The sequence below is a fragment of the Rousettus aegyptiacus genome, unplaced genomic scaffold, assembly GCF_014176215.1.
Source record: "Rousettus aegyptiacus isolate mRouAeg1 unplaced genomic scaffold, mRouAeg1.p scaffold_m13_p_1, whole genome shotgun sequence".
Classification (NCBI taxonomy): Eukaryota; Metazoa; Chordata; class Mammalia; order Chiroptera; family Pteropodidae; genus Rousettus; species Rousettus aegyptiacus.
Genome location: NW_023416284.1, coordinates 12012209 through 12082822, shown reverse-complemented (window position 1 = coordinate 12082822; position 70614 = coordinate 12012209). Strand labels below are relative to the sequence as shown.

The 70614-nt window shown below is 51.1% G+C and overlaps 1 protein-coding gene across 1 annotated transcript; it reads right to left on the bottom strand.

Moving 5' to 3' along the window:
* Positions 1 to 12236: 12236 nt before the first annotated feature.
* Positions 12237 to 67302, bottom strand: VWA5B1 (von Willebrand factor A domain containing 5B1). The gene is made up of 22 exons (XM_016137533.2): positions 67130 to 67302; positions 50144 to 50308; positions 48201 to 48353; positions 46621 to 46891; positions 44314 to 44459; positions 43320 to 43451; positions 42590 to 42714; positions 38680 to 38856; positions 34365 to 34475; positions 32476 to 32678; positions 31905 to 32019; positions 30367 to 30552; positions 28246 to 28429; positions 27284 to 27474; positions 23549 to 23750; positions 22720 to 23034; positions 20508 to 20645; positions 17842 to 17964; positions 15577 to 15651; positions 14904 to 14973; positions 14255 to 14372; positions 12237 to 12743 (listed from the first exon to the last, which is right to left on the bottom strand). The coding sequence occupies exons 2-22, from the start codon at positions 50280 to 50282 to the stop codon at positions 12237 to 12239; spliced, it is 3681 nt and encodes a 1226-aa protein (XP_015993019.2). The 5' UTR covers positions 50283 to 50308; positions 67130 to 67302.
* Positions 67303 to 70614: the final 3312 nt, after the last annotated feature.

Here is a 70614-nt window from a genome sequence, read left to right as displayed (position 1 = left end):
GGCCGTGCGGGTGGCGGCGCGGGTGGCGGCGCGGGGAGCGCGCGGTCGGCAGGTTGGGGGGCGGGGAGCGCCGGATGGGGGTCGCGGAGCCAGGGCTGGAGAGGCGTGCCGGGAGCGCAGTTTGGAGTCTCGGAGCCGGGATGGGGGCGGGGTCCCCCAGTGCGAGCGGAGGTGCAGGGAAGCCTTGTGGGGGTCTTCGAGCTGGGTGGGGGGTCCCCGAGCACAATCTGTAATCTTGGAGCGAGACGTGGGTACCCGAGCGCGAGGAACAGTGCAGGGGGAACCCAGGTGGGGGACCCAGAGCGCGAGGCCGAGCGGGAATGAGGTCCCCCCGGGCCGCGCTCAGGCCTCGCGCGACCCTCATGGCCGTAGGCGGACGGGCGGACGGACGGACAGACGGACGACCTTCCGGGCCCGGGAGGGGGCCGTCGCCTCTCCCCGCCCCACCCGCGTAGGCGGCGGCCTCGCTCGCTCGCTTCTCTCGACGTCAGTAGCAGCCGCCGGAGCCGGAGGGAGCAGTTTAATTGGCAGGATTTGGGGTTAAGGACAGATGTGGCTTCGCTGGGTTTAAAGGCTGGGCGCGCGCGGGAGGGAGGGGAGGGTGCGGGGCGGGGTGGGGTAGAGAGCGGGAAAAACAGACTGAGAGAGACCCCGGCTAGGCGCTCCTGGAGAGAGGAGACAAAGGCAGGGGTGAGTGAGGACTGGGAGAGAGAAGCAGATGAAGAGGGCCAGAAAATACAGCTAGGAAAAAAGACAGAACAAGATGGAGGCTGGTGAGACCGCCAGGGGGGTCCAGCCAGGCTGGCTTCTGCCCGCTGCCAGGCGGAGGCCCCACTCACTCTTGCCTGGGACCACCCTTCTCCCTGCATTAGCCCAGCCCCACCCCAGGCAGCAGCCCGGTTTCCAGAAGGGGCTAACTTGGGGACAGTTATTCATTTAATTTTATTACTGGTACTCCGGATACAGTGCCAACACCCAAGGCCTTGTTGGTGTCACCCTGAAAGTTCTCTCTGGGCTGTTACAGCTTAATAAAACCCAGGGAACTGTGCCCTGCCCTTCCCGCCCACACTTAATAAAGACTGATTGAAAGCTGGGCTGTGGTAGGGCCTCTCCGATTTCTCTTCTGCGCTCCCTGGGCCAAGTGCAGTTCTAATGGTGAAGGACACAGAGGTAGGTACTGTGCTTTTCCAGATGGGCGAATGTGGGGGAGCAGAGAGGTGAAGAGACTCTCCCAGCTTGTGACAGCTGGATGGAGAGGCCAGCCCAGAAACTCACGGTTTTTCCACTACTCAGGGCCAAACCTCTGATTGATGCTGGTTGTAATTTCATCAGGCCTCTGGCCCCGGGGGACATTGTTGTGGTGGCCTCTGCGCTTTCTGGAACCGACTCCAGCAGATCTGCCTGGTTGGTGGTTGCTGTCTGCTCTGCACATTCCAGGATCCCAGAGCTCGTTTCTTCACCCTGGGCCAGATGCAGCCATGCTGGACTCTGTCCCCTGAACGCTGGGAGTCTGAGTCTCCTGTAGAGCTAACACAGCCTCCTGGGGGCTGAGGGTGGGGTGAGGGCAATCCCCATTCATCCTGGAATGGTCTGGAATCAGGATGTTAAGCGCACCAGTCTCAGAGCCGACGGGAACCTTGGCAGTTATCCAGTCTACCTCCTGCTTTTAACAAACGGAAAAACTTAGGCCCAGAGAGTGGAGGCGACACAGTCTGCGCACCTGAAATGACCTGTGTCTTCACTGAATAATTGTTGGGAGGTGTGGACAGTCTTCTCGTTTCAGCATCAAGGACTCTGGGTTTTACTGTGGAGTGGGGAGGGCGGCTAGATTTGTTTTCGGTTGCCCCAGACGTCCTTCCTGCCCTTGTGTGCCTCTCCCCTAGTGCTCTGTGCTGCCCCAGGACCCGACTTCCCCCAGCCTAAGTATCTAGTTTGTGGGCACTGCCCCTCTGAAGTCCTCTGTCTCTAGCCCTCACCACCACACACATATTTTCACAGGGGCCTTTCTGAAGATGTCACCTTAGAGTATGTGTAATGTGGCATCTTTAGAAGCAATGAGGGCAGGTCTTGGGGGACCTGAGTGACCTTGGGGCAGAGCCTATCCCTCCCTGGGCCTTAGTAGCCTCATCTGTAAGATAGGGATGGGGTAGGCATTTGGAGGTTTCTAAGCACGCTTTCCAAGCCTGACATCTTGAGACTGCCCACAACAGGAGCAGCTGGGACTCGGGTCCCCCAGGCCAGAGCCATCTGCTGCTTCCTCTCCTTGGGGCAGGAATAGGAGCAGGTAATGGGGAAAACACGGTGGAGAAAAAGCCCCGGTGAATGGCATGTGATGAGCAAGACACGGCAGGAGGATTTGTCACTGACTTTCCTCCCGTGTCTTCTGTCCCTGGCTGCCTTCCTGGGGAGGGCCAAAGGAAGAGTTGGGCTATATTTGCCTTCTGGGGATGGAGTGGGGAGGAGGGGATTTAGTAGGCAAAGGAACAGTGAATCTGCGGTCCCTGCAGCTGAGCATGGAAAAGCAGTTCTTCCTCTAACATGGGAGAAAATGGAAAGCTCAAGAACGAATGCTCCTCACCCCTCCCCTCCCAGTACGTGGCCCGATTAGCCTGGCCTTGTGTACCTGGCCCGCCATAGATGTCTGGTGAATTCACAGACTGAATGAATGAATGAACATCCCGAAGTTAAGAGACCTGGTCGGAGAATTGGGCAGACTTGGGTTTGGATCCTGCCCCAACTGGGTGACCTTGAGCAGATTACTTAATGTCTCTGAATTTTACTGTCCTCCTCTGTAACACCAAAATGATGCTTCATAGAGTTGTGAAAAGAAAATGAGGTGAATCAATGGAAAGAGCTTAGAATCATGTGCGACATTTAGGACTCCTCAAATTATAACTTATTATTTTCACGAAAGATAGATCGGGTCACTCTCTAACCTTGTGCTTCAGCATATACTTACTGAGCATCTAGGAGGTTCCAAGTACTGCTGAGCGCCTAGAGGTGATTGGGGCTCAGGTTACTTATGGTCTGGTGTGGGAGACACATGGCCATATAGCCTTGAAATACAAGCACTAAGTGCTTGTAACAGCTTTTACCTGGAGTATAAATGGCCATGGAAGAGGTCCGGTCAGGGAAGGCTTTCTGGAGCAGGTGGACTCCACATTGAGCTTCGAAGGTGTTCGCCCTTGGCAAACATCCATCATGGGTGGAGAAAACACGGCAAAGACTTGACACGGCTTGTTTGGGGAACACTAGGAACCCAGTCTCTGCTCCTGTGTCACTTTGTCACAGGGTCTTCTCTAACTGCCCTAGGATAAATAGCATCCTCTCCACCTTGTTACTTTCTTTCCTTCTAACATCACTTCATTTCACTGCACGATGACCTCTGGCCCTAATGTATATTTACTTAATTTTTTTCTTGTCTCTCTCTACTAGAACATTAGTGCCATGAGCAGTGTTATAGGTTTGTGTCTCTTGCCAAATTCATAGGTTGAAGTCTTAACCCCTAATATCCTAATACCTCAGAATATAACTGTATTTGGGAGATAGGATCTTTTCCGAGGTAATCAAATTAAAATGAGGTCATTTAAACCTGATCCAATATGACTGATGTTCTTATAAAAGAGAAGTTTGAAGACAGATACGTATACTGGGAGAATGACGCATGAAGATTGGAGTTATTATGCTGCCACAAGCCAAGGAACCACCAGCAGCTAGGGAGAGGCCTGAAACAGCTCTTTCCTCAGGGCCCTCAGAGGAACCAGCCCTGCCGACACCCTGATCTTGCACTTCTAGCCCCCGGAGCCGTGAGACGATGCATTTCTGTTGTTTAAGCTCCTGGTCTACTGTACCTTGCTATGGCAGCCCTAGCAAGCTAAGGCAGGTACAGACATTGTTTGGTTTTTGTTTCTTTGTTTGTTTCTGTTTTTGTTTTTGTTTGCTTTATCCCCAGTCTAGAACAGGGTCCAGCATTTAGTAGGTAACACAATTCGTAATTCTTGCGTGAATGAACCTTGGTTATGACACGCAGGAAGTGAAAGAAATGAGGCCACAAGTCTAGGCTGAGCAAGATGGCGAGGGTCTTGAATATCAGGATGAGGGTTTGGCCTTTCCCTGCATAGGCGGTGGGGAACCACTGAACATGTTTCGGAAGGCTTCCTTTGGCTTCACTGCGCAGGCTGGACTCAACAGAGCCAAGTTGGAGGCAGGGAAAATAGGGTGGGCTTGCAATAAACAGCACAGAGGAGCAGTAATGAGGGCCAGCTCTCGGGCGACAGTGCAGATGGACTGGGGAATGTGCAGAGGCAGGGGAACTGGCATGCTACGGACGAGGGGGTCTGGTGTCTTCAGCCCCTCACGAGTCTCACCTGCTGCCCTTCTGTTCCTCTTTCCCAAGATGGCGATCTATTGCCTGATCAAATCCCATCTTTCTCTGGCCCACCGTGCAAAGCTCGTGGGCCTTTGAGGCATCTCAAATCTCCATCCTCAGAGAAGTGGGGAAGAGGAATGTTCCCAAACTGATCACCGTCTGTGAACAGACTCCTAAAACGTGCTACTGGAGCCACACAAGAGTTGCCTCTGAGAGCTCACGGTCTGATGAAGGAGACAGAGCCCTGTTTTGGGAAACCCCTGGTCTGTTGGAGGAGATAAGATCCGTGCCCTGGGAGAGACCGCCATGCACGGGGCACACATGCACACGCTGGTAAGGTCTTCCATGAGAGCAGCTGATGAGAGGAGGCCTGGGAAGGCTTCCTGAAAAAAGTGGGTTTGCACAGAGTGTGGAGAAGGGGGTGGGTGCTAATACGGAGGTGAGGAGGACCAGTGGGCAGAGCAGGGACGGACCAAGTGGCCACCTGCTCCTTTCCAGTCCCAGGTGAGTTAGCCCTGTGCCTGGACGGACAGGTGAATACGTGACCAGCACAGCCTTTCAGTGGGCTAACTAGCCATCACGAATCACCCGCTTTTAGCAGAGAAAAAAGACTGTTGACAGGGGACAGGAATAGCTTCTAAAGCCTCCCTTCATCCCTGCCGGCTCCTCTTTTTCCAAATGGTCTCAGCAGGCCCTGGGCTCGGAAGGCAATGCATGCCCACAGCGCCCTCTGCTGGACGCTATCAGAACAGCACTGAGGGCTCTGAGTGCCAAGGCGTTTGTGCTAACAGGCCCCGGTTTCCTGCTCTGGGGAAGCCCCAGATTCTGAAGCCAAGAATGAAGGATAGACAGGAACTGGGTCAGTGCCTGAGAGGGTCCACATCTGCGCCCTGGAGGACCTTGGAGCTTAACGGTCATGTAGGCGATGGTTACTTCTGCTTCGGGGTGGCTAAGTGAGCGGTCATAGACAATTCCCCTATGCCCCAGATATTATGGGGCCTCAGGAGCTGGGATGACCATCATCCTGAGTGTACAGGGCCCCTCCCCACCCAAGGCTAGGCAAGGGTGCCTCCCAGCAAGTTGCATATGTCTCATTATATCACGGAGGGGGCGTCCTTTTCTTCTTCCCGCCCTGGATCTGGGGCGGCTGGAGTTTAGGTGGGTGGTCTGGACGGTTCCAGGAAGGGTTCATGGTTGGAGATTCTAGGTGATGCTCACATGGGAATGAGGGCAACTGCTGCTGGATGCAGAACAAGAGAGCTTGGCAGAGCTAAACTGGGACTCAATATTTTCTCTCCATTTCAGACCAGGATAAAGATTCATTGATGCTAAGAGAGCTCAGGTTTTCCAGGGGGCTCTCAGTGCCTTGGAGGGGCCTGGCAACCACAGGACAGAGGGCCCAGGAGACCCAGAGACCCAAACCACTGGGCTCACTTTATTCTCTCTTTCTAGAGAGTTTCCAGGGAGAGCCAAGGGGCCATGAGTCCCTGCTTTTCTGAGCATGTTTTTCATAGTGTGAGAGGCTCGGAGATCCTTATCATCATCCCAGCGCGTGCACGCATGTGCACACACACACACACACACCCATACACCCTGGCTTTACAGGATACACAATGGGAGAAGAGGACAAAGAAGCAAGCTGCTTACCAAGGTGGAGGCCGTGCCCGGTTCATATAAGTCAGTGAAGTGCTAAAGGGACTTCAGGCCCCCAGCAGCCTGGAGCTGTGCTGGGGGTCAGGGAAAGGGCCCGTCTCAGTGAAGGCCTGTGACCCAGCTGAAAACCACCCATGAGGACCGCGCCTGCGAACATTATTTCACTGTGACCTTTTTTAGTCTCAGCTGATCGATCGGCAACTCAAATTATTCCTATTAGGGGCTGGGAGCACATCACGCCAATGTTTCTGGCCTACTGGACATTCCTATCTCAGTCAGCTGTTCTCTCTGAAGGCTGCAAAGGGATGATTAATTTTGAGGAAACAAGGTAAGCTGCTAAAGGATTTTCAAATGAGCCTTGTGTTTGACTTTGGGGTCAATCTGCATGGGTTCCAAGACAAACTGGTGGCTAGTGATGACTTTCAAATAAATATAGTTTATGATCACTAACTGCTTCTGAGAAAAATCTGAAATGTGGAAAGCAGCTCCGCAGAGACATTGTAGCAGGTGCTGTCAGGGCCTTGCCACGTCCCCTCAGCTCGTCTCGGTCCAGTGCACACGGCTGGACACCTGCCAGAACCTGTACCTCTCCGCCTGGCGGCTTTCTCTAACAGGAGAAGTCGGCTTGGCTGGTGCGCCCATGGCGGCCCAGAAGTGCCACAGAATTTCCCTGGGTGACCCTCGCCCAGGGACTAGGTGGAGCCGGTGCACCCCCCTCCCCATTCCTTCCCTGTGAGTCTACTCTTCTTCCCAGAGTTCCCCAGGGGCACGAAGGTCCACACCCATGGTGACGACTTGCTTAGTCACATTCCCTTTATTGGTGTCATTCTTGTCACCATTCCGCTTCCTCACTTGCCTAAGGGCATTTCCTGGGATCCTTATCTCAGGCTCTGCTTCTGGGGGAACTACTGTGACCCACTTGTCCCAATCTTCCCCGGATTGCCCCAGTTTTGAAACTGAAAGTGCCACACGCTGACATCTCCCCACCTCCGTTCCGGGCAAACTGGGAACCAAACTGGGATCGTCGGTCATCCTGGGGGAACCCAAGCCAAGACAGATGTGACCAAACAGATCACCGAACCACTAGTTTAAAAGTCAAGTATCTGCTTTGAGAACAAAGGAGCACACGCAAATATAATTTTGTCATTAAGTTCAACAGTTTTTATGAGCTAAAAGCCTATGAGAACAGTAGCCACCACTTACACATAAGCCATTCCTTTGAGAACACCCCCCCCCCCCAGCGTATGCTTTGCTCGTTATTGGTAGACATTAGGCAGCTGATGTCCAGGATGTCACCAATGTCTACGTGACTGGCTATTGGGCAAAAAGGCGAGGTGAATTCCAAGAACAAGAAGTGTCGCAGGCACCGTGAGGACATTATGGGCGAGCAGGCAAGGGCATGGGGCAGCACATTAGAGGCACTTGAGGCTCTGAGGGGAACAAGCACCGGCCATGCCGCTTGAGCCAAAGCCACCTGGTCAAATCGTGACACTACACCGCGTGTGTCACCACAGTAGATCACACTGAGATGAGGCGCTTTGCCTCGGGAAGCCGCTGTAAGCTCAAGACTGCTGGCTCCGAGCCAAGGGGGTTTGCAGCATGAACGGGAGAAATCCCACTTTGTCAGATAACCTGGAGACAGTGCCGTTGAGAGGCTAATGCCACCGGGCTGGGGGCCAGGTGAGCGTGGGGGTGAGGGAGGGGCTGGGGCCCGGCCAAGGAGATGCTGCCAAGCTCCTGCCTGCAGGACAGACCTCTGCCGATCAGATTATCCAGCTGCGAAATGCCGCACACGCCCCGGCCCTGGTTATTTTTACACTGGCGCTGCGGAGCGGGCTGCAGCTCAGGAACGCGCCATTCCTTCTGTGTCAGCTTCGCTAGTCCCTGCTAGTTTGGTGGAAAAAAATAAAATAAATAAGAGCTTCCAGATGCCATAGCAGTGAACACACCACCCGTTCTCGGGGTGGCAATGCCCTTCTCTTTCCCTTCCCAGGGTGCTGAGGATATGGGATGCATTCGTGTCTGAGGACCGGTTGGAGATGTTCCAAAATGCGAGTAGTGAGGGGCGGCATTTGAACTCTACAAATGACAGGCGCTGGAATGTCCCACGGTTTCCAGCCAGGCAAGTGAAGGGGGCGGCCAGTTGCCAGGGGCAGGCTGCGCACAGATGTGGGGAGGCCCCTCTCCCTACTTCCTCTCTTTGGAAATCCCTGCCACAGAAGAGAGAAGGGGAACGGTAGCCGAGAGAGGAAGAAAAAGCCTTCAAATAAGGGTGGGGAGCCACAGGGGCAAGTCAGGATAGAGTGGAAATATCCAGAAGCCTTTTCTGACAGCTGATCTAGGTCAACCAGCTGGAAGGGAGGAAGAGGAACCTTTGCTTTCTCAAACACCTGAGGAGCAGGTGAAAACCCGTCAGCAGCTGGTCTTGGAGCAGCCGCTCCATTCATTAGCCACAGCAGTGGAGGCCAGTTAACGTCACTTGTTTTGGCCACAGGCAGGACAGGCTGGGAAAACACAGGTACCGGATAGAGACCGACGCTGCTTGTTTACAAGTCCAGTGCAAGTCTGCCTAAGTGTGGGGCCCATCTCGCCTGGGATCTGGAGTCGGTTGCCTCAGCTGAGGAGCCTCAGAGGGAGGACCTTGCCTCTGTGCGTGGTGGGAGGCTGGACCCTTGGGGCGCTTTGTCACAGGGGCTCCCCTACTCCACCTGAACAAGGAGGCCTCCAGCAGGAGCTCCCGCCAGGGTCCCATGCTGCCTTCACTCTGCTGCACCACGCCATGTGCCGCTGTGGTCAGCTTCACTCACACAGACACGGAGTGTCAGAGAGCTCGTGGTGGGGTCAGGGGTCGGGGGTGGCTGGCCTGAAGCCACACCCACAGAGGCAGGATCACGGGCTGGGGATATGGCCAGTCAAGACACGGGGGCCTGGAACTCTGGAGGGTGGGGAAAGTGGTTCGTGGAGCAGACTTTCTCAAATGCTGCTCACCAAGCCTCAAAAAGGACAGGGTCACCACCTGACACGTCCGCTTTGCTACTAGGCCTGGCATACAGTCTGCTCTCAGCAAAAGCTTTTGGAAGGTCAGCGCCTACAGAACCCTAAGGGAGATCCAGACCAGCGTTCTCCAGGCTGAATGGCCTCCAGTCCCTTCCTCGGAGGCTGACGGTACACGTTCACACATTCTTGGGACCAGGTCATCCTGATGGAAAGGAATCTTTTTCCCTAGGGTTTCCTCAACATGTTTGCCCGCAGGACAGTTTCTCATGAATTGCTAATTCGCATACCAACCAAAGAACAGTGTTGGAAATGCTGATCTAGGGTAGCCTCATCATTCTACGAAAGATGAAATGCGCCCAGAGAAAGCAAGCAACTTGCCAAAAGTCACACAGCATGCTGGCGGTGGAGTTTAGACCAAGGCGTACATTCCCCAGCCCTGGGATCACTGTTCTTCCTACTAAAGGCTCAGCTTTGTTGGACCATGCCATTGATTCTTCAGCCAGGCTGGGCATAAGGTCCCTTGGCATGACCCAGAAAGCAGGAGCTAGTTTAACAAAGAATCCAGACTAATTCAGATTGATCCAGATGGTGGGATTGGGAACTCTTAGAAACACTTCAGCTTCCACACATGTGCTGATGACCAAAGGCGCTTATCTTTTCCTTAAAGCTCCTCATCCCTTAGGTCCTGCACTTGGCAATCCTGAGGGCAGATTCCTGAGACGGCGTACCACTGAAGTTCTTTAAAGAAGTCTCTTGTCCAAATGTCCCCCAAAGCCCTTGGGTTCTTTGAAATCATTGAGGATTTTTTTCCTTTGTACCTTCGGGTGCTGGGCAAGGGAGCCAGGAGGTGCAGAGGCCAACAATTTGCTTGTGCGTCAAAGTTGTGGAGAGTTCCAGCAGCTGCTCCTGGGGCAGGGTCTGCATGTTCCCTGGAGAATGGGGGTGTGCCCTCAGCCTTGCTGAGTTTCTACGTTACTCCTGCCAGATGTCTTGTTCCACACTGGGCAGGTGCTGGGCCACCGCCCCCAGTCATTGTCCACACTGAGGCTGGGGACCCAGAATCAGGTTAATCTGGAGGCTTGGACAGCCCAGTCCAACCTTGTCGTGTTAGAGGAGGAGAGAGGCCCAGAAAGCAGTCATGACTTGACTAAGGTCACCCAGACAATTAGGGCAAGTCCATGATTACTGAGAAGAAAACAGCTCGGAGGCAGAGGATCTGGGAAAGTCGGAGCGGGGGAAGCCCCTGGCTCCAGGGCACCCAGAGAGGGTGTGCCACTTGCCCAACCCAGTGCCAGGCATTCCGACGCGGCCTGGCAGTATTCCCATGAATGATGGGCCAGGAAGGGGGCGCCGCGCCCCTCCCCCCAAAGCTGGGGCTGTTGTGTGAGTAGCTGCAGAAGTGTTATTTTGGTGCGGAGGAGGAGTGCAGGGAGATGACAAGGCTGTCCTCACACCTGCTCAAGGGCTTGAACAAGACAGCCCAAAGCCATTACCCTCTTGGTGGCACTCACTTTGAGCCACCATTCCCTCCCCCCCCAGCACTGGCATCCTGTCCCCCTTGGGGTCGAGGTGGCCGCAGTGTTGGTGACTGTCCGCTGGGTGAGAACTGAACAGTCAGCCGAGCAGCTGATGGGGCTTTAGGTCTCCAGCCCCTTCTCCTCCCTCGGAAATGGATCCTCAGCTTTCCGTGAGAGCCGCAGACGGGCTGGCGTTGGGGGAGACCCCTGGGAGACACAGCAGCGCATCAGGCGGGCAGGGCAGGGCTGCCTTTTCTCCAAACCCAGTGGGCTTTCTGCTGGATCCCTTCTCACCCTCGGCTCCTGCTGAAGACTGGGAATTTCTTGAGTCTTTATGGGGCCGGGACCTGTGCCAGAGCCCTCAGGTCCTCCATAGGGGACCAGTTTGATCCAAAGGGCCCTCCACATCTTCCAGAAGGGGGAGTCTGTGGGGACTTGGCACCAGGGATATGGGGCCCTGACAGAACCACTTGGTGCAGAGGGGTTAAGGCCTTGGAGCAGGTGCGTGTGTATGAAGTGTGGATTCAACCTGGGGTCCAAGCTAGTGGGCCGCCTTGGTGAGGTCCAGACCCACCCCCAGGGGAGTCTGAGGGGCGGAGGTGACTGGGCCTGAGAGAGGGAAGTCCCCAGGGCCTCTCTGCCTTGGAGCTTTGAGAGTCTCTCATTTCATTGATAAATCAGGTCTCCCAGCTGAAGCTGCTGCCCCAAATGCACTGCAGCCATGCCTGGTTCTCGGTTGCAAAGAGTCACCTTTCCCCTACAATGTGGCCGGGGTTGAAAGAACCCCCACCGTCCCAGAATGCAACTGATACAGGGTGCCACTCTAGCCCCTCAGCACAAGCGGGTAGAGTTCACATTTCACAATTTCTGAAAGTGTGTGAATTATTTAAGGTGTCGTCTGGTCTCTCACCGACTTCCGTGACCACGTCGATTCTTTCGGGTCTATTTTTGCACAGACTGTGGCTTAACTCTAACGCCTCGGCTTGCAGCGTGTCTCCCCTTGTCCTCCCCCCCGCCCCGCCCCGCCCCTCCCCCCCTACCCCCGCCTCCCTAGGAAGTCTCAAATAATCTACAAATCAATACTAAAATATATGAAGAGCTTCCAAGCTACAAGAAAAGGCCCCCAGGTGACTCTTTTCTAAAGTGTTGGAAAGGAGGATTCTCCAGTTTGTAAGTGGGATTTAGGGGTCCTGGACTCCCTCATGGAGACAAGGGCCCGGCCCACAGTGTGTCCGGCAGGGGCGGTCTCCAGCGTCTAGCCCGCAGGTCTGGTTCCTTGCAGTCTTTGGGTTCGCTCATCCACACCTATATTTGGGGGCATTGCCCACATGATCTCCCTCCAGAGAGAACTCAGATTTAAGTTATATTTTCTCCCCACCTGCCAGCGGCGGTTAACCCCACAGCTGCCCACATGTCCGGGCAGCAAGGAATCTTCGAGCCTTCCAGAGATCCGGTCCAACTTCCTCATCTCACCCACTGATTTTGCAAGTGGGCAAACCGAGGCCCAGACAAGGAGCACAGGCTGGCTGAAAGCTTCACAACTGGGTGGTAGCAAATTGGGGTTGAATTCAGACCTCCCGATTGCCAGTCCAGGGCTCTTTCTAGCAACCAGTATATTGGCTACAGCTTCAAAAGTCCCTCCCACTAGGCCCAAATGGCCCCTTCCTCTCCTCCCCTGCCCCAGCCTCCTTCTCCCCTGACTATACGTAATTCGGGTTATAGCAGAGCATATTGAACTCCAGGTTCTCATCCCAGTGCCTCAGGAGCACGAACAGCTGGAGGGCAGCGGCCTTGAGCGTGCCCCGCGTGCGGCCCTCGGGCACCTCCTGCTGCTCCAGCCAGGAGCTGGCCTTGGCAGCCACAAGCTCCCATTCCACGAAGTAGGAGGCCGAGCTGTGCTCCAGCCACGCCAGCGCCACGACCGTGGCCCACAGCTTCCCTGTGTGTTCTACCACGGCCTTGGGCTCCCAGCCCGGCTTGCCTTCCACCAGAGGCTCCAGGGAGAAGCTGTCACGTGAGGGGTACCGAGATGAGGGGCCGGTGCACAGCTGGGGGTTGGGGGTCTTAGACTCAGGCTGGCGGGTGGTGAGGGACACTCGGTGGCAGGTGAAGGGCGAGGTCCACTTGAGCTTGTCCATGGGGATGTGGATGGCCTCGCAGAAGGCTTGGTTGAGCAGGAAGGCTCCGGAGGCCAGCTGCAGAGACACCTGTGTGTGGGGGAGCCCCTCAGTGGGCCTTAAATGTTTTAGCCCATGGAGCCCTAGGCCATGCAAAAGTCTGAGTCTACACAGTTTCCCCTATTCATCTCTCCCAGCTTGCCCCGCCTACCTGGGGGATCTGCGGGGTACCCAGGCGGACTAAGCGTCTGCATCCTTGACCCCACAGCCACTTCAAACTGATCCCTCTCCAAGCCCAACTCAACATGTTCGCTTCAGACGAGCCTCTTGTTCTGGGCAGGTGGGCCTGGCTCAGCCACTGCGACCGTCCTCTGCCATCCGCAGGCTCTGGGCAGTTCGCCTCCCTCTGCCGCCCTCCATGCCGGTCGGGTTCCGGCCCCAACGGGTCTGCTTTCTAAACATCGCTGCAATCCACCATCTGCCCGCTCCTGTTGTCCCTGCTTCTACTCTCCTCTCCTGTCCCCACCCCCTCCATCTTTCCTATACCCTGAGGGGTCTTTGCAAGGCATAGATCATGTCACTCTTTGGAGGTGATCGGTTCAGTGGCTGCAATTTTTTCTTAGAGTAAGTCCAGACTATGCTTCTCAAAGCAGTGGTTCATCCTTGACTCTTCTACCTCGAACCCCATTTTCCAGCTACCAAGCTCTTTCTCCCTACTCTAGGCTGTTGGCCATAAGTCCTCATCCTTCGGATCTCGGCTTAACCGTCATATTCTCTGGGAAGCCCCGCTTCATTCCCCTCTGACTGCAAGCCTGGAGTAGGCCCCCCTTCCACCCGGTCTCTCCCACCAAACACGACCTCTCCTATCATAGTGTCCAAGAAGCAGAATTGCCCGGTTCTTTGTCTGCCTCCCCTCTAGATACTTAACACCATGGGCTCTGGGACTATATTGGTCTAGTTCAAGGTTGTCTCTCATGGTCTAGCACTGCACCTGGCTCAACAAATCCTCATTGAGTGAATACATGCACAGTGCTCTGTTGCTTGGGATATTCGGAAAGGCACAATGTACTTGGGTGTGTAGGGACCGGAGCTGTGCAGTGAAACTCAGACTGTGTCCTTCTTCTCGTACCCTCTGACCCCTCCACACCCCGCTGGGCTCCAGATATGCCGGCCCCACGCTTCTCAATTCAGAGATGCCCATCCCAGACCTGGGCTTCTCACCTTGCCACGGCATGCTGGGCGTCTGCAGAGCCACTTGCTAAACACGGTGCATGTCCCTGGGGTGTTAATTTTACTCACCTGTGAGTCATTTCAAGGCTTATTTTTATGTATTGAAAAACAGACACACATAGGTGGTGGAGCAGAATGCAAAATTCCCATGAATTTTTAAGATGAAGATAGCAGATTGCAAAGAATTTTCATGATGCTGGCACTGGCTTCTAGCAACACTTCTAGACCCTGGGCGGGGGACTCACGCAAACCTCTGTGCCCTGCTGACCCTGGGCGGGAAGGTCTAGGTCTTTTTCCCTTTCTTGGAGGAGGACAGGGAGAGACTCACGGGAAGACCCCTCTGTGGAATGGCTGGGGTCTGGGGCACTCACCAGTGGGACGTAGTCGAAGCTTTGGCTCCCGGGGCTTGACTCTGAAGCCTTGGTCAGCGGCTTGTTCAGGAAGCCCTTGGCCGCCCTCGTCAGCAGCCTGGACTTTCTGAGATTCAGCCTGTGTGGGTGGAGCCGGGGAAGAGCGGCCATGGCCACCTTGATGGTGTCCTTGGTTATCTTACCCCCCCCCCCCCAGTGCCCGCTCGGCAGCCTCTGAGAGTGAGGCCAGTCAGGCCAAGGACCTGACAGGTGGCTTCCTCCAACATCCCATTTGACAGCTGGGGAAACTGAGGCCAGGGGTGGTGCATTTCCCCCGAGTCCCTCGGTGAGTTATTAGCAACCTGGATGAGGACCAAGCTAGTGTTCTGTATTTCTGCTCAGCCCAGGGGTCGGAGCCTCACGCTGGCCCTCCCAGGGGGACTGCATTTGCAAAGAGACCACAGACATGCGTTGGGGGGGGGGGTGCACTGGGGGGGCGTGGCAGTGGGATACCAGCAGACGGTAATATCCCTGGGCCTTCTCGTCGCCCTTCACAATGGTCATTGTGATCTACTTGTCCGGCTCGGCCTGCCTTTGGTCTTCCAAGCCAGAGACAGCCCCAGGAAAATGGGTGGCAGTAGGGTGTGTCCCCAAGGGAAATCCCACGAACCTGGATCCAAAGAGGGTCTCGGAGGCCTTCCAGGAAGAAGGGGTGTTGGTGGCCAGACTGTGCAGGGGACCTGTAAAGCCATGGAACGACCAGTGAGGATCTGACCGAGAACCCTGTCCGACTACTCACTGCCCCGGTGGGGAGACAGAGGCCCACGGCCGGCAGGGGCTTGCCTACATCGCTAGGCATCCGACCAGTCATTAGGCTGCAGGGCTGTTTCTGACCCAGTTGGTATGGGGAGAAGTGAAATATGTGGGTCTGTGTGTAAGAAACAGGGCCCCAAGTTTCCTTGGCTGGCGGTCCCTGGAAGGGCAGCTGTGGGGGCAGCGACAGCTTCCCATCGACGCCCCCAAACCCGGTGGGAACATTGAGTTCCCTTCCCTGGTGCACTGCTGGAGGATTCTGGGCAGAGGGATTCTCGGCTGGGAATCAAGAGGCCTGATTCCAGGCCTGGCTCTGTCACCAACTCGCTGTGTGACCTTGAGCAAGTCACTTTACCTCTCTGAGTCTCAGTTTCCTGATCTTTAGATTGGGGATATTCCTGTTTATCTCACACAGGGCTGTTCTGAGGAAAAATGAACCACTGAGGACTTAGCTAAGACACTTTCTTGGCCCAAGGATCAGTCACTATCACCATCTTCATTGAGGAGAGGGCCCGCTGACCTCCACTTACCTTCAGAGACAGCGTACTTCTTGTGGCCTGGGGACGTGGTCTCGCTGGAGGGCGCAGTGGGGTTTTCCTCCACATCTATGGCAGAGAAAGGCCCGTGGGGACTGAGCTCCCCTGGCCCTGTCTTTCTCTTCTCCCATCACCCCCAAGCGGAGCGCTGGTCTGAATTCACAGGACCTGGGGGTGAGCTGGGGGAGCAAGCTCAGGGCTTCTCTCCCTGCTTGGATGGCTCTTTGTCTTCTAAAGACACTACCATTGCTCCACCCCAAGAGTCAGACATGCCTGGGTTCCAAGTCTGACTCCCCCACTGACTAGCTCTGTCACCCTGGGAAGGTTAGTTCCTTCCTAAGTTTTGATCGTAAATTGGGGGTAATAGAATCTATCTCACAGTGTGTCATAAGGAGTAAATGAGATAATACACAGATAATGCTTAGTGCCTGGCTCGTGGTCAGTGCTCAATAAAACCCTGAGCTACAGACCTGGCAGGGAAATGGAGCAGGTCAGGAGCTGAGGGTGTGGATTGGCACTGCGGGGGGAGAGGCGGGCGCAGGCTCACCAGGTCTGTGCCTCACTGAGGAGAGGCTCATGCTAGCTCTCTAGGAGGCACTAGAACGTGGCATTGACTTGTCAGGGGGGCTCAGCCTCAGTTTCCCCATCTGAGTAATAATTGCACAAAGTTTGTTCAAAATGTGTAATCAGGGTGATGATTCTTATGATTATTATTTCAAGGACTGGAGAGTGATGGCCAATATACTGTAAGAGAATAAGTTAAATTATGGGGAAAGTTTCATGCACAGATATGTTCATGGAAGCCTTTAGCACCCTATGAGACTGTTAGCTCTGTGATGGCCGAGAAGCTCTGTTTATCTCGGGGCGCTGGGGTGGGGGCAGGGTGAAAGAGAACTAACGACTGAATGCCTGAGGCAACAAGGGGGGGGCAAACAGCATGGCGGTTAACCTCATGGGCTCAACAGCCATGGAGACAGTGCCTGGCTTCAAGTCTTGGCTCTACCTCGTGTCAGCTGTGTGATCCCGAGTAGGTCACTTAAACTCTCTGAGCCTCAGTTTCCTCACCTCTTAAGGGGGGGCAGGGAAATAAAAGAAACCATCTCAGATGATTGTGAGGAGTCATGAATAATTGGGACAATGCGCAGCCCGCAGAAAACTCTCAGTATGTGTTAGCCACTGTCACCCTTGGTGAGGGAAGGGGTTTGGGACAGGATAGGAGTTTAGAAGTTATAGACACTTGGGTCTGAATCAGAGGACAGTTGAAAAGAAAAGATTTGTGATTTCGATGGAAGCCGTGGGCCACCGAGCACCCTGAGCTACAGAGACAGGAAAGGAGAGAGCGGAATCTGCCTCTCGCCTGGAAACTCAGCCTGGCTCAGAGGTTACAAAAGGTTCCCCAAGTTTGGGAGGCTCTGAAGGAACCAAAGAGTTGGCAGAACTCTTACTCTGAAGAGCTCCTCGCACACTGTTCCTGTTTAAAACCATCAGTATGAGAACTTTCTATCCCTTAGGTAAAAAATTGTTATGATCTAGGTGTCTGGGCTAGTGGCCAGGTGGGACCTCTGATGGCCTTTCCCCGCGCACAGAAGAAGGCAGGAGACCCTCACTGTACACATGAGGGCATGAAGGAAGGGGTTAGGACTCGTGTCGCAGTTAGGCTGTCTCTAGGGCGACAGAAAGACATGCAGACATTCAGGGCACAGAGGGTTAAAGCCATACTGTGAATTGGTGCAAAGTCACAGAAAGGGCAGCTCATGGATCTTCAAGGACTGGAGCTGCAGGCACGATGGAATCAGGTGAAGGCAGAAGGGAATCTGTCGGGAATGCTAAGACAAGCAGATGGTGGGACCCAAACAGATGGCCCTGCCTCTCTGCTCTCCACTTTCCCCCGATTTATTAGGTTTCCTGGCATTTGGTGCCTGGGAGGACTCCGAGATTGGAGGCAGGGGACAGCCCCTGGGGTTGGCGGACCTTCAAAGGGGAGAGGAAAAGGGATGGCGTGGGCACGTGGGCAGGGAGGCTGTGCTGCTCCCCAGGTCCCGGAGGCTCGCTCGGCAAAGCTGTGGCAATGGCAGCGTGCTGGGGACATGCTGTGCCCCTCTGCCCATCTCAGGCCTCAGAGATCCTGGGACGCCTGGCCTTGCCCTGGCCTTGTAAGGGCTCAGAGTGCAGACTCAGAGGGAGGCCTCCAGGGTTTTGGACATGAGGGTGCTGTGACTCGGGGCCCCGGCTTCGGAACGCACCCAAGGTGGCTCTTACTTAGGTTCTGATCTCCTGGTGCTGAGTCTTCCCTGAGCATGGTCTGGGACCACCTGAGGCCAGCAGAGGTGCCCCTCCACTGTCGGTTCTGGACCCGAGAACTGACCATCCGCAACGCAGCACCTTTATGAGGACAAGAGAAGGGGTCAGGTGGGTACCATTGTGTCTGTCCTTTGCCTCTTTCCCAAAGAAGGCAGAAATTATTCTGGCTTCGGTCTTTCAGTTATCCAAAGACAAGAAGGCATTGTGCAAGGTAAGCCCATGAGCTATGGAGCCAGAGTGACCTGGCTTTGACCTCCAGTGCCATCTTATAGTAGCTGGATGAGGTGCTAACCATTCTGAGACTCAGTTTCCGTATCTGAAAATTGGGGATACTAATTCCTGCCTTGCCAGGTAAATACTACTGCTGAGATAATGTTCCGAAAGCAGTAGTGTTTTCTCGTTAGTTGAAAGGCTGGTTTACTCAGGAACACCCCATTTGTGTTCTTCCCCAGTTAGCTGTCTCAGAGACCCAGGTCCCACTTCCCCCTCCCACAGGCAGGTCCCTGGATAGATGGGGGATAGATGGAAGAAAGATGAAGCAACAGCACCCTAAAATGTTTGGAGGAACCCTACTCTTGGAGAACACTCATCTGCATTATTCCTTAAAAAAAAAAAAAAAACAGGTTCTATTAGGAAATAAATTCTGAGGAAGATCATACCATAGCCCATTCACTGAGTCTCTTGGTGTATATTAACATCCTAAAGGCTCTGACAAGTTCTGCAGCAAGGAAAGCTGCTGAGCTTTATTGAGCTCAGTGGTTCCTAAATGTTCCTTCCTGCTCTGGTATTTCCTATTTTTTTGCCGAATGGCCATTAGCAGGACAGGGAACTAGGGTTCTAGCTTCTTGGAACACACCGTGGGAAGTGCCGACTCGGATCTTATGGGACCGTGGGACTTGGGTTAAGATGGACGCCAGGTCCCCAGACCTCCCAGACTATAGATGCTAGGAAGATGGTCGGAGATGGGTGGGAGGAAGACTCATTGTGAATGAGGATGTCATTCAAGATGACAGCGCTCAGTGAATGAGAGCGGCCAGCAGAGCAACGCTCGGGCTGCTGGCCAGAGCCTGACATGAGAGCAACTGAGGGAGAGAGGGAGGGAGGGAATGGGCTGTTGAGCATTTCGGTACCACAGATAAACAAAAAGGGTCCTGGGGACAGGAGGAATGGTGCATTTTGTTTACAAACACAATTCTTTCAGGAGAGCTGAAGAGAAGGGCGGGGGAGAAGAGGGAGGGGAGGAGGAGGAAGGGAGGGGAGGGAGGGAAGAGTGGAGAAGAGAGGAGGGGGGAGAAAAGATCAAAGGAACTATGAAAAACAGAAAAATGTAATTCAGGAAATTAAAAAAAGTATATTAGTTCATAAACATGTGAAAAAGGCATCTCAGACACACAAAAAACTAAACAAATCCCCCAAAGAGAGAGTCTTTCCTCACCCATCAGACTGGCAGGGTTTAGAAAGATAATAGTCAGCTCTGGCCGGGGTGGACATGAGAATAACCTCAGGGGCAGGGCCAGTTTGGTAACATGTCACAGTTTTAAATGATCCAGTCTTGCTATGCAGTCTTACTGCTGGGAGTTAATTAAGCCTGCACAGATAATCAAACAGGTGCACAAAGATGTTCTCTGCAGCATCATTTACAATAATCGAAAAGAAAAACAGAAGGTCTGATAATGGGTGCAGGTTAAATAGGTCTGATAAACCTTAAGTGGCAGTAAAGAGGAACAGGGGAGAACACAGACTCTGGAGCCAGACTTCTGGGGTTCAAAGCCTTGCTCTGGCCCTTACTACTGTGTGACCTTGGGCGAATTACTTAACCCTCTGTCTCTGTTTCCCTGCCTATAAAATGCGCATAACAGTGTCTACCTTGCAGAGCTGAAGATTAAATGATTATATATATCTATATATATCTCTATCTCTATCTATATCTATATCTATATATATACACACACACATTATATATATATAATCATTTATATATATACATTTTATATATATATCTTTGAGGTAAATATATATATATATATATATATATCTTTGGGATATATATATGTAGTGCCTTAGAACAGTGTCTAACTGGCTATTATGATGATGATATTTCTCTGCAGTGGAAGATGCTGCAGCTTTTAAAATAATGACACAGATTCCCCTTCAGGAGAAGATATTTTCCATACCCATATTTTGTAAGATAGAACACATATTGGTGTGATCCAATTCATGCAGAATTATTTGCATTTTGATTTCTCTACATGTCTGGAAGGACGGCCACACCGAGGAAGTAACTGGTACTCATTTCTCCCACTTCCAGTCACTTTTATTTATGTCTTTCTATATTTTCCATAGTGAGCACATATCATTGTCCTAATTAGAAAAATTCAGGCAAGTCATATTTATTTCGTGGGAATAAGGGCGCGGGGTGGTTTCACAGCCTTCCGTAGAGCAGTGGATGTATGTATCTCCTCTACCCCCTGGCAGCCAAACCATCCACTGGGGGCCATTTTGCTTCTAGGCCCTTCCCTGTACCCCTCCCGGCAGGTCTCTGCTCCGCTGTATCCCAGCGGCTTCCCCCAGCCCGCGGGAGCTGCCTGGCCCTCAGGAGTGCCCTGGCCGCCTATCTGCCTTACCGGAGTTGGGGTACGCCACCACGGTGGGCAGGTACCGGCTCTTGCTCACGTCCACAGGCACGTAGGCAGTGTACTTGCTGATGATGTTGCAGGCCTTGCTGGTGTGCACGGCATTCACCTGGTAGCGGCGGCTGGACCCTGTGGAGGGGGGAAGTTGGGGTCACTGCGCAGACTCAAAGTTCTCCATGACGCTGCAGTTCTGGAAGCTAAAAGGAAGGCTAGACCAGTGGTCCCCATCTTGGGGATCAAATAACCCCTGAAAATCAAGGGGTTGGCAACTTGCCAATTAAAGACATTAAAAAAACCACCAAGATTATTAACCTCCATTGTTATGTCATAAAATAAGGACATTTTAATGTGAAAGAAGGAAGACATCTAAGAATAAAAAAGACAGTTACTCCCCTTAAATAACTTTAGTGTTACTATAAAAAAAAAAATTCAGAATCCCCTGTGTTGTCTGTATTTTTGATTTTTGTTTGTTGCTATCTGATGAGAATCTTGCTGCAAAACTTCACAGGCGTCCTGGCTGGGTGGGACCACTGGTCTGGCCCATCGGGACAATCTTGCAGAGAAAATTAAAAACCAGAGAGGGTGAGTGACGAGCACAGGGTCACACAGCGAGTTAGTAACAGACCAGAGAGCAGGACTTAGCATGGTCTGCTCCCGAAGACCAAGCTCTTACCACTGAACAAGTGAGCAGACTCTGTGGCTTGCCACCTCCAAAAAGCTGTGTGATGAGCCACCAACAAGAAAGATGGACAAAGGTTTTGAAAACTGTAAAGTGAAGTGCTCATGGGGGGAAAAAAAATAACATATTCTACAACGTTAAAATATAAAACAAACAGAGACTGGGCTTGAAAATTCCCCCGAGCAGTCAAAACCAGTTTAGCCATGCAAACAAAGCTTAATTTAGCTAATTTTGCAAGACTAACTTGACCTGGGTCATTTTTTGCTTATGCCTCTGGAAATCAAAAGCAAAACTTGAACCGCTTCCCAAGGTTAATATCAGGTGACCAATGACGATATTACAACCAATCACCATGAGGATTTCATTGTCACTGCTTTCTCACTATTTAAGCTGTTTTATAATGATATCCCCCTGAGCCTCATTCCATGTTTTGGTTTGAGTGCTCTTGGTTCGCAAACTGTCTTTTTGGTGTGTGTACAATAAACTTTTACCAAAAACCCCCAAACAAACAAAAAACTTTTACCAATGACTATTTCCATAATTCATTGGTTTTACTTCTGTTATTTCTGAAATTTTGACATCAAGAATACAAAGAATATAAAATATAAACCATATAATATTATGTAAATAAAGCATAAGCTATAACAAATAATGTAAATTCTCTATTTATATCTATATCTACCTATTCTTCAAGTGTACTCCATCAAGACGCCAGGAGTCACTTTCTTAGGAAAGTTTGTCCCAACTCGACTAAATTAGCTCCCCCACCATCTCAGTTATATAATCACTTGGAACCCTCAATTTCTGCATAATAGAACTGAGGACAAATGCACTCAGTTATCGTATGTACTTATTTGGTTAATGTTGGCTTCTCTGCTAGTCTGTGTCAAGCACTGAGAAGTAAGGGCAGGGATGTGGTGGTCACCGGAGTTTTTCAGTCCCAAGCCTGGCCCTCCGCTGACTTGCACTTAAGTGGCCTGGATGAGCGAGCGAGTGGGCCAACTAGGTCTAGGGGCTTCTGTGGGAAGGTAGGTGTGGTCCAGAGGAGCGGGCAGGTGGAATAGGGCTGCCCTACTGTTCTGTCTCAGAGGGCACGGTAGGATGCAGCCCTGGAAAGTGAGGAGGAGTCGGGGGTCTGTAGCAGAGGGGAAGGAAGGAGGAGAGGACAGGATGGATCACTGGGCAGGGGGTGGAGGGCAGGGGTGGGGGGGGGGAGAAGGGGAGAGGGGCGCCTGGAGAAGAATGGGAGCAGATCAAGGAGGGGATGGAACTCTGGTGTGTGTGTGTGTGTGTGTGTGTGTGTGTGTGTGTGTGTGTGTGTGTTGGAGGAGGGGGTTTCCTGGGAGCGAGGGGAGGCACCTGGAGGCAGTGATGCATTGTGGGAGTGGAGCGCTGGGCTCTGACCTGGCTGTGTGGAACCTGATGGGGAGGGCTGATTGTGGGGGTGGGGGTAGTATGGGGGTGGGGGTAGTAGGGTGGGGCGTTGGTGAGGGCTGTGAGGTGAGTGGTGGACCCGGCACCCACCTTGCTCGATCTCGCCCTGGCGCTCTGCCAGCTGCTCGAAGTCACGGATGATGGCCCGGGCTGCCAGGTGGTGGAAGGTCTCGCTCCACAGGTCAGCATCCTGCGCACCACTCTGCTCGGGGCCAGGAGGCCCCAGCTCGAAGCTCACCTCCCATTGCAGACGTTGGCTGTTGCGCAGGCCCTTGACTACGGCCTTGCCCAGCACGGGGTCTGGGGTGGCAGGCCTGCTGGGACTGGCCTGCTCTTGGGACTCGGCCAGGGGCTCCCAGTCTGAGGACGTGTCAGTCTCGAAGGCGGAGGGGTGATGGGACAGTTCTGTGGGCCAAGGGACAAGAGGGCCTTGCTCTGAGCAGTGGGGGCAGGGCAGATGACAGAGGGCCCACCCCCAAGGAACATCATCCCTTCCCAGGGCACAGACATCTCTAAGCCGAGTATAGTAAAGTATCCCCACCCTACCCCCAGAGGACCCACAACTCCTTCCCTAGAGTAGCTGGAGTGGCATGGGCTTGTCCCGAAGAGTGGGACAGACCCACCTCTCAAGAAGCCAGCATTGGAAGTGGTTAGGAAGGATGGGGTGAGGGCACTCCTTAGGGAGCATGCAACCTCAGCGAGGACATCTGGGGGACAGAGGCAGCCCAAGGGCCAGGTTGATTGGGGAATAGAGGAGTTGGTGAGGTCCTCAGGGAGAGAATGGGCCACAACAGACTCCCCGGAACAGACCCCCCCCCCCCCCCGCCCAAAGGGCGCAGACACAGGTGTCTTTGAACTCAGGCCATAGCCAAGGAGTCCTCCCTGTCCGCAGTCAGGTCTGAACCTTGTGGACACTTACCAAGCTCTCCAGGGATGCGGTAGTCTGAGACAGGCTTCAGGCTAGACCCGAGATCCAGCTCTCTCATGGGGCTCCAGGCCTGGGTCTCCGGGCTGGTGGGCAGGACAGGCTGGCAGCCCTGGGGCAGCAGAGAGGGCCTGCGGGCCCCTGGGCCCCTGAGTTTGGGGCCCGGGCTCAGGTCCGAGCCATGGTTCAGGAAGGGCTGGGGTGCAAGAGGGAGGGGAGGGTGCTGTGTGCCTGGTGGCGGGCCGCCTTCCTGCCGACCCAGCCACACTTCTTCCCTGGGCACCGTAGCTTCTCCTGAAGACTGCCCCCCCTTCAGTACCCAAGGACAAGTGGCCTACTTTCGACAATCTATGAGAAACATCAATGCAAATAACCCCAAGCCACGGGTAAAGTGCAAACGACAGAAAACCGTAGAAAGTTACATACTGTGGATAACATTCTAAACTCGCTTTTTTTTTTTTTTTGGCCATGAAGTTTAAAACTTTTTGGCTGTATGTTTAAAATTAACCTTTTCCTTATGTCTTCTCATATGTCATGCTTAAAAGGTCTTTGCCACTCAAAAAAATTTCTCTAGAATTTTTGTGATTTTATTTTTGTTTGCTTAAATCTTTGATTTACATAAAATCTATTCTGGTGTAAGGAAATAGAAACCAGCCTTTTCTGTGATTTTCTGAATAGTACAAATCCCAGCACAACTTATTGAACATGGTTCATTTATTGAGTCTCTGGGGTTTTTCAATTTTCAAAGCTCTCGTGTGCATTTGGCTTTATTTCTGGACTTTTGGTTCTGTTTTGTGGATTTAATCTGTCTATTCTTGGTATAAAAAAAAGCATCAAAAGGCAAGAGATAAACTGGGAAATATCTTTGCAACATGCATGACAAAGATAATTTTCAAAAAAAAAAAATGCTTTTATAAATCACTGGCGGGGAAGAGAGAAACTCAGTAAAATAATGGGTTACAGGCAGGTTACAGAAAAAGTATCCAGGAACCCATGAACAAGTGCTCAGCCTCACGAGCCTTGCTCTTAAAAATTAAAATAAATTACGATTCTCCCCTCCCCCCAATCTTCCAGACTGGCAAATATTTAAATGTCTGGCAACACCCAGCATGGTCAGTGAGAAGACAGGGTCTTTCACGGATGGTTGGTGGGAGTTCGCCGATACTTCCTTGTGGGAGAACAATGTAGCAGCGTGCCGTACCTGTCAACATTAAAAAAGGCACAGACTCCTTTGACCCGGCGATTCCGAATTCTGCGGAAAAACACCAGGGTGCGGCTATCTATGTGCTCATACTGCGTATTTGTTGCTGTATTGTTTGTATAAAAAAGATTTTGTGACTATCCTTCAACCAGCGTTGACAAACAAGTCAAGGTACCTGGAATACCACATCACACTGCAAGAAAGAGGTAGATTTTTTTTTTTCCATATCGATATGGGAAGATGTCCAAGATAAAACTTACTTTTAAAAAGTAAATTGCGAAGGTTCTGTATTTTGGTTGTGGGAGTGGTCACATGACTATATGCATTTCAATTCCCCACCTTTACTCCAGCAAAGCTCTCATGCTCATATGCATTTGTCAAAAAAAAACTAATTTCACTGTGTATAAAAAAAGTGAGTTAAGAAAACATTAGACAAGTAAATGGGAGAGAAGTCTGTAGATGTGGTTATTTAAAGCGTGTATGTGTGTTGTGTCTGTGTGTGTTTGCGTGTGTGTGTACTGTTTAGAGGAAAACACTCAGAACCAGGTGGGTCTGGGCACTGGGAAAGGATATTTTTTACTTTATACCCAGCCGAGCTGTTCAAGGGTTTTTATCACAAATTTTGAGTACGTATTATTTTTGCAATTAAAGAGTATTAAATTAATTAAAAATTAGTTTTGCGCCTCTGGCAACACAGACGTCACCTGGTAGGGCAGGAGATGGGGGAGCAAAGGCACTTATTCTAGGTTTAACAGAGAAAAGTGACTCAGTCCTTTAGGCCAACAGTTAACTGGGGGGTCTTTTTCATCTCTATCAAGTATTTGTGGGGAAGGGGACTGTACTTCCCAATTAGATGGGAACTCCTTGGGACAGGGGCTGGGGTTCTCCTTCCTGTTTCCTCTGGGCCTGAGGTCCTGCGATGGTACGAGGGTGTGGGAGAGGAAAGGGACTGTTACCCTTAGGCTGGCTTTGGCGTAACCCAGCCAGGCTGTTGGGTTCTAGGGCCCCCTGATACCCTTCGCTCATCAGAGAGTGGGATTCCCCCCACCTTTGCCCCATCATCACCAACAAACTGAGAATCAGCAGCTGTTGCAGTTTCCATGGCAACAGATTAGTCTAAGATTCAGCCCTTCATCCAGCCAGAGGCGGGAGTGTGTACATGCGAGTGCACACACGTGTGTGTACATTCGCACAAATGTGTCGGGGGAATGAGATCGGGGAAGAAGCCAAGCAGAGGATGAAGGAGAGAGAAGCAAAGAAGCAAGCAGGACCGAGGGAAAGCCAAGCTGCCCGGTGCGCTCGCCAAGGAGAGCTGCATTTAAAGGACACCTACTGTATGCCAGGTGCTGCACTAGGCACTTGATCTCGTATCAGCTGATGCCTGCAAGTGTCCTCCACTTACAGTTAGCTCCTAACAAATAGATGTTTATTGTTGGTGGCTGTTAGCGCAATCATCTGCAAAAGCTATTCTCCCTATTTCGTAGATGAAGATGCAGAAATCGGGGCTCAGAGAGGTTAAGTACCATGTCTGAGGGGCGGAGTCTGCTTGACTCCAAGGTCAGTGTTTTCCCAATGCATCAAGTTGGTCCCTGGCTAAGGACAGAGAAGGACCTCAGGGACAAGTTGCCAGTATTTCTGCCCTTGGGGAGCATAGTGGCGTATGTGTCATGGGGACAGGGAGGGATATGGGTGACAGGTAGGAGAGGAGGTGTGATAGGCTGCTTTTATTGAACTACACACTCACCATGACAAAGTGTAGGTAAAGCCCGTTCATAAGAAAACGCGATAAGGTGTGCAGATCATGCCAAACACCAATTTAGTTTAGGGCAGTGTTTCTCAACCTGGTCATTTCCCTGCCCTCCCCAGGGGACGTTTGGCTTCATCTGCAGACATTTTTAATTGTCACTGGGGGTGGTGGCGTTACTGGCATTAATTTGATAGAAGCCAGGGATGCTGCCAAACATTCTACACTACACAGGATGACCCCACAACAAAAATGATCATATCAGTAGTACTGAGGCCGAGAAACTCTGGTCTAGCTGTACAGTGGGTAATGGGTCCTGCTGTGGCTCTTACTCTGAGATGATCTTTGCATTGGGTGAATGTACCCTCCTGGGGATTTGCAGAAGGTACAGTGTGATGGAGGGAAAAGCAGAGGGCCCTGGGTTGCAATGCCCTGACTAGCTGTGTGACCCTGGCCCTCAGGCTCTCAATTTCCACATCTGTACAGGTTTGGGGGGGGCCAGCTCCCACACTCTCTTCTTTTCCAGGGGTGCCATAAAACCAAATGAGAGAATAGATGCGGATGCCCCTCACCAACTGGGAAATGCCGTATGTAGAGAATAGGTGATGTCATTGACCAATGGGTATCATTATTAGGAAGATGTCATTGGGGTTCAGGCAGCTGAAGATCCAGAAAAAGAAGAAAGAAGTGACTTACTTCTCAATGTAAGTTACGGCTCCATCCTTGTGGTTGAAGCAGGAGACACAGCTTCCCCCCTCCAATCCAACCTGCCCTGCTTGGGTACCTGCAAATCAATCTGCCACCGCGGGGCATCCAGGCTGGTCTGGTTGGTGAGGTCCTGCAGCTTGGCTTTCCGCAGGGGGTATCTCCTGGCAGCCGTTGTGGGGTCGCTGGCCGTGGCAGCCCTTGGGGAGGGCTTATGGTTGGCGATCTGGTTGGTGCTGTATGCCCGCTGTCGCGGGGAGACATCCAGACCTGGACAGAGGTGGTGACAGGGAAGCCATCAGGGTGGGGGGTGCAGGGGAGGTGGGGGGAGGAGGACAGAAAGGAAAGGGTCAAGGGCTTACCTACCTTTTTTCTGTTTGGGAACCTCTTGAGTTTTCCACACTGATCACCTACTGAAATATGTTTAGGTGCCTCACCTCACCTGGCATTCAAAGCTCTGCCCAATCCGTCCCTCAGCTATCTATCTAGCTACTCTCTTTTCTGCTCTGTTTTCAAGGCTCTCTGTGCTCCAGACACAGAAGATGAGTAACCAACGCGTATGCGTTTTCCAGCTGTCACACCTCACGCCTTTGCTCGGGCAGTTCCTGCTGCCTAGAATCTCCTGCGGCCCCCGTCACTGCTTTCGGTCAGAGTCAGGGCCAGTTGTATCTCCCTCACTGGATGGAGAGCTTCAGAAGAACAGGCGCCATGTTTCGGTCATCTTTGCCTCCCACACTGTGCTCAGTGCTTAACCTTGGTAGGTGATCAGCGAACACCTTCTGAATGGAAACTAACACAGTAAAACGGCTTCGGAGACAAAGCTGTACTCCACCGCTTTCGAGTTCCATGAGCCTAGCCAGGTTACTTAAATTCCCCGTCTCAGTTTCCTCATCTGTAAAATAGGTATAATAGTGCCCACTCTGCAGCTATTAACTATTTGATGAGATTGCATAAAGCTTAGCACATAGTAAGTGTTCAGTAAAATGTAGCAATCACGGCCTCTGGGGAAGTGAGTAGAGCTCAAAATGGCAGCAGACTTACTAGGACTGGTGGTGGAGTCTCCGCTGGATGGCTGGGCATCTTTGGCCTGCTTCAGGTTGAAGGGTGTCCCCAGGCTCTTGGCACAATCTCCACTGTCTGGGCTGGGCCCCTCATCCTGAGAATGGGAGAAGACAGAGCTGCCGGACTCCTGAGAGTGCAGCATGCTGTATCGTCTCCTCTTGTCCTGGATAAAGGGAGAGAAAAGAGGGCTGGGCATGAGGCTAGATGTCAGAAAAGGCTTCCACAGAGCAGTAAGCAACGGGAGGGGAGGTGATGGAGAGTCCATCTTCAAAGAACTAGAATAATAGGAAAGTCTTCGCTTGCTTGGGAAGTTTAGGCAGACTTCTGTTTAAGAGATGGTGAATGGAAATGAGTTCATATTACTTTTATCGTTTAAATTTTTAATTATCCTCTTTATTAAAGTTTTAAAAAATGTAATTCGAAATGCCACTTTTATCTCCAAATAGGAACTTAAATTAACAGAATGAACTATCTGTTCCTTCCATTCCATTTTCCATAATATAAACATACATGTAAACCACAAGGGGATCATTTTTGTTTTACGAAAACCGGACCATATTACTTATATCTATCGGCGTCTTGAATCTTACACTTAAAACATTTTAGAATTCGTGCATGTCAACTATCCTTTTAAACATCTGACTGCGCAATATTCTACCCCTTCTTATTGCGAAGCTTTCACTCTGTGGTGATGTACTTTTGCCATCATAAAAAATGCCACAGTAAATCCTTGCACATAACTCCATTACATCACTTTTATTTCTATGTGTTAGAAATTATTGGAAGTACGTAACTTTTTAAATCCCTTTGAAGGGATTTCTGAGTTTAAAAGTTATCTATTTCTAATTTCATGAGCTATTTCGAGATTGCTTTCCAGGAGGGCAAGTAATGTTTACATCAACAACGCATGAGGGTACCCTTTATCCAGCAGCCCTATTAGTAGCAGGAGAAGACTTTGCTGGCCTCATGGGGAAGGACAGAAGAATGGGCTGATGGTCCCTTGTAGTGGTCGAGTCTGTTGATGACCTCCAAGGCCTATCTCCAGACCTCCGAGAAGGGCCTAGACTGTGCAAAGACTTGACCAGCATTTTGTTTAGCATTTTTCTCCCTGCAGCTGAACACTCTCCTCTCCATAACACATCAATAATTACTGACCGTGGTTCTTAAGAGATTCCATAACATTCTAAAATTTGAAAATTTCACATAAAATTCTGACTTCTCTTGGAGACTGGAAACACAGTTAACACAGGTCCCACATTCTCGCACAGCGGTAGTTTGTTAGAGCTGAGTGGAGGCCGCCCAGTTTCTACAGGGCGCGTGCTATCCAGTTTGCCGTCATCTTCACCACTCCTTACTGTCTCTCTATGAACTCAGTTTAACTGCTACCCCTCATGGCATTTGCCCCTTTTAATTTTTACAACAAGCTTATCTCATTCATTTTATATCTGACCAATTCCTCTAGGTACTGAGTTTGTGACTCCTGCTTAAAAGCAAAACCAGATGATACATCCTTCAATGTGGAGTGGAGAGACTCACTCAAGAGGGAAGATGGATGAGGAAATAGCTTCTCAGGGAATCTCACGCATTTCAGCACAAATTCCACCTCACTTTAAGAACTTCCTTACTCTATTCCACTTCTGCCACCACATAAAAGAGAATCTGAGTAAGTAAAACATGATCTCGTTTAAGGAGTTATATCCTGACTAGAGTATTCAGGGAAAGACACCTGAGTGTAATTTTTTGGAATCGAATTGTTCATCAAAATCACTTTGGGGAGATTATGTGAAATGAAGTTTCCTGGGCCTTACCCTCAGAGATTTTTATTCAGTAGACCTAGGTTGGAGCCAGTGATCTGCATTTTAAATATGTTTCCCAAGTTCTTCTGCTGCAGGGCATCTCGAGAACCACATATTGAGATGATGACATTTACCCAAGCAGTGTCACCATGACCAAATGCCTATGGCCTGGCAACTACATCCTATAACTGTAAACCCAAGTTTAATTAGTTCCTAACTGCCATGAACAGTCTTTCCAGCTAGATTGGCTTTGTGGGCAGATTTCCGGACCCCCTTTGACCCCTGGAATTTCTAAGATACTTACAGATCTGTAATTGGAGCTGTATAAGGAGGCGTCACACACAATGCCATATCCCACCAGCCGTTCTCCAGGGAAGAGGGTGCTGGTGCTGACAGGTGAGATCAGGACTTCGGCGGTCTCAGGGAAGACCCACTCCACAGTCACATCGCTCAGGACCGGGGCCATGGCCTTCTTCAGGGATTTGACCATCTGTTGGGCAGGGTCAGAACACAGGTTTGGGAGATGTGTGAGCTTGGAGGAGTATGAACAGATGAGAAGCGCGAAGACCGTGTGGGTATGAGTATAAGGGGGTGTGAGCAGAAAAGAAGTGACAATAGGCCTTGGGGTGGTTTGCCCAGCAGTGAACAGGCCACTTTCTTAGACTCCTAGAATGTCAGAGTTGGAGCAGATTTTTGCTGTCATCTTCTCTAAGCTTCTTAGCATTTTATAAATGAGAAAAATCCGAGACTCAATGTAGGGTAGTGACTAGCCTGGGACACACAGAATGTTTGGGTCAAAATGTGGACTATTCAGGGACCTTCAGCAAGTCAGTTTACTATCCTGGGCCTCAATTTCCCCATCTGTTAGAAATTCTCCACTCTCAATATATTTGGGAGGATTATCTGAGATACTGGATTTGAAGTATTCACCACTTGATAGGCGTTCAATAAATGACAGTTGTAGTGTAGTATCATATAGGCTGATTTCCTCAAATGTACTGCGAGGCTGGAGGAAAATGATTTGGGGATCGTGGTAGCCATAGAGGTGTACTCTGAAATTTTTCTTCAAGAGAGACTGTGTCCTTTGGCTGTAAGGAATGCAGTTAGGTGACAGTCTCCAGATGCAATGCCCCAGCTTTGGAGCCAAGAATGCACCTCTACCTGGAAGCCCCCAAGCAACAACTGAGCATGGCAGGGATTCTAGCATCTGGAGTTTTAGCCCAACACAGACTACCTGATGGGCAGTCTTTGCTCCGCAGCTCCCCATTGGGTTGGCTGAGACCTTGCCAGACCTGTGCTGCTGGCTGAGGCTCTCCCTGCCCTATGCTGCTTCCTTCCTTTCCTTTCACAGGTGTTGCATCTGCATCACAGACCTAGAGCGTTCCTTCCTGTTTCCTTCTCGCTTCTCTTTCACAGATGTTATCCTCCCATGAACTTGCACTCGTAACTTCAGCTGTCTCCAGTTCCTGGACTGACACAAGGATTTTCTAGGGGTTGGATTATTTGTGCCAATTGTGCAGGAAATGGAGAGAAGACTGACTATAATCTCCTTGATTTCTGAGTCCTGTATATCCTTTTGAGTCACTATCAGGAACGTGGCAGGCATGACTCCATTACCATAAAAGCAGGGACCTCTCAGGAGTCCCGAGCCTGCCCAGCCAGTGGATGGAGCCCGTGACCCAGTGGCTGGAGACCAGGGGATCTAGCGTTCTGTACCAGCTCCAGGTGTTGCCTGCTCTGTGGCTTCCACCTCTCTGATTCTCACTGGGGTCCAGTGTGGCTTAGTGGAGAGCTCAGATTTGGGGTGAAATCCTAGCTCCACCACTGAGCCCTTCTGCCTACCTTGGGTTGCAGCCGCTCCCCCTCCACCAGGAACTCGGCACTGCCCTTGGACACCGTTGCCAGCCCTTTCACCAGCCTGTGGCAGACGTTGGGTCCAATTCCAAAGCTATAGCACCTGGGGGGAGGGGAAGAGAAAGGCTGCTACTTATCATTCTCTCTGCCATTTTTGTACCTTCAGGGGAAAGGGACAGAGCATTATTCAGCAGAGCTATCTCACAGCTGACCCTAGCTTCAGGCAGAGGGCGGGGAACAAGAAAGAGGTCCATCAATGGGCATTTACATTCACACGTACAGCCCAGAACTCCCATCCCAGTGCAGAATCAAAGCAGCAGGAAAGTTTTCTGCCTAGGCTGCTCTTTGGGAGCTGTATATACAGGTGTGGAGATCTCATCCTTTCCTGTACTTTTGAGGGGAAAAGGCAAACTTCGAAGTCAGCCACACCATCCCGGAAGCAAAGTACTATAGGGTTCTCTTCTCTCCTTCCAGCATTTTCCATGCTATCCTGGTTCTGGCAGCCTCAGCCCAGGGCAGCCCAGGATAACCAAGCTCTAGACCTTCAGCCTGTGCCCACCTGGTAGAGAAGGCTTGGTTTCGCACCAGCTCCAGCACCTTCCCGGTGTTGTTGACTGCCCCATCTGTGATCAGGAAGAGGAGCCGCGGGTGGCCGCGGTGTACTGGCTGCCGGATGATCCACTTGAGTGGGGAGAGGATATTGGTGCCACCCATGTCAGCCCGCATTCTCTGAATGCTGTCACAGGCTATGGCCAAGCTCTCCTGCAGGAAAGGGACACAGGCAGTGAGGATAGTTCCCAGGGCCTCTTTGCAGTGAGGAGATAAAGCCCCCTGGGGAACAAGTCCTTTTGTTCCCCTGGATAATATAGTTCAGCCTCACCGGAGTTGAGTCCTGTTTCTAATTTCATTTTTGCTCCATGCACAGGAAGAATAGGTGGGCACTCATTTGGTACGCTTCTGTTCAATAACACTCCTATCAATGCCTGAGGATGCTACCATTTGTGGTATATTAACCTGTTGCCGTCGTTTCTGGATTCCTCTTTAAACATATAAACAACCCTGGAAAAGGTGGCACATCAAGCCCCTAACTGCTCAGCACAATTGAGCTTTCTTTTTCTGATGAAAAAGGCAGGTGGTATGGCAGAAAGAATACTAGACCGGAAATCTTAAGACTTAAGTCCTGGCCTGACTATGGCTCTAAATCCCTACAATATTGTAAGGAAATCACTTCCCCAACCTGGGCTTCAGATTCCCTGCCTCCTGGACCAACACTGTGAGACCCACTGGCCAAGGATTACTGGCATTGGATGGATGTCACTGCAGCAAGGACACATTCTCACTGGACATCAGATGTCCTTCTTCTGACTCAGGAGGATGCTCTTCCAACATTCATGCTTGGAGTAACAGCATGTATCAAAAAATCTTAAAATGTATATGTACCTTTGACCCAGCAAGACTAGGAATTTCAAGGGAATCATAAAGGATGTATGTGAATCTTTGCTGCAAAGATGACTAAATAGAATAAAAGGCAAACAACTTAATTGCCCTACTGTGGGGGTTCAGTTAAGTAAATCACAATTGAAATACGAGGCAGCTATTAAAATTATTGCAGATTCGTACTGCTTGGCATGGAAATATGCTCGTGATATGCTGTTATGTTAGAAAACAGAACGGTATGGAAGGTCTAATCCTATCTTTATTGAAAATATGTATAAATGCATAGAACAAAGTCTGGAGGGATTTATGCTAAGCTCTTAACAGTGTTTTTTCTTCTTTTTTTTTTCAGACATATGTGATCATGAAAGATTTTTAAATTTTTCTTTTCGACATTCTAGGTTTTAAAATTGTGAGAGAAATCAACCTATATTATTTAAGAAAACCCATAAAGCTATTTTTAATTGAAAAGTGGTCTCTAAGTCCTCCCTCCCTCCTTCCTTCCTTCCTTTCAGTTGCTAGGCCTGGATAAGATGCTCCGAGTTTGCACATGCTGCTGGGGTCACAGTCCTCTTGTTTCAAATTGTAGCTTGAGTCTTGAGAGCGCCATTCTTCGCCTACCTATCCACTCATTCACTCTGCTACCCCTTGCCATTCACTTCTTTAGCTCAACCTCACATAAATCGATTGTCCTCATGAGACGGAGGCTTCCCAGAGTGGTAGGCATAGAATAAACATCCTCTTTCTACTCCTCCCTCTGTTCCCTTCTCTGTGCACACCCATATTTTGCCCAACATAGTCTTTATTTTAACGAAGAGGATATCAGAAGGCTGTGATATCAGAAAACTGCTTAGACGAAGTTAACTTCTCTTTAGCCCTCTCCTCCTGGGCATCACCTAGGCCCTACATGGGCTGAAGGATTCGAAGGCAGGGTTGCCTCCTCTTTCTTTTTCCTCCCTTTTATCTAATCCTCACCACCCCTTCCCTCCTGGTCCCAGCCTTGCCCTTCCTTACCTCACTGTAGGTCTGACTGGAAGGGAACAGGGCCTTGAATGTGGATCCAAACCCAATGATATTGAAGAGGCAGGATGGCATGAGGCTCTTAAGAGCCACCAGCATGGCATCCTAGCAGGCAAGAAAAGGATTTTCAGAATTGGGAAAAAGTTATTACTTCTGCCACCACACACCAGTATGATTATCCCTGCACAGAAGTTGCCTCCAAATGGGCCTTTCGCCCCTCTGTCTGCACCCAATATCTCCTTCTCCCCCAGATCAAGAAATTTGCTGATGCCGACCTCAGGCTGGACCAAAGCCATCATCATAAAATTTCTCATCCGTGTAGCAAGTCTGACTTCTCAAAGCCATTCTGCTATGGCTTGCCAGTTCCATTTCACCTCCCACTGACCCTGGGAGGTAGAGAGCAGGGAGCACTCACGCCCTTCTGCCAAAACAAAAAAATTGATGTCCAAGGGAGGCATGTGGCCTGGCCCAGGTCACAATGGTGATGGAACAGACTTTTGGCTCTCACCCAGGGCTTTTCTGCAGCAGACTCACCCTAAGGGACAGTCTCTTTAGCTCATATTTGTTGAATGCCCAGGATGTACTTTATGTACATTACCTTACATAACCTTCACAATAACCCTTGAAGCAGGCACGATATTTTCCCCCATTTTATACAAGAGAAAATTGAGGCACAGAGAGGTAAAGTGAGTCGCTGGTGAGCATTCAGATAGTAAATAATGGAGCTAGGACTCAAATATATGTCACTTTGTCTCCAAAGTCTCTGAACATTAAAGAGTCTTAATCTATTAATTATGCAACACCAGGAGACCTTGATAAAGGTATATGGGAAAAATAATGACAAAGAGGGAAAGCGGAAGAGATGACAAGAGGGAAGATGATGATATTGATGACAAGGAGGAGAATACAATGCAATGACAAACATCGAGGTATTACGATGTGGTGCTAAGCACTTTACATGAATTATCTCATTTAACTGATGCAAAGTGGTTAAGAAGGTTCACCTTGATGTTAAAAATATCTGGGTTTAAATCTCGCCTTTGCCATTACAAACCTGGTCTTAGATTAGTTATGCCACTCCTCTGAGCCTCAGCCTGGCACACATTAAACATTCAGGAAATGGTTACTGTTATCCAACCAATGAGATACAAATTAATATTAGTACCTCTATTTTACAGATAAGGAAACTGAGGCTCAAAGGGTTCAGGAATTGCGCAGGATCACAAAATGTAAGAATAGGACTGAGACTGTCAAAGCATAACGCCCAAGATTTTTATGAGATCTTTATTCGTGTCGGCTCTGCCTTGGTACAGAACTCAGGAATGGGGGCTCTCCTTCATCCCCTTATAGTTTATTGATGGCGCCCCAGGGAAACAAACTGTTATACCCCAGAATCTGGAAGTAAACAGCTGCAAGTGGATCCTGGAAATTTCCAAACCATACAGCCTTCCAGGCCGCACAGACCTGCGGCCCCTCCCCAAACCCCTTTGTGAACATTAACATTAAACATGAGCCTTAACACTCTCCCAGTATCTCTTTGTTGATTGTCAATATATTTTGTTTCTCTATGAAAGATGTCAATATCTGCATATTTTTCATTATCCACTAATTTATATATTCCTGCAAGCAGGAGACTCTGCTGATTTATACAGATTGTCTCTGCTCACACCTATTAAAATTTTCAAAGCCATGTTTTTGGCAGCAAGTGGCAGCTGAAGAATGAGACCAGCTGCAGGAAATTAAATTGGCTGAACTTTCCCCTTCAGCATGGCTGTTTGGATTTCTATTCTCTCTTACCTCCCTAAGCCTAGTTCTCCCTAAAATGTTTACCTAATGGACCACAAGTAATGACCTAAGAAATCCCCCCCCCCCAATGACCTCATTGTCAGTGGGGAAGGGGCTGTGTCGCCCAAGGAATTTTTGTGCCTTTTTCTAAAAGGGCATGTGTATGTAGCAAAATGGATTGTGAAAGGATGACCTCGAGGTCAGTGAGCTGAACTGGAAAAGAGAGCAAGAGAGACTCCAAGGGGAAAGGGACTGAGAAGAGAGCTGGAGGAAGTTAATGTCAGAGAATTCTCGAATGTCAAGGTTGTAAAGGTCTTTGGATCACAGAATGGAATTCTACTCATAAACCAACTTCACTTAACTGGTAGCAACTGCCTGGAACACTGATGAGAAGGATATAAGGATATAGAGACTGAGTCCAGGCTCAACATATATATATATGTGTGTGTGTGTATATATATATATATATATGTATGTACATATATATACACATACATATATATACATATATATATATGTATATAAATGTCTTAGTCAATTATTGATGACTACTTGGGCTTGGGAGAGGGGAACAGAGGGCTATGTGACACACGTTTGCCCTCCCTGATTTAATCCTTCCCTCTCATTTTAGGGAAACTATACACAGATCCCAGGATTGAGAATCAGCGTATCCAAAGGAACATAGCAGGTCAGTGGCAGAATGGACCCTGGAACCCAGGCATTGCTCTTTTCAGTAAGTCATGCAGCAGAAATGACGTAATTAGAAAAGAGAGTTTTTCTTAATGCAAGAGTGTGTATAATTCCATATCATCGATGTAAGGAAGATGAGCAATTAACCAACAAGGGGAAAGCTTATTAGGTTCCTTCACTAGCACTGTGATGTTGAGAAAAACACAGCCTTTTGGGGACTCAGTTTTCTTACCTGGAAAATGGCAGGGAAAATGGATCGAATGCTCTCTAAGGCATGTTTAATGATCCCATGATACTTAGAGTAACTGAAGAGATGCTTTATAAATTGGTATGGCAGCGGAATGGAATATACATGGGCATACAGGCCAGGAGTGTACTTCAGCACTCCAGCCCTGTGGACAGCTCCCCGTTCCAACATTTGTTTTTGATGGAGGGCCAGGGAGGGGGCAAGGTACCAACGAGTCCTCTTTACACTCCACTGTAAAGAGGCCTCAAATAGGAACTTGGGTCTGATATGTGATTACTCTGTTATGCTTCAAGACAAAACACAATCATAGCAAGACAGAGGAGTTAGCTGGCATCACAGATCCCACCGAACCTCTCCCCTCATTGCTGATCCGGTTACCCTGGAAACAAGAGTTTGCTCCAGGGACAAACCGGGGGTAGGGAGGGATAAAATTTCAGGCCCTATCTCTTCTTATTTCCTTATCCCTCGTTCTCTTGAACTATGATCCTTTACCCAGTTCAATAAACCACAACGGGCTTTTTATGTATAAATAGAGCTAGGCTCCATGGGGAGAGATAGATGAGAAAGATCTGATCCTTTTCCTTAATGAGTTTATAACTCCAGAAGAGGAGACAGATATCTGTATAGCCGAGAATACAAGAGAGAGTAGGATAACGCCAAAATCAAGGTGAACAGTCTCCTGAGGGAGATGAAAAGCTTTTGGCTGTATGGGGGAGACTTTTAGTACTCGGTCTTCTGAACTCCTTCAGAACTCTCCACAGGTGAGATCATGCTCCCAGGCATGACTGTTCGCAGGGCTGTGTGAGCAACTTGAATGTCAGGAATCGTGTTTAAAACCTAATGTCTTTCCAGATGGCCAAGCCTAGGGCTTTGCACATATTAGGCATTGAGGGGGTTGGGGAAGATAAACCAAATCTTTTCTACTGGATTCTACACATTCCATGATGGCATGGGGGCCATGTCCAGTGAAACTCTGATATCAGGTGGTAGGGACAGTCAGACAGACATGGGTTTAGTCTAGATCACGCTCACCATGTGACCTTGGGTGGGTTACTGAAATTCTCAGGATGTGTTTTCCCCTTTGGAAACGGGTGACAATAGGACCAACCTCATAAGATGATTGTCTGGATTAAACAGCTAGCTGTATGTGAAGTGGCTAGCACACAATATCTGACACGTAGTAGGCCCTCAGCAAATGTTAGTTTCCTTCCTCTCTTCTCTGTACCCTTCTCTGCTCAGTACTCCGTGAGGTGTTTTAGTTCTGAGCAGACACCCAACAAAGGTTGTAGAATGCCAAGGAAAGATGCGGATGACTTCACCCCCTGCAAATGGACAACAGTTCTACCTCTGCTCATACCCCTTCAGGGTTTGATTTTGGGAGTGAGCTGATTTTGAGTGTCTTTGTTTAAACTGGTTTTAAACAAAGCTGATGTTCCTCTTAGTCATGGATAGTCATTTAGGAAAGTGGTTCAAGTGTGGACAAAGTGCTTTTTGGAAACGAAAGTGCTGATAAGGCTGGTTTGAGGGAGCACAGCTGATTTACCCTGGAGCCCTAGACCCCAGGGGAGCGGGTCCTCTAATAGGTACCTTGACGCGGTGGATGTTGGTCCCACTCATGCTGCCACTCCTGTCGATGAGGAAGATAAACTCCCCATGGGCCTTTCTTAGGTTCGGCTGGACCGACTGGAGGTCAGGACAGAAGTTGAGCATGATGACGGAATGGTGGGGAATGTCCTTGTGGAGGCGTTTCCGGATGATTTCTGTCTGGAGGAGAAAGGAAGACTCTCACTTGGGCATTCGAGGGGTCCAGCACTACTCCTGGGGGCTCTCACTGGTCCCCCATCACTCACCCAAGTATTGTCAAGATCTCACTCAAACTCTGCATGAAAGACGTCAGGTTGACTGCACCTGGCTCCTCTGTTTGCTAGACTTTCACAGGCTGCAACAGCAAGCATGGATTTTGGAGGCAGAAAGACTTAGGTTTGAATCCCGGCTCTGTCACCTTCCAGTTGTGTGATCTTGAGCGAGTCCCGCCTCCGGGTCTGTTTCTTCATTTGTAAAATGGGGCAAATAATGTTCCCTTCTCAGGGTGGTTATGAGAATGAACTGAGCTGGCGCAGAGATGGGAAATCCCTGGCACACATGCAGGTCCTAGCTGAATAGCGATTTCTTTAGCTTTCACACTCAGTATATGAGCCGCTCTGGCTCATCTTGGCTGTGAACTTGGTTTCCCTGGTTTACTGATTCTCTCCCACTAATAACTTCCTACTCACTCTTCCAATTTTCCTTCTTTGGAAAACCTACCCCAGTCTCCCAGGTGGACTCAATTATTTGGTTTCCTCATCATGAAATGAGGATAAGAATACACACCTCACCAACTCGTATGGATTGAATGCAATGCTTGTGAAGCCTGCTGCCTGGCAGAGAGTCATTGTCTCTAAACAGTAGCCATCCTCATTGTTGCTGTTTGTCATGGGGGCCCAGGCAGTTCTCACGCTGCAATTTTTTGGTCATATCTCTGCCTCCCCTCCAGCTTGTATGTCACTTGAACGCAGGCCATGCCTAAGTCTCTTGCATCTCTGGGGCTTAACATAGAGAGAGGCTGGTACAGAGATAGGCTCAGTAAACAAAGGAAGGACAACATCATAGTTCTTTGCCCTGTTACGTGTTGTCTTGGCTGGCCCTGACGTGATGCTGAACACTCCTTCTTGACTCTCCCACTTTTTCTGCACCAAGTCTCTTTCTCCGTCCTCACTCTGCCTCTCTCCCCCTATCCTGGCTTCTCTCTCTCTGTCTCTCTCTCCCCACTCCCTCCTTCTCTCCCTCTGTCTCTCTGTCTCTCTCTCTGTCTGTCTGTCTCTCTCTCTGTCTCTATGTGGGCATGTCTCTCTGTGTCTGCTTCTCAGTTTGTCTATTTGAGAGTCTTTTGCAACTCAGTAGGTGACATCATCACCCACCCCAGTGGTGTCCAAACCAGAGACGAGGAATGATTCTTGCTTCCTCTCTTTTCCTTACCCCACACATCCGCTCCATCAGCAAACGATTGCCAGTTCTGCAGTTAAAATACATCCTAAACTTGTCCTCTTTTCTGTCTCCACTGCTACCACCCAAATTCATCTCTTGCCTGGACCCCGGCAATAATCTCTTACTGGCCTCTTTCCTCTACTTTTATCTCACTGTGGTCCATTCTGTGCAGAGCAAGCAGCATGATCATCCTTGTCATGCTCTTGATTAAGCAATAGCTTCCCCTCGTACTTGGCACCATGGCTTATGAAGTCCCCTAGGGACTGCCCCTGTCTACCTGTCGCCTTATCTTTGTCTACTCTGCTCCCTACATTTCAGCCACCATAGCCACTTTTCTGTTATCTAAACATTATTCTGCTTTCAGTTCTTCAGCATCCATCAGGTCTAGTTCTCAGACACGCTTTCTCTACACACCTGGTTAGACAGCACCCAGTGGTAGAAATCATTTTCACATCATCCTGTTTTATCTCTTTCATGCTCCCAGCCCTCTCCAAACTGATCCTGCTCATATTTTTACTTCTTGCCCGTCTCTCTGTGATAGAACGTAAGCTCCATGAAGACAAGAATATGTTGCTTTCAGTGTTTCCTCTCCAGTCCCTAGAACAGAGCTTGACATCTACTGAGCACTTAGTGTTCGTTGAATGAATAACTGAGAGAATGAATTGGTGTGGGTCTTTCCTGTCCGCCACTGACACGTGCGTGCATCCTTCTTTCTCTCTTTTAGTCTATGTCTCCATCTGTCTCTGCTTCTCACAGCATCTTCGTCTCTTCTGCATGGTGCCATTCTCTGTGTCATTTGTCCGCTCTGCTAAATCACGGGTTTTGACAGCTTATCCCACATACTCTTTCTGATTGATGTCACCCTCTTGGATGCTCGCCTCCCTCCCTGGTGAGGGGCTGTACTCTCCCTCCCACATTGAGCTCCTTGGCTGAAAGCCACTGCCCAGCTTAGCTTTTTTGATGACAGAGCTCAAGGTAGCAAAAGCCACATCTGCCAGCGAGAGGAGCATCTCTGGGAAATTGCTGTTTGCATCTCAGAGAGTGGGGGCCCTGGCTCAGGATTCCCTAATGGCTCCTCAAGCTGCCATTATCCAATTACAATAAACTTGTCACTTCTTAGCAGCTTTGGGATGATCGCCATCATCCCTGGAGTTCATGAAAAGACAGGGCATTTGCATAACCAACTCAAGATGGAAAATTAATTCTCATTTGCTTCAGTGGTCCCAGAGCTAATTGATTTAAGGCTTGGCAGGCAGGGCACCCTGCCCCAGCCCCCGGAGGCCCATGGCTGCCCCCACCCATACTGTCTGCATGCGGTAGTTCTCAGAGTTCAGTGCCACCCCCACTCTGAGAACCTAGCTCCAGCCTCTTCCCCCAAGAAATTCATCTGGAAGAGAGGTCACCTTTGTGAGAACAAGTATTTCCAGTGGGGTCTCCAACATGGGGATGATATGACAGGCATTGAGCCATCTACACCTCCTCGTCCCCCACCAAGCAGGTACTTCTAGTAGGATCCCTAAAAACACGGGTGATGTGAGCAGTAAGCTGTCTACATGTTCCTGTACACTTCCCGTCTGCCATCATCCTCTGCCAGTCAGGCCAGCAGAAATGGGAGGGCTCTTAAATCCAGCATAACGGTCCCGAGTCCAAGTCCTTAGCCTCACTGTCACCAAAGCCAACCCAAGGGAACAGTCTTCTCTTTTTCCCAGCTCACCAGTTAGTTTTGGGTGCTAAACCTCAGTTTTCTCATCTAAAAAGGGGGGCAATAAAGAGAGGCAGGGCATCATTCTTAAAACCGTCTTGGCATTCAGGACCCGGCTCGGTGTGCGGGGCCATGAGCGAGAGAGGGGTTGCAGGTGCAACTGTGGCTGTCGGCTCAGCCTCCTGCCATTTCCTTTCCCACCCCCACCCCTCAGCAGGGCCTCCGTGTCCTTGAGCTTCACGAGGGAGAGGGCAGGCAGAGGGCAAGGATCTTTCTCGGGCTTTCCCTGCTCTGCCTTTACTCTTTATGTAATAGCCAGCGAGAATTCCAGAGGAAGGAAGAGCAAGAGATTCGTGAGCGGGTGGAAAAACGGAGGCCCAGGAATAAAGATGGAGCTGGGAGGGCACCTGGCTGTAAGTTCCCAGGTGTCCCTTGGGGGTGGAACAGCCTGGAGAAGACTAAGGTTGTTTCTACGGCCAGCTTAAAATTTTGACTGGTTTAGGCACCTTGGTGGCACTCGTAGGTGGTGACTGGCCAGTAGGCAGGAGGGTAGCACCCGGGTGACTGCTGCGTGTGGAAGTCCCTTTCCTCTGCCCTGCAGTGCCCCAGCCCACCAAGCGGAACTTTGACGAGGATCTGCCACCACCTTTCTGCGTGACCTTGGGCACGTCCTACCCCCACTCGGGCCCAGCCTCCTCACTGGCCCAGTGAAGATCAAGTTCCTGATGCCGCCCTAGTCCGGCCACCTGACTCTGCTTCGGTCACCCTCACCTTTCGCTCCGCGCTGCTGTCCTTCTTCATCCCTTTAATGAAATCTGTTCTTCGCTTCAAGTGCTGGTCAAACTCTCCCAGGGTCATGTCGCCTTTCTCCATCAGAACATGTGGCATGTGGGGCTCTGCAGAGATGAGATCCATTCTTGGCGCTTGTCCGAGAGTTAAGGTAATGCCAGGGGCCTTGGTTTGGGGCCAGAGCCTCACAGTAGGAAGGACTCCAGTCAGAAGAGGGGTGTGGAAGCCCTGACGCTGTGTGGGGCCCCGGGAGGCAGGAGAGCCTAATGGGTGACTCATTGCCCCTCTCTGGGCCTCAGTTTACCCACCTATAAAATGGGAGTGGGACTGGGTACTCTGGTCTTTCCAGGTCCTGACAATCTATGAATTCTTAAAGACGCAAAGAGTTCTCCTTGAGAATTCATGGCTGTCAGGGTCTCACTGACCTTGGTTTTCAAAGATCCTCAGCTCAGCTGGCCTGGAGGTAAAGTGCCCCAGTGGCTGGACAAGACTCCAGAGCCTCTGGAGCTTGAACCAGGGCAGGAGACACTCAATTCCACCAGCTTAAGCCAAGTTTCCCAGGAGGCAAGTAGTTGGTCTCCTCTCCTCTGCCACACACCCATACCCTCTCCCTGGCTGGCCACAGGGCACAGGGCCACATGCTTGCGCCCCACAGAAACAGCATCTTCTCCCTCCCACAGACACCCCGGGGGCCCTGCCCAGGGCACAGTACCACTGGGGTGGATGAAGATCTCCACGGGCCTGTCGAAGGTGTGCCTGTTGGCCAAGGTGATAATGATGCTCTTGGCTGAGTGCGCGGATGGGGCGGCGTCAGCTCGGATCTCATGGGTGGGACTCTCTACCCCTAAGAGGCACAGAAAGGCAGGATAGACTCAGGAGGCCCCAGAGAGATAGGGGGACATCAAGATCCAGGCCAGAGATGGCTGGCGCTCCAGCTTGATCAGAGGATCCTGACCTGCTGTGTAACCATGGACAGGCCTCCTCGATTTCCCCAGCTCCAAACTGGGGGTTTAGATAGGTGGTGTCTAATGGTTCTTCTTGCTCTGTGGATACAGTGGGGGTCAAAGGACTTGCTTCCTCGTTGGACACATAAAGATAGAAAGAGCTTAACGCTTAATCAGGGGGCACTCCGTAAATGCCCGGTGGGTCACAACGTCGTGCTGCTCTAGGAAAACACCCGTTGACAGGAAACCACATCCCAGTGTCCTTTTAAAATCTTGAGTGGTTTGGGGAGGGGAATCATCAGAACAATGGTTCCCAACTCTGGCTGCACATTAGAGTCAGCTGGAAGTTTTAAAATATCCAATTCCCAGGACACGCCCCAGGCCAATGGCACCAGAAGCTCTGGGGTGGGAGCTGGGTGGCAGGATTCTGAAAGACGCCTTGGTGATCCTGCTGTGCGAGGTGAGAACCGGTTGGCTGCGGCCTCTAGATGAGGACCAAGAACCACCACGCTCCCATGGACGTTTCCCCACGGAAGCCATCGAGGTGGGGGTGAGGACCGCCCTGAAACTTGTCCTTGGGAGGGACTCATCTTCTATTGTTTGTTGGGCAACAGGAAATAGGGTTCCAAAAAGCCCCATGTGCTTCAAGCTGTCTTCCCCTTCTTTCCTAACCCTGGTGGCTTTGGGCCTGAAGCCCTCCCCGCCCCGAGTCCCTGGGTCTCTATTTCTTCCAGAGTCTCTGCATCTGGGCAGCTCTCTCACCTGCAAGCAGGCACGGCCCACGGATCTCTAGCTGGAAGTTGAACTCATATTCCATGGGGTTGGACACGTCAGTGTCCAGGAGAGTCGCCAGGCACAACTTGTTCCAGGAATCCAGGGCCCGCGTGCCGAAACAATGTCTGTCTTTGCTGGGAAGGAGGTGGAGAGGAGAAGGAGGTGGGCGGCCAAGACCAAGGCCGTGCAGGAAGCAGCATGAGAGGACATCGAGAAGATGGTGAGTCCCAGGCAGCCCTGGTGCGCCTGTAGCCCAGCCTGAAAGGGGGCCAAGGAGCTTCCTCCCACCCCGACCCTTACCCTCCCATTCAACCTGACCCCAGGGAGAGCCTGGATTCAGATACAGGCACAGCTGCCTACAAGGGATGGGCCAGGCGCTAGACATAGTGTTCCATAGCCTTACCTCACGTTGTTCTCACTAGGACCCCCAGAAGAAGGCATCATGGACCCATCTTCCCCCACCCCCGACATGGGAAAACCAAGGCTTGGCAGGATGAGGCAACCAGCCAAAGTCCCCATGACTGGACCTTGGCAGAGCATGCATCCTTGCCCAGGTCTGTCTGGCTCCTGCTGGACCACATCACACCACTTCTCGAATCGCTGCGCTGTTGTCTTGAGCGAGTGCTTAGCAAAGTGTCTGCTCCCTGCTGAACGCTCGGGATTCTGGTTCCTCTTTGTGTCATTTCCAGCCCTGTCTGTGATCCTGCTCCCTTCCCCCCACCTCCACCTGCACACCCAGTAAGGCCTTTAATATATGCCCCTAATAGGCATGTATCCTTGTAAAATACGCGGTGGCATTTGGTTGTGAATGAGTTTTAAACTGAAAGGATTGCATTATATTGTGAATCTCATTCAATTGTTTCCCTTTTTTCGCGCAGCGCTGTGTTTTTAAGCTCTGTCCAGGGGATGGTCTGTAAATCAAAGTCTTTGCTGCTGACATGGTACCTGTTATACATATTAGGGCCACCTGTTACATTGTATAAGTATATTACATCATACTTATTTATTCCCGCCTCCGCCCCCTGCATCCACAGGGACCACGGACACAAAGATGTTCATTCATATCCTTTTTTTGAACTTACAAAAGAATTTCTCTGGGATCCCTGGGTCAAAGGGCACACACTGAGTATCGCTAGATGGTTTTCCAGGGCGGCTCTTCCAGAACCCAGTTCTATCAGCACTGAACGAGTTCCCTTCTCTCCTCATCCTCACTAACACTTGGTATTATCTGTTTTTTCTTATTTTTTCTTGTTACTCTCTTTGAGCAACCTGAAGGCTCATAGGGATTTGATGCAGGCTTCCGTCTTGAGCACCTCTGCTAACTTTACTTGCCACAAGGGGCAGGAATAAGTTTATTGGAGTCACCTCAGGGGCATCAGGGCCTCCCGGGCCCCTTGTGCCCTGATCCACCAAAGTCTTGAATGTCCCTAGCTTTGCTAGGCCCTGCCTCTAAAACACGCAAGGCTTGGTGTCCACGGTAGCACTTACAAAGGTGACACATAAGCTGGTGTTCCATGACCTGAGACTGGTTTGTGCCGCTAGCTTCTCTGTTGTGCTAACAAATGCCCGTCACCTGATCCTTTAAGGTCCTATACCATCTGACTCCCCGCCAGCCCTCTGACCTCTCTCCTTCACTCTCCCATTGGCCACACCCGCTGCCTCAGGGCCTTTGCTTCTGCTGGTCTCACCTGCAGGAACCTCCTCTCTCTTCCTACTTCTCTTTCACGGCTCAGCACTCAGCTGAAGTGTCACTCCTCAGAGAAGCCCCGCCTGGCCCTGGGATCCCCAGGTGGGGTCCCTCTTTTGTACTCTTAGCCCAATGGATGTCTCCTTCACCACACTTTTCACATAATTAATTATGCATGCAAGTACACAAACAGTTCCATTTCAGTGATGTTATAAATTGGATAACGATCTCTCCCACCAAGTTCCAAAAAGACAGGAACCACGTTGTTGGTTTCGTGGGCCCTGGATCACTTGACTCAGTGTCTAGCACATAATAGATGCTTAGAAAATACCTTTCAAGCGCATTAGAGAATAAAGCCTGGACATTCTGATCCCCAGCTGTCCAAATCCCAGGAATTCTGGCCAGTACCAATGCAAGGCATTCCGAGGAGATTCTTATGTGCTCTAAAGTGAGCAGGGCAGGAGCGATCCTGCGGGTGGTGGCCACCGCAGCGCTGAGCTTCACCTCCGCCTCCTGTCTCTATTGCCCTGCACACCCCTGACTTCACTGGACAGACTCTCTGCTGCCCACCTGAGACCCTGTCCCTGGTCCATGCCGGGGCTCCTTACCCTTGGGCTTGTTGATTGGAGGGGCCAGCGTTCTCGGTGCAGAATTGGGGCACGATTGGGGCGCAGACAGCAGGCAGCAGGACCCGCACAGCCCCACTGGGCAGTGTCGGGAGCTCTGAGGAGGTGCTGATGAAGACGGTGACGTTCTCCATAGGGGCAATGGTCCCCAGGTTGACCACGAACAGGATCCGCTCCAAATCCTCATCCAAAGCCAGCTTTCCCGGTGTGTAGGAATGAGGGATGATGGGAACCCCCTCTTGCAGAGTGTTTCCTAAGTGCCAGGCTTGGAGTCAGCAGCTGAACATATGATATCTCTAGTGCTCTCTAAGCATGCTACATGGTAGGTCTGAGTAGCTGATTTTGCTGATGGAAAAACAGGCTCGGAGTGGGGGTGCACCTTGCCCAAGTTACTCAGCAAATCGCTCATTTGTTGAAGAAAGATATAAACCCTCATGGATCTAACACCAGGCCAGTGTATGTTCCACTATACCCTCCCTGGAGTAGGAGACCTAGACCATAAAAACCTCAACAAATGGTCACATCTCCATCCACAGAATCTACTTCCCCCCGAGAATCACATGGTTCCCCCACCTTTGGGGACCATGCTTTTGCTCCTGTTCTGTCTTTTGATCTGAAAGGCCCGTCCCCCATTTCTACTTACCCGGGCTTACCCATCCCTCCAGTCCTTTCGTGAATACCTCCCTGGCCCCCAGTCTGTGGCCCTTTTTTCTGTCCCCTGACATAATCCAGACCTCTGTTGGCAGAGCCACCTGCCACCTCCTATCATGGTCACTCCTAGTCACGTCTCACCTGTTCTTTCAGGCTCTGAGTAGTCCCAACAACTTGAGGGCAACTTTGCCTCTTACACATGACGACTGCTCATTAAAAGGTTCCTAAATGTCTTAACCATCAGGTGACAACTTTCGTTTGGATCATAGAGTCAAAGTAAGAATTTCATATATCATATGATACTTGGTCTGGATTCAAGCCTCGGCTCTGGCAATAATGCCAATGCTGTGTGACCTTAGGCCAGTCACTCACCCCAGCTGAGCCTCGGCATCCTCAATAACAGGCATCGGTAGCCACGATCTGAGTGCTTGCTCAGTAGCAGGGACTGTGATGAGTACTCTGCACGCATGCTTGCCGTTGAGCTTTGCGTGTGTATAATTATGAGTCCTATTTTATGGGTGAAGTTTAATTCCTTATCTAAGCTCACACCACTTGCAAACACCAGGATAGGGAGTCAAACCCTGGTGCGACTCGTTCCATAACCTCTGAGCTTAAACGACCAGCTATTCTGTTCTATAGAAAGACCTTAAAATCCTCTCTCTCTCTCTTTTTTTTTTTTTTTTGGTCTCCTTTGATCCTCACTATGCTTTTGAGATGAGAACAGGAAGGATTACCTCTGTTTTACAGACAGTAAGTGAGGTTCAGAGAGGTTTGATCACTGGCCTGGGGTCATAGCGGATTCCCGACTCCTAGTTCAGTGCTCGCTCTACCCCGTCCCGTCACTGCCCTTTCAGCCTGCCTGAGACTCCAGCCAGACCCAGGCCCTGACACAGCCTTTCTGGCTTCCTTACCTGTGACAGTGGTGGCTCGAATGCGGGTGGCTTTGATGTGGCCGCTCTCCATCTTGGCTTTGTCCTTGATCTGTACTGTCACTACCCGGTCAGCAATGACTGCCTCAAAGCCGATCACCGTGGTGTACTCATCCAGCGGGTACACGAAGAGGCCTGTGGGGCAGGGCCCAGCATCATGGGGTGCCCCAGCCCCACCCTGTGTGACCCACCCCGGGGACGGAACCAAAAGCTTTGATCTGTCAGATGGAAGGATGGTGCTCACTGCCACTCAGGGGATCCCAGAGAGGACTCAGGCCGGAGCTTCATGGCTCTGGGGCCAGGCAGGGTAAGTGTGGCTGCAGGCATTGTATGGGCGGCGGGGCAACAGGAGAAGGGACCGCCGTTCCCCTGTCGCAGCCAGTTCTTACTCTGCAGGCCCGTGAGGCCATGTGGCCAGGGCTTCCGACTTTTCAAGGGAGAGTGGGAATCTGGATTTTTATGTGACCTGCTGTGTGGGCCTAATAAAACACACCTGTGTGGCGAATTGGCTACTGGTGCCACCTGTAGCAAATCAGTAGACTCGTCTGGGCCCTGCGACCTTTCCTAGCCTGGTGACCTCAGATAAGACATTTAGCTTCTCTAATCCTCACAGCCCCATCTGTAAAATGGGGATAATTGAGTTAAACTCAGGATCATCATGAAAATAGCTACCACTTATTAAGCTATGTGTCACAGCGTGTGCCCCGAATTTTCATACTTCAGTTCTTCTCAAATTTTCAGAGCACATAAATCACCGGGAATGGAGGTGGGTGGGAGGGGGTCTTGTTAAAATGCAGATTCTGATGTAGTTCTCAGGAAGGGCCTGAGATCTGCATTTCTAACCAGCCTCCGAGTGATGCCCATGGTTTGGGGACCACACTTGGAGGAGCAAGGCTGACCCTCACTTCATCTGTCCATTAACACTGGGACAGCACAACGCTGAGCCCATGGTGAGCCCTCCACAAACCCGTCCCTCTGAGCCTCAGTTTCCTCTTCTATAAAATATGGGCAAAACACATAGAAAGCCAAAGGACTGTCCCAAAGACGTTCAGCAATTTAATCTCCTGGGGCCCCAGTGGGTCCCATATTAAGCCACCCTCTCTAGGTTTTTTTAAACTGAAGATCAGGTTCATTTGCTCTGCCCAGGAGATTTTGAAGGGGAAGAAAGTTTCCCTAAAGGTTCTGTTTTGAAACTGAAATGGTTTCAGAACCTCAGGTTGGGCTGGAGGGTGGGGCCCCAAGACGTGAAGCTTGGGGGTTAGGAGGCCCCCATCACTGTGGATGACAAGGAGCCCTAACCACAACCAGCTTTTACGCAGCAACCTCCTGGCTGGCCTTCCGGTAGCTCCCTTAAGTAGAGAGGAGTTTGATTTACAAAGGATCCTTACAGGCAAACATCCATCCACAGTCCTGAATGCCCCCTGTGGATGATTTATATTTGCAGACTATTTTATTCTACACTGTCCTTCCTCACGCATTACCTCATCTGTTCCTTCCACAAACCCTGGCGTCCAGACAGGCAGAGGAGCATCCTGACTTGGAGCAGGACAGCGGCTTCCCTAAGGTCACAGGGACAAGAGCTACTCCTGGCTTCCTCTGAGTCTTGAGGCCTCTCTTACTATGAGGTTCCCTAGAGAAAGTGGAGGACTGGACATTGGGCACAGGTGGGTGTGCCTTGTGAGCTTAAATGGCGCTAGGACAGTGAGCTGGAGCTGAGCCCAAACATGGGCTCAAATCCTAACCGATGTGCATTCCGCTTCGAAGCCTGCAGGCCAGAAATAGTACCCCTATTTACAGATGAGGAAACTGAGACTCAGACAGGTGACACAACTTGCCCAATATCAATCAGCTAGTCCACGACGGGGTGGAGATTCCACTTGGAGGAGGAGGGGTGGCCATGGGGAAGCCCCGCCAGGAGTCCTCACCTTGGAAGGGCTGGGCCTCCAGGTTGCCATAGGTGAGGGAGGCGGTGAGTCCCAGGGCATAACCACTGACGAAGGAGGTGACATCAGACGTGGTGAGGGGCAGGGCTGCCCCTGTGACCTGGTTCAGCAGACCAGGCATCCCGCTGGCTCCTCAGCCTTCAGAGTCTGCAAGAGACGAGAAGGTCAGGAAGGGGCCCCTCATTCCTCCTCCACCCCGTTCTCCCACTTCAGACCCCCCAGGTCAGTGTTATTCTCTTCGTTTTCCCCAATCTCCTCCCAGTAAGTGACCCGTGATAATGTTCAATCACCCCTAAGAAGAGGAGTAACTCCATTTTTTCCCCATTTTAAAGTGGAGAGAAACCAAGGCTGGAAGACATGTGACCTGCCCAGATCCACTCGGCGAGTTGGCGACTCTCAGGGCTGGAGCCCAAGCAGGCTCGCATCTAGCCTGGAATTCCCCGCCCCCCTCCCCCGCCCCCAAACAATGCTCCCCTAACTCCAATTCTGGGTGGGAGGCCAGAGACTCAGCTCTGACCCCACCCATTCTGTTGTCAGTCCCATAATCTCTAAATTGTAGATGCTTCTGCAAAAGGAGGTGTCTGGAATAGCTCATCAAGTCCCTTCTCCAATTTCAGTGAATCTACCTACTATAGTCGATACAGGAATGTCAGCGTTACTAGGAAGGAGGCAAGAGAATTAAAATATTAATCAGGCCACAATCAGAGACTACAATGTGCTGATGAGCCCTGCAGCCAGGCCAGGAGGACACCCTCAGAACAAAGGAAGATTTCTGCTGGGACTGCTAACAGCCCATTCCCCACACCTGTAAAGGGGAATTAGGACCAACAATCATTCCCTATGGCTAAAACCATGGGGGAACCTATGGATTAAAGGCTGGGAACTGCCAGCAGGCCTTTCACTCTGCATATTCTTGCCTTTTTAGGCTAAGTACTATTCCCCTTTCTCACCGTATGTCCCTATCAAAGGAAATGGGTTCACAAAGTCTTTTAAACTATAACTCACAGGTTCCGAAGAATGATACGTAAACTGAATTCTCACTGCCTTTACTCTGTCTCTTTCACTGTCCACATTCCAATGTGAAAGACTTCATGGCACTTCTCAGGGTGATGTATCAATTCTCTGTTGGGTTCCTGAGACCCGCTCTCCCCACCCCCAGGTAATCACTGCCTTTGAGGGGTGGGGTGGGAATGGGAAGCAAAGTCAATCAGAGGATGTGGAATATGAATTTGAGGTCATCGAGGTCAGGATGTCTCCCTATTTTCCTCTCTTGGGGTGTATGAACTTGGAGCTGGTAGCCTGTCGTCATTTATTCGCAAGGCTGTTCAATGAGTGCTGATTACCCTGTCTTTTCTCAAAGAAGGCAACTCTTCCCCTCCTGAGTCCCCAGCTAGGATCCTTAGTGCTCTCGCCCTCTCTAAGCCAATAGTGTCTTTTTAATTATGTTTTCCTTTGTAGCTCTGCCCAGACAGACAGCTCTCAGGCCTGTCTTATCTCCTGCAGGCTGACTGACAGGAGGAGGCAGATAAGGAACCAGGATGGAGCTGCTGGGTCCCCAGCTGCCTTCTCTTAGGAGTTCTCTGTCCCGGTGGTCCCAGCAAAGCTTGGCTGCTCCCAGGGGTAAGGACAAGATGGCGGAGTTCATTTGCTGAGCCACGTCTCCTGCTACCCACACTCCCTCCCTCCTCCTCCCTCTATCCTGGTTCACACCTGGCCAGAACGTTGGTTGGGGAATGCAGATCAGGCAACCAGCACCCAGACATGTGGTGAACTTGGACTTAAGCTTCGGTCCATCTTGGCGTAGAGTGTTGCCAAAGGCGTCTTATCCAACCCGGTCTTCCCACCCTGCCTCTGGTCCCCACCCCAGGCTCCCTGGAGCAGCCCCTTACCCAGGAGTGGGGTGTGGAGGAGGGATGCTGACGGTACAAGGCAGACTCACTAAGAACTGACCCTATAACAACATCGGTCCTTGGGAAGAGTAAACTTGAAATTCTTTGGCACCTAATTAATGCATATTTTCATCAATTCGTCCAGTGTATTTCAGGTCCTAAATATAGATCCTGGGGATACAAAGATAAGACACAGTTCTATCCTTAAGGAACTTACGATCTAGTGGCAGAGGAGACTGCAGAGTGGAGGAAGGCCTACCCTCAATACTGCGTTTAAACTTGCAACCCACAAGCCTGATCCTGTCTGATCTCGGAAGCTAAGCAGCATCAGGCCTGGTTAGTACTTGGATGGGAGACCACCTAGGAAGACCAGGTGCTATAGATGTAAAAAATAAAAAATAAGGGATTGTAAACTGACAAGGTCCTTGCAATCTGTGAGGTCAACCAAGGGTTGCCTCGCCTAAAAAATAAATAAATAGACTTGCAACCCATCCCCCCATGTTTACTTCCAATCCTTCATCCTGCTCTGTTTTTATATTTTCCATAGCACATATCACTAAAATACTATATATAAAATATTGATTGTGCTTATTGCTATCATCTGCCTCCCCTCAACTAAGACAAGGACTTGAGGCCTGTTTTTTCTCACAGATATATCCCAGGTATCCTGAATAGTCCATGTACTGTTAGTAGGTGGTGAATAAATATTTGTTGAATGAATGAATCAATATATAATCACAATGCAAAGCTGAAGGTTTCTGGGTTTCCCATTGGTACAGCTGAAGGAGAGAAGTCCTCTGGCCACCAGGAAGTTAAAGCTAAATTCATTAGTCTCTTATCTAAGGGTTAATCATTCAGGACCCCAAATACATCCTCCCCACCAGCATATGGGCCCTGTCTAACTTCTAATAAACCATCAGTCCATAGAGGATGCTCTGTAGCCCCGAGCCAGCCCCTGGCCATCAACACCTCTTTAAACCTCCCACTGTACTTTCTGCAATCACCACTGAGTAGCCAACAGGTTTCCTGTATCCTGTGCCTCTCCTGAGACTCCTTCTGTGTCTTTGTCTGAGGACCTGCTTCCTTTCCAGGAGGGGCTGCTTACTACTCATCAGCCCTCAGAGTGAGGAGGTGGGATCGGTGCCCTTTTTAGCCTCCGTTGCTGCTCTAAGACCATTTCTCTTCTATCCTCCTATAAAACCCTTCTCCTTGGGGATGGGGAGCAGAGGATGATGCCTTTTGGCTACCTCCCCTCCCACTTTTGTTGCTTACCATCTCCAAGATACCAGTCACAACCTCCATTTATCAAACCCTTGGCACCTGGCTCAGGGCTTCCTTTGCTTCCCAAGCCCTGCTATCACTCTGGGTGACTCTAGCATCCACGGGAACGGTGGCTCCAGCTCCCTGGGCTTTTATCCCCTGACCCTGGCATCTTTGTAGGTCTCACTTCTCTTCCAGTTCAGCCTCCCATTTCCACTCTCATGCCCTGAACTTGAGACACTGTCCATGATCACTCCATCTCCAAAACCACTCACTCGGGTACCTAGATTGCTCTTAAAATTGCAACCTCTCACCACTTCCGACCTGTATTTTCTTATTTGTTTTCTCATTAGCACTTATCACCATATGACATACTGTATATTCTGCTTATTGATCTTATTAAAAGTGCCTCTTCAACTCTCTAGAGTGTAATCTTCAATGAGGGCATGGATTTAGTTTTAATTTGATCACAACTGAATCCACTACTCATTGAAATAACTCCAAAGGTATGCAGTAGTTGCTCCATAAATATTTGTCGAATAGATGAAACATCATTCCAAGTGCTTAGTGTATACAGTTTGGCAACACCACGCAGAGGTAAATACTCATACTATCTCTGTTTTATAGATGAAAACGCCAAAGCTCGGGGAGGTGAGGTAACGGGTTTAAGCGCGCACAGCCGGTAGGCGATGGGGCGGAGAGTTGAACCCAAGCAGAAGGGCCTTGAACTTAACCATGAGGCTATGCTGCTTCCTGTATTACGCTTCTCTCTAAGCCTTAACTACCTCTGCCCAAATGCTCTCCTGAAATCCTCCTCGCCTGTCCATCCCCACTGCTGCTGCTTCATTGCTCTCCCCTAGATCGTCTCCAGCTGGGTCCTTTCAACCTCCAGGCTGCTTCCATTCTGGTCCCCGCCATCACCTCACATACATCACCATCACCCGCCCCCGCCCCCTGCCCCCCACACACCTCCCTTTCTCTGAGCTAAATGGCTCCCCATTGCCTTTGTCTGACAGGGCAGGTTAAACTCCTACCATGGAATTCCAGGGGCTTCCCCATTGGGTCCCCATCTCTGTCCTGTGTCACCTCCTGCCATGTCCTGCATGTTCACTGCTCCAAACGCATTGACCTTCTCATTATGCCCTGAACAGATCACGTGATTTTTCACTCTTGAGACTTATTTTTGGAATGATCATTGCTTCCTTCTCTGCAGTACAAAGTCCTATGTACCATTCAAAGCCCAACTCCATTGTCACCTCCTCCATGAAGCCTTCCTTGACACCCCAGTGCACTAGACTTGCCCTCCCCTGGGCTTCCACAGCCTTTGAGCACTTGTCTGTCGCATCAGATCACAAAGCACTGTAGCTGCCCATCTGTAATGGCGTGTGAGCTCGGTAAGAACAGCAGGTGAATCTCCTTGGCCTGCATCCCAGCTTCCTGCACACGGCTCAGCTCAGAGGAGGAACTCTTAATGAGGGCACCTACCAACATTCCGATTGTTTTGCAATCATTGCTAATGCTCATACACATCCTCATTTTATAGGCGGGGAAATGGAGGTGCAGAGGATTAGTCTGGAACCGAGTATTACACAGCTGGGGAGTGGTTAGGCTGGACAGGATAGGAATCAGCCTTCCTCCAAAGCCTGTCATTTCCCTTCCTCACGTGCTTCTCAGTCCATGTTGAACACAGGAGAACGTGATGGAGAGAAGGATGGAGCCGAGGAGGGAAGGCGAGTGGAGGGAAGACCAGGGACTTGGCGAACTGGGGCTGTTGGGCCTCAGGGACACTGGGCTCACCCTGGCTCTCATGCCTCTCAAGCCGCTGCTATGGTCACAAGTGCACCGAGAGCTCAGGCATCCCCTGCCCACTCCCCGGCTCCAGAAGATGCCTCAGGAAGGCCTGTGGTCTGGGCCCCAGTATGGGCTCAGGAACAGCTGGGGTGCAGTGGTCTAAGCTGAGAGCAGAGACTGGACCAGCAGCAGGTGTGGTATGACTTGATTTAGATGTGATAAAGGAGGCATAAGGAAGGGAGCAGGGAGAAGACAATGCCAGGGCCCGGTCATCATGATGGGGGTGGAGAGCACCTGTATCAGGTCTCCTAAGGTCAAGGACAGGGGACTCACACACCCTTGACAGGAAATACTTGCTTTTCAGAAAGAGAAAAAGAAGGAAACTAGAAAAAGAGGGTATCTAGAGTTACTGGGTGCCTGGGCTGAGAATCCCTGGGTGGCCACTTTCTGGTGGCTTTGGATCAATTACTCAGCTGCGCTCTGTCACTTACATATTCTGTGACTTTGATTAAGTTACTTGACCTATTTGTGCCTTAGCTTCTGCATTTGTAAAATGGGACCATGATGGTGCCCATCTCTTAGGAAATGGAGAGGAGAAAGGAGAGAATGCCTGTCAAGTGAGTGGGCAGGAACCAGGCAGGTCCTGATGGGGCTGGGGGGCGGGTCTCTCTGCTTTCTTCCTTAGGCTCCCGCTACCAAGGCCTCTCCCTGGGGTGAGTGGCCACTGTGCAGGCTGCCGAGCCAGCAGAGCTGGTAAGATCTTTGAGTCTCTACCAAAGTGCCCATATCAGTGACTCCTCTGATTCTGCCCTTGGGGGTGAAATCTTCCCTGTCCCCTTTCATCCCTAGTTTATTGTTTTCCCAGAGACAGTATGGCAGACCTCCTTCCTCCACTTGAAAAGCCACTCTGGAGGCCTCCCACGCTCACCCTGGCCAGATCCTTCCCACCCCCACCCAGACTGTATCCACAGAGTCAGCAGGACTGAGTGGGCTCAGCCAGATCTGGGCCGGATGCAGACTGTGAACTGGCCAAGCAATCCTGGCCTTGCTGCTCTGCCCGCTTACCTCAGGCTGCGGGTCCTCATCCTTTTCTCTGTTGCCGACCCTGCTAGAAAGTCCATGCTGCCATGTCCCCACTCGGAGCTGATCCCCCAAGGACCATCCACTCACAGACCTGCACTGACACTCCCATGAAAGTGGAGGCAGAGGTGATGGGAATCTTTGGATCTGGTCTGATTGTTCTAAGCTTCTAGAATTCTGGGGTCCTTACATTCTGGTCCCCTTCCTCTAAACCGCCCTCTCTGGGGCCCATACTCAGTTGGCGTGGGTAACAAATCCATGCTCCCGACACCCCCTACGCATACTTCATTTACGCGATGCTCCATCCCATCAAGGCCACTTGCTCTTCCTCCAGACCAGCCTGACTCTTCCTGCTTCCATAGCTCTTCTGATGCTGCTGGCTCCGCCAGGAATGCCACCTCCACCGCAAAACCCCTTCCCTGGAGGAGATCTAATCTATCCTTCAAGGTCAAGCTCAAGGCCATGAAGCCTTCTTGGGATCCTGTGCTAAATATGATTGCCTTCCCACTAGCACAGTCGCCTCCTCTCATGCCAGCAACTCATTATCCGTGGGTTGCGTGCCCATTCGACAGATGTGTATGGAGCATCTACTATGTGCCAGAAGCGACGCTAGGCCTGGGCCACGGAGGGGAACAAGATGGACAAGGACCCTGCTGTGAGGACAGTGTCAGTCCTGTTCCCCACCCACCTAACAGGGGGGCCGTCAGCTCCTAGAACTCGAGACCAGAACTCTGTCTCTCTCTCCCCAGCGTCTGGTCCACAGCTGCTGTTCAATGATGACTTGAATGGATGAATGACATGTGCTCTGTTCGTTGAATGAATGTATGAACGGGTGAATGAATAAATGAATAGGATGGAATGTGTCAGGGATGGGAATAAGCCTTGGCCCTGGGTTCAGTTAAAGAATCTAGTAGCCAGGGAAATCCTTCTATTTCAGCCCAAAGCCTGCAGGACTCCTTTTGGGTGGGGAGTTGGGGGAATGATTAGGACAGAACATGTCCAGGCCTCTCAGTGCTTCCTGTGCCCATATGGCTCAAGAGAACTGGAGACCGGCCAGCGGGGACGTCCTGGACAGTCAGCCCTGCTGGTGGCGGAGGCCCAAGCAGCCCACGGCTTCTGAGGCTTCCGGCTAAGAGGCTGCGTCTGGACCTGCTGCAGGAGGAAAAAGAAGCACATCCAATTTTGAAAACTCCCGATGAACAAGGGCTGTCCCTAGGGATTCTGAAAAGAGTCTTTGTTGTGTGATGGATGCTAAGGCGAAGGTGGCTTAAATACACGTCGACTTTGCTGTCCGGCAGGTGGACGAATGTGGGTTTCCCGGGGGGCTGAATGAGGTTCCAGGACCGGAGTCTCTGTCCCCTGAGGGTCCCTCAGAAACGAGCTCGCACATTGCTGGGAAAATTGGGCTCCATTTATGCCAATTCAGTTTACGCCCATCTTTCCAGAGGCACATTTATGAGGCGAGCTCCCCCGGCCGAGCTGCCAACATCTCTGCGGCCCCGTAATGGATTCTATGTGGCTTAGGCCTTGTTCCTATCTGCCGAGGAGCTCACGGGATGATGGTGCAAAGGGAGAGCTATTTGAGAATCCACCCTGCAGCCATATCCCTTCCAGACCTGCTCTCGTGCCTTGGGGTCTCCTAGGGAATTGAAAAGAGAGCTTTGTACCATGGCCTCCCCGACGTCTCTCAGGGGTGAAATGATGGACCAGGTAGCTCACTCCTGCTCCTGGAACCTGTCTTTTCTCCACATCCAACACTTTCTCATTGGAAACTTAGAAACTCAGTTTCGCCCTTTGCATAACGGGCATGTACGACGGTCGTTTAGCTCCCAGGGTTATCATGAGGGTCGTGAGTGTGAGAAGTGCTTACTCGGTGCCCCTCCTTGATAAATTCTGGTGACCGCTTTCATTTCCTCCCCTTTTTGGGATTTCTTCCTGGGCTTACCCTTCCACTGACTTAAGACTGTATCTGGGCGCCTGTGTTTTTGGCTATTGGCCGTGGTGTCCATGGCCACCCACAGTCCCCAGACTTGCCATCCATCCACCCCAGAGACCCTCTTTGCCTGGGGCACCCAGCTTAGGTGTTGGCCAAAGAATATATTCATTGCTTTAGCTGCCCTCTGAGGTCCCAGGGCAGTTTGTGACAAGATGCAAGTCTGCTCCCCCACACGTGCTGTCCCCTCAGATGGCACAGAGAGGCTCTGTGGGCTGAGGGCACTGGACAGGGAGTCAAGGCCTCCAGGCTAGAGAGCCAGCTCTGCCACTCACACCATGTGGGCCCCAGACGGGGCCCCTGCTGTCACACGCAGCCCCAGCGCCCACCCCTCGGGCCCGGCACACAGCACACTGGTGGGACGCTGGTTCACTGTCTGTCTGTGCCCAACACCCCCGAGGGCGTAAGCCCTGCGGTGGGGACTGAGTGTCCTGTTCCTCCTTAGGTTCCCCGGGACACAGAATAGTGGCTAAAGCAGTTCTTGAAAATAACAGCAGCTAACAAATATCGAGCAACTATTCGACATGCTTTTCATGAATTAGCTCGGGTAGCCCTCAGGGTAATCCTACAAAGTGGGTCTATCATCCGTGTTTTGCAGATGAGGAAGCTGAGGCCCAGAGTGGTTACATCTCTTGCCTAACCTGATACCTTGTGAGTGGTGGAGCCGGGATCTGAACTCTGGCTTTAGAAGTTGACCTCTTAACCACAGGCCTTGTTATTCCCTCAGTACTTATTTGCAGAATAAATAAACAAATGACCTGAAGAGAGTCACCTCCTAACCCCACTTGAGTCTTGGTGCCTGTATCTAACAACATACATGGAGGGTCCTGTACCCCTCTCCCAAACTGACGGTCCAGGAATCGAGCGTTCCCAGCTGTTCTAAGGGAACTGGACACGTGTATTTTAAGGTCCCAGTTTGAAGGGGGCCGCACATCTGACTCTCAGGGGTGGCGCTGAGTATTTTTGGAGTGTCCTAGGGATTAGCTCATTTAATCCTCACAGAGATTCTTTAAAGCAGATCGTCTTCGCTTTGCAGCAGAAGAAACAAGGCCCGGAGAGGTTAAGCAAATCTCCGGGTCACACAGCGAGTCCATGGTTGAGTCAGAGTCTGAATCCAAGACTCTGAATCCAGATCCTATGCTGTCAACCGTGTCCCTCTGCTGCCTGCTGGCCAGGTCCCGTTGCTGAGGCCGTTAGCGCACCTGCTTGCTCTTACTCGGAGGCTGTGAATCCTCGGCATGGACTGGGACAAAACCCTCAGATTCCATACTCCCCTGGCTCCTGCCCTTCTGAGGCTCCTTCCAGTAGTGGGGGGCGGGATGTGAGTGGGGAGAGGGGCAGCACCTGTCCCCATGCGTTGAGCAGAGATGATGGATCAGCACCCTTGTTCTCCTCCTACAGAGCCAGCACACTCGAGGCTACTCCCATTGGGAAATCATCTGAACTAAGAGGCAAATGGACCACAGTGGACACATGGACAAGCCTCCAAATGGATCTCATGGGGCAACTGACTGCAGGAGAACCTCAGAAGGGGGTCGTAGCGTCCCTTTTCTTGGTAGGACTCCGGCTGGTGAGGAGCCAGCTGAAAGTTAATGGGAAATGGTGACAGCTGGAGTAACCACATCTAGGACACAGAGTTCTCCACAGCTAGTTAGGTTTAAGGAGATGGGATTTAGAGGTTCCTGACACTTACGACAGACTGTCACTGAGGCAGGCACTGTACTAAGCAGTTTACGTGGATTATCACTCTGATTCCTCATGACTCAACAAGCGCAATTTTTTTTTTTCTTTACAGATGATCTGGGTGAACATAAGCGAGGTTTGAAACTTGCCCAAAATCACAAAGCTAGTAAGTAATGAGTCTAGGACTCGAACCGGGGCAATGTCATTCCAGTCCCTCTGCGTTTACCATGACGGCGCAGCAAAATGCAGAGAGATGAAAGAAATGCCTTCCCTCGAAGGGTACAAGTTATCCCATGGGGTTGTTGGCAACAGAGACTAAACCAACCAGGGGCAGGTGAGCAGGAGTCACCTGGTCAGCCAGCCTGAGGAGCAAGAGCCCAGGATCTCAAGTCCCAACAGAATTAGGTCTGAAGCCAGGCTCTGAGCTGGACCTCCGAGTGACCTGGGCAACTCACTCACTTCACACCTCTTGGAACCTCAGTTTTCTAATCTGTACAAAGGGCGCAATAACATTCCAACCTCTTAGCATCGTCATAAAGAAATGAAGCGATGTGTGCCAAGTGCTAAGCTTAGTGCTTCTCACGGAGCGACTCCAGTCAGGTATGCGTGACTCAGCCGAGATAGTTGGGGGCCAAGCTAAAGCTATGGGAACAAAACGGGGCTGACCCAAAGGGGAGGGGACAGCTTTGGTGAGTAGGGGAGGAGGGGATGAGGAAAGGAGCTGGTCAAGGCCAGACCTCCCAATAGGCTCGTGAGGACTCTTAGAAAGGGAATGTCTTAGAAAAGGCTTCAAGGTTTCGAAGAACTGAAAACGATGAAATTAAAAGTAGCAAGGGGGGTTCTAGTCCCTGGCTGACTTGCCCTCTCAAATCCACCACCAGGCCAGAAAAGCAATAGTAATAAGCATCCATGCCTCATACGAAGGGATTTATAATGAAAGTGCTTTCACATCCATGAATTAATTGGAGCTTTACGCGTAGGGCAAAATAAAGGTCATTATCCCCATTTTCAGGATCAGAGGATTGAGGCTCAGAGGGGACATAACACAAGAGAACTGGAGCTCCTATGGCAGCGCTTTCCCCGTGCTATGGACTGAATATTTGTGTCCTCCACACCCGCTCCCAAAGGCAGGAGCCTGAACCCTGATGCTATTTGGAGGTGGGGCCTTTGGGAGGTGATTAGATTTAGATGAAGTCATCAAGGTGGAGCCCTCCAGATGGGATTATAGAAGAGGAAGAAACCAGAGCTCTCTCTTTCTCTACCATCCGAGGACACAGCAAGAAGGTGCCCAGCTGTCGATAAACCAGGAAGACAGCCCTTGCCAAGAACCCAACCATGCTGGCACCCTGCTCTCAGACTTCCAGTCTCCAGAACTGTGAGAAGTAAATTGTTGTTTAAGCCACCGGTCTGTGGTGGCTTTTGTTAATAGCAGCCCAAGCTGACTCAGACGCTATTAAAACTAACCTGCTGCTTTGCTTGCTGTTCAGGCTTGCGAGTAGCACAAGCTGATTGTTGGCCATGAGGCATTCAGATCTCTTGATCAGAGAGAGCTGAGTGCCAGTGGCCAGGGTTGGGTGATAAGATGCTCCAAGAGAGTCAACCCAAGATAACCTTTCTTCTCCCCCACTCCTCCCCCGCTGTTTTCTGTTGGCATCTTCACAAAGGCTATGACACCCTTTTCTTGAAGAAGCCTGACCATGATCGCCATGTCCTTGGGCTGACGTTTTCGTTCCTCCTCCTCTGGGCACTTGCCAGGCTGTACTTTCCTGACCCCCCTGAAAGTGGGACCGCGTGTCTTGCTTGGGCCAATGAACTGAGTGGAAGCTGTAGAAGCGAGTGTGTAATTGGCCATGTCTCCTTCCCTGCCACAGTGATCGTGGAGGCGTGTGTCCACGAGGAGCTTCTGTTACCCCGAACCTGGGAGTACCTATGTTATGTGACAACATGTGTGACCCCTTCGGAGGTGCGGCATGAGCAAGAATGAAAACACTGCCGTTTTCTTACGGCGGCATCACCTAATCTAACTTGGTTAGTAGAACTGTGAATGTTTGGGTCTCTGAGCAAAGATGACGGGGGACAGAGCCATAATATTGGGAAGAAGGTAAGAGGTAGGGGGAGGGGAGATTGGTCAATGGGTCCACTAGAATATGAGTTCCAGGAAGGCAGAGATTTTTGTGTATTTCATTGATAATTACATCCCCGGCACATAGAGCAGTGCCCGCCAATCAGCAGGTGCTCATTGAATATTGAATAAATGAATGAATGACCTAAGGTGAGGCAGGCAATACAAAAGCAAGAGACTTAAAAAGCAAAAGTGCCTTGTTCCAGAAGTGGCCCCACATTCATTCATTCATTCATTCATTCATTAACTCTACAAATATTAAATTGATCACATGAGCTCTCCATACCCCCCCAATAACTGGACCAGAAAAAGTCCACTCCAAGTGAATCCACGGGGACCAAAATTTCATAGGAAATTGTGAGTGAAAAAGGTTTCAACTGGGATTTTATTTTGAAAAATGATACTAAAAATATAAAAATAGAATCTTATATCAAACCGAAATGAGATTATAATTACAACCATGTGCTAAAATTTTTAATGAACCAGGAACAAATCAAGTATTGATTGGGTTTGGGAGGATAATTTTTTTGAACAAAATTATATGCTGGCATGACATGACACATTTTCATTTCATATTTTAGTATCGCAGCATAGTGATTAAAGTTTCCTATCATGAACTCAGTTGCTAATTTTCTCTTTTTCTATTGTTAACTGGCCCACCTCTGCCAGATTCTCATTTGCCTATGACGTTGTGGGGGATTAGAAGAGTCTTCCAATGTCCCCTTTGAGTGGCTTCATTAAATCCCACAACTTTCACAAGATTTCAGTTTCACCACTCAATCCTTCGGCATTACATGGTCAGCTGCTGACCCTGCCAACAACCATAGGGAAACTGATGGGCATAGATATTACGTGATGGACAGGGATCGATGCTGGCATTAGACAAGGAGAGATGTTCATGCAGGAACTACCTTTAAGTGGTGAGTTCATTCATGTTCTTCTATTATGGTGACTTTTTAAAAAAACCTACTACCTCACATCTGTGGGGTCTCAGATAGCAATTACTCAGACCCCTGCATGGGATCTGAACAAAGAAGTGGGAATCCATAAAAGCAGGTAGAACCGTCCCCTGCCCTCCACCCACTCTCATTCATGGCCCCATTCTAGGCTGTGCTGGGAGCATCCACTCCAGCTGCCCATCCTGACCCTCTGTCCTTCACTGTCTCCAGAGTGGCACGCCTCAAAGAAACAATCTAGGAAGAGGGAGAAGAGCCTTGTGCTAAGGCCACCTGCAACCCTTGTCTCAGAAACATTCACAGCACATCATCTAGCAAAGGGTTTTCAAACTAGGGATCGGGGTCCTTCCAGATCCTAGTGAAGATTCAAGGAGGAAATTTCAGCTCCTCGGATTTTGTTGATTTGTCTTCCTGAGGTCCTGATCTGATCACAGGGCTTCTCAGCTCCAGGAGTGTCAATAGCCTTAACAGAAGCCCAACTCCTTCCTGTTGATCCAGCCTCCCTGATCATCACCCCAACCTCCCTCTGCAGCCCGATCCCATATTACTCCTCCACTCTTACCCTATGTTCCCGACAAGTCAGAATATTTGCTCCTCCCTAGATTCCCTATAAGCCCCAACATCATGCTCTTGCTATGTTCTTCCCTCAACCCAGAGCACTGTTGTCCCATCGCTGTTTCTAAACCTACTTATTCTTGGGGTTCTTTCAAGTCCTACCTCCTCCATGAAGCCTTTCCTGGTTCCTTTATCTGGGTGTGATTGCTCCCTCCTCTGAGCTCCCTAGGATGCAGCCTCACTCAGCCCTATCCTGCCATAATAATCACCCTCTATGGAGCTGTCCTAACATTTCTTCTAGAGAATGGCACCAAAGCCCTTCTCACTCAGGTTTCTACCAGGGCACCCAGGACCTAGCACAGACTTAGGCATCGTCTGACAAACCTGCCAGCATCTCTCATTTCATTTCTCATGAAATGGCTCTGCCATTAGCTGTGTGACCTTATGCCTAGCTCTTTGAGCTCTCCAAGGCTCAGTTGCATCATCTATAAAATGGGAATTAAATAAAATACCATGGGTAAGGTACCTGATAAGGATATATCGCAAGATGGGGAGGACACAAAGCACTGGTCCCCTGCCTCCAGCTCCCCGCTCTCTATTTCTTTTGTAGACTCATCCCTCGGGGCCAGGACTAAAGTGAGGCAAGTGACTGACCAGCCATCGAAGGCAAAAATTCCTCAAGGACCAATCTCAGGCCTTCTCCTCTGCCCTCTGCTTGCTCCCCAAGTGGTTGACCGCTGCCCTGCTCCAGGGTATGAGCAGATGACTCACAAAGGTCACCTCGACCGCTGTCTCGTGCTCATGAAGACCTCCTGGGCATTCTCCTTTTTGCCACCTTCAAGAGAACCCAAACCCAAGAGCTCTTCTCATGGATGCTAGTTTATATAATCTCGGGTAATTGGCCAGTGTTGGTCTCCTCACTTGAGACTACAGGCTCCTCGAGGACAGAGACCCAGTGCCCAGCACAGAGCCTGGCATAAAGTGGGTTCCCTGAGACCGAATGGTTGTCATTCCTTTTCCTCTTCCCACCCTAGCTCGTCTGTTCATTAAAACTGACTGAGTTGATACCAGCCGACCAAGACCTCCTGCCCCTCCAACCCTGCCTACAGTTATATCTCCAGCCGCATATAGACATTCCTCTTTCGCGTTGTCCATCTACATAACCACATCCTTCCATTGCTTCTTCTAAGTCCCCACTATAATATCACTTCCTCCAGGAAGCCTTCTTAAGCCCACACTAAACATCCCCGATGCCAACCCGCACATCCTCTTAAAGGAGGCTAATGGGATAAAAGCATTTGTGCCCCTGGTGATCTGGAGCTGTACTTCGTGCACGGATCCCACCGGGCTGTTCCCAATGCCCCCAGGGAAGTCTGTTGACTTCTGGTTTATGGTGGGCCCTGGCATGGCCCACGCCCTCTTCCCAGTCTGGCTGGAATGGGGATGCCCGTGAGACCACAAGAAGGCTAAGCCAGCTTGGCCATTGGTTGCCCCGGTTATGTAGTAAGTAGGAGGGGATCAGCCAAGAGGTGCTAGGGGAGCCAGGAGACTGGATAACTTGAACCTGAGCAGGAGCCCAAGGCTAGGTTCCTGAAGGAGCAGCTGGCCTGGGCCCCTTCATGCCTCTTCCACTGTCCCTGTTTCCCCAGGCCGCCCTTTCCCTGCGGAGCCGGCCACCCCCAGAACGGCACTCGGCATCACATGTGTGGTGGGGAGAGGCCAGCAGCTACTCCAGGTCCCCACTCAGAGCCGAGCACAGTGAGGGAGACCAGGAGGGACGGAAATGTTGCTCTTCTCCCCGAGCCCAGGACAACGTCGCTAGCAGCGCATTCTACCAGGCAGCAAAAAAATAGCCAAGGGCTGGAATCCCTTCTAAAGGCTTCGTCTGGCTCATGTTTGAGGCTGGTCTTCCACAGACCCCAAGTTGCCTTGGCTGGGGAGGATGCTCAGGACCTCAGCCACCCACAGCCCGGGAGCCTTGTCCTGTCTCATGTGAGAAAGGCAGTGGGGTCTGCGGGCCAGCCATCGGCACACAGTGTCTACCACACCTTGGGCACTGAATCTTCTCCTGGGTGGTGAACAGCCCAAGCACTACCCCCCGAGAGCGATGCTAACCACGGCTGAGTGACGAGGGGACTGTATGCAGCTACCACGTCAGGCCTCGAGGATCCCGCCCAGTAAACTCCGGTTCAAGTTCAACCCGCGATTGCCTGTACATGTGTGTGCACATACACATGCGTGTCCCACACTCTTAAATCTCTGTACACAAGCAGACACAGGGCATTGTCCCTCAGATAAACCCCCAATATAAGCACATTTACACAGCCTCCCACCCACTCGTGTAGCTCAGTTCATACAAATCGCTACCCTAAAGGGACACGCCCCCTTCACGCACATGCCCTGTACACTTCTCAAGCACCCATCCCCCCAAACGCCATGGGTGCTCACACCCCCGCCCCACTCCAGCTAACCGAAGGCAGTCTCTGTGCCCTCTGCCCTCCACACCTGAGCAGGAGGGCTGGGGTTCATCCGGTGAGTGCCCTTTGAGCCTCTGCCCAGCTGCTGCCTGGCTGGGTTCAGACAGTGGAACCCAGGGCACAGACTCCTATGCCAGTAGAGAAGGAGGCGAAAAGTACTCTGACTCCTCTTAAGTCTTCTTCAAAAAAAAAAAAAAAAGGAAGGAAGGGGAGTAAGAACAGAGATAGGAAGTTGCCTGTAGCTCTTAGAGCGGAGGAGAGGAGGGCGAGGGTCTGCCCTCCTCCTCCTGCCCCCCAGCCTCCGTCAGCAGCTGCGCTTGGGGGCGGGGAGGGCGAGGGGCGAACCGCTGCGGAGGGAGCAGAGGGACCGAGCGAGGGGACTGTTGGGGCTGCCGCAGGAGCTGTTATGACGGGACTTCCAGCGCGGGTTTGACGTGTTAGCAGACGCCGCTGTTGCACACAGGTACCACGTCCTCCTGCGCCTGTCACCCCCGCCCCGCCCCCGCCCCCGCCGAGGACCCCTTTTCCTTCCTGGAGCCCCACTTACCTGGCAGGGGCTGGGGAACGCGGGGCTCTGAGAAGGCTGCGCGCTCCGCTGGTGGCTTTGGGGCGGTCACACGCCAGGCACCCGGAGGGCAGCAGGCACGAGCCAGTCAGCCAAGGGTGGACTGCCCACGGAGCTCCTGACTGCCCAGGGGCTCTGGAGGGCAGACAGGAGGCATGCGGGACCGGGAGACGTGGAAACAGGTGGCCGGGATGGGGGGTGGATTGAGAGAGGAGGAGGAGGGAGGCAGAGACAGAGAGAGACCCGAGGAGATGCAGAGAATCACACACAGAAAGAGAGAGAGGAAGAGAGAGGAAGAAAGAGAGAGGAAGAGAGAGAGGGAGAGAGAGAGAGAGAGAGAGAGAGAATTCGAGCAGCAACATGTGGCCGTGTTATCTCTCACTTCTGATGCTGGAATATCCTGAGCCCATCTTGTGCTGCTCCAGCTCTCCATCCGTGCGAGCACACAGTGTACGCACCCCGATGTCCCCCCGCCCCACGGACGGACGCACAGGGGCACCCAGATTCCCCACGCACACACCCTCACACACACACACTCAGGACAGCCCCGCGGCCAGCCCCTCATCTTCACTCGAGCCAGACCAGCCCTCCCCTTACCTTGCCCCAGAAGCAACACGTGTCGGGGCGAACACTCCCTCTGTTCAGAACCCCAGCGGCTGCCTCCCTGAAGCCAGAGCTGTTGGAGGGGGCACCTGGAGCCGGGCTCCAGTGCCCGAGCCCAGCGCCCACTGCCCTGGCAGCCGGCTTGATCGATGCCCACATTGCGATGGCTGTTTAGGTGGCCTGCAGGAAGCAGAGCCATTTGTTTTGTCAGAGCGTAACCATGACAATCACCCCATGCGCTCACCGCTGGTGCTGCTCCCCCTTCACCCCTTCCCTCCCGCCTTCTCTGGAGCACAGGGGAAAGCTGGAGGCCACTTAGCAGCCTCTGCTAATCCCTGCTGGGCTGATGGAAAGGACCTGGCCAGTGAAAACAGGTCTGCGGCAGCCCTTCCCTGGGGACAGGGGCCGCCTCCAGGTGATTCAGCACTGTGCAGGGCCTGCCTGGCCCTGGGACCCCTCTGAGTGAGACCAGAGCCAAGCTGGCCTCCTCCAGATCTCCTTGTCCCCCAGCAAATCCATTTTAGGGCCAAATGATACAAGCAGTCAATCCATTTCCCCCTTCAGCCATGTCAGCCAAGCAGACAGCTCTGGTTACCATGGTGGTTGGCCCTGGGCAGGTTATCTGCTGAGAACTTTGGCCATGCCTGTTCAGTCCTGAGCCACCATCTCCTGCTTCTGCCACAGGGAAATGTCTAGGCTTTTAGCTGCAGCTCTGAGAAGCAGCAGACTGCAGGTATGGCCTGTGTGTATGAAGTTGGACAGCCCAGAGGGCCAGAGGTTCATCAGGATCAAGGACAAGTAGATCTGGAATTCAAGAGGTCTGCCAGGTAGGATTGTGAAACCTCACTTCAGAGTCCAGCGTTAAAGTGTCCACAGTTGAGAAGGGAGGTGCCCAGAAGTACAGGACAGAGCTAAGGACCACACACACACATCTCATTTAATCCTCATAGGAACCCCAAGAAGAGGGGCTTTATCTCAGTTTTATAGAAAAACTCCAGGTTAGAGAGGTGGAGTGACTCGCCCGAGGCCACACAGCCAGGAGGTGACTGAGCAGAGATGCACACTCACGCCTGTCAGATTCCAAAGCCCGGGGAGTTTCCATTCCCACCTCCTTGGCCTTTTATACCTGCCGCCCCGTGTGCCAGGTGCTGCATGCGAGGTCCGAAGAGGTGTACGCTCGCTCGCTCGTCCCGCACCACCGAACACCGAGAGGCGGACACTGTGCTCCCCATTTCAAAGCTGAACGCGGAGAGGTGATGTACCTTGCCCGAGGCCACGCGGCAAGTGGCAGAGCCAAAACTTGTGCCTGGGTCTGTCTGACTCCATCTTTCCACGCGGCCTCCTTCGCCACGCAGCGGGCTGCATCCAGAACAGATGACCCGGAGTGGCTCTGAGCCACTTTTCAGCTCAGAGAGTTCCTGTTTCCTATAGGCCAGGTATTGATGAGCATGACTCAGATTCCAGGGACCGGGCCACGTGAAGGAGGCACCAAGGCCACGCGGGAACCCTTTCAGTCTGCTTGGCGGTCCCCTAAGGCTTTCCACATACGCAGTCTTATTTAATCTTCACAATCAGCCCGTGTAGTAGGCACAATCATCCCTTCTCTAGAGGGGATGGGAACTGAGGCTGAGAGGTGACGTGACTGACACCTGGGGGGGCTTCGAGCCACTTTTCAGCCCAGAGAACCCTGTTTCCTGCAGATCAGGGCCTGGGGCTTAAGGACAGGGCCGCTTAGAATTCCAAGTCTTTCCTGAGGCTCCCAAAGCCCAATTCTAAGAGCCCAAGAAGTTCAAGATCTCTGTCCCTTAATCAGCTTCCCATCCAGGTTCCACATCCACTGATCTTCCTTTCTGCTCAGCCATCCCAAGCCAGGAGTTTGTTTGCCTTTCAGGACCAAAGTTCTCTGGGAATCAAGGTCAGCCTGGCTGAGTGGCTACCAGGCCATGAAGAAGAAATGAGATGTGGCAGGAGACAGAGGGTCTGAGATGCGATGGGTAGGTAGACAAGGCTGGCGGCTTGGGATATTCTCTAGAGCGGCATCTGCGTGAAGCCTCCAAGGTTTCCTTACCTATTGCATTAGTTTCTCAGGGTTATTATAACAAATGACCACAAACTGGATGGCTTAAAAGAACAGACAGTTATTCTGTCACAATTCCAGAGCCTAGAAGGCTGGAACCGTGGGGCCCAAGGTTCCTGTGAGAATCCTTCCTTGCCTCTTCCAGCTTCTCTGGTGGCTGTCAGCATTCCTTGGCTTAGAGATGCATCACCCCAGTTTCTGCCTCCGTTTGCACATGGCCATCTTCCCTGTGTTTCTCTGTCTTGATGTGTCTGTCACCAAACCTCCCTCTCCTTTCTTGTATAAAGACGCCACTCACAATTAAAAAAGGCCCACTCTAATCCAGCGTAACCTCATCTTAACTTGATCACATTTGCAAAAACCCTATACCGGCATTTAGGACTTGAACATAACATTTTTAGGGACACAATTCAACCCACAAACCCTATTAAAAAATAAAGCAGGACCTGGGACAGGCACGACTCTAAGAGGCCAGTCCTTTGGACTTTCTAGAAATTTGGAGAAAAGAGCAAAGCAAGGGGCAGCGTAACATGGTGGTTAGACGTGGACTCTCGTGCCGGACCGCCTAGGGGCAAGCCCTACTCTCACTCTCCGCCCTTGAGGAAATCACTTAAATTCTCCGTGCCTCAGTTGCCCCACTATAAAATGAGGATGACTTGAAGCGTTATTAGGATAATCGAATGAGTTAATATTTGCGAAGCGCTTAAGATATCATGGCACTTAGTAAGCATCACAAGAGTGTTCGTTAAACATTCAGCGTCCCCTAGACCGATGTTACTGTTTTATAGGTATGAAAGCTGGGATGCAGAAAGGGATGAGATGGCATCCTCCAGGGCATCCGGTTGGGCCATCCAGGGCGCAGCCACTTTCTGCTTCCTCCTTCCAGGGTTACCCTTGGGGAGATTTAATCTGCCTCCCAGCCATTAACACAGTTGGAAAAATCAGGTAGAGGGGCTGGAGGGGCAGCAAGAGAGGAGCGGTCCGTGCAGAGGGGAGGAGGGATTCTAGAGAGGACGGAAGCAGGAGATTCCTCCTCCCCTCCCTCCACACCGCTTTCCCCACCGGCCCTGCCGTTCGCAGGATTGAAAGGAGCGGTGTGACTGTTTCTGCCTACGCAGAGGAAAACAAGTCTCAGGAATGTTTAATCAACAGTCTGAGTGAGAAGGGGAAGCTAGTCCTCCAGTGACGCAAGCTGGGGGCACCCAGGGCAGGGCTGGCAGAGAGAGCAGGGCAGGTTTGCGTGGGGGTTCAGGGCTGGAGGGTTGGTTCTTGTCCCAGCACATCCTGAGCAGAGTCGCCAGGTTGCACAGACAAGCCCTGTCTCAGGTATACTTCCTGATGGGACTGGACTCAGCTGAGTACGGCTGAGGGGGACGAAGGAGATTAAGTCCGAGCTATGGAG

Excerpts from the sequence above, each read along its gene's own strand:
- VWA5B1 (XM_016137533.2), bottom strand. The coding sequence starts at position 50,282 with ATGCCTGGTCTGCTGAACCAGGTCACAGGGGCAGCCCTGCCCCTCACC. Across the intron at positions 46,892-48,200 it reads TCGAGCCACCACTGTCACAG|GAAACACTCTGCAAGAGGGG; the intron begins GTAAGGAAGCCA and ends CCTGGCACTTAG. Across the intron at positions 27,475-28,245 it reads AGACTCCACCACCAGTCCTA|GTCTGGATGTCTCCCCGCGA; the intron begins GTAAGTCTGCTG and ends ACCTCTGTCCAG.